The 72089-nt window shown below is 50.1% G+C and overlaps 3 protein-coding genes across 3 annotated transcripts in view; all 3 read left to right on the forward strand.

Annotated features, from left to right (window-relative positions):
* Nucleotides 1–1105: 1105 nt before the first annotated feature.
* LOC119102151 (protein Wnt-5b) lies at nt 1106–20844 on the forward strand. The gene is made up of 8 exons (XM_037225501.1): nt 1106–1295; nt 11916–12042; nt 13478–13607; nt 14123–14303; nt 15302–15413; nt 18650–18752; nt 19648–19815; nt 19997–20844. The coding sequence occupies exons 1-8, from the start codon at nt 1216–1218 to the stop codon at nt 20182–20184; spliced, it is 1089 nt and encodes a 362-aa protein (XP_037081396.1). The 5' UTR covers nt 1106–1215; the 3' UTR covers nt 20185–20844.
* Nucleotides 20845–21978: 1134 nt separating this feature from the next.
* Nucleotides 21979–31043, forward strand: LOC119102149 (uncharacterized). Its single transcript, XM_037225500.1, has 12 exons — nt 21979–22046; nt 22602–22690; nt 22875–22995; nt 24168–25723; nt 26506–26644; nt 26975–27760; nt 28201–28355; nt 28729–28819; nt 29407–29507; nt 29724–29806; nt 30137–30178; nt 31009–31043. Exons 2-12 carry the CDS (start codon nt 22602–22604, stop codon nt 31041–31043), a joined length of 3198 nt encoding a protein of 1065 aa, XP_037081395.1. The 5' UTR covers nt 21979–22046.
* A 36963-nt stretch (nt 31044–68006) lies between these two features.
* LOC119102140 (doublesex and mab-3 related transcription factor 3, truncated) overlaps nt 68007–72089 on the forward strand; it is an 8229-nt gene continuing 4146 nt past the window's right edge. The window contains exon 1 of the mRNA XM_037225492.1: nt 68007–68250. The gene's annotated coding sequence lies outside the window, so the exon portion shown is untranslated. The remainder of the gene's footprint in view (nt 68251–72089) is intronic.

Below are 72089 nucleotides of genomic sequence, written 5' to 3' on the forward strand. Positions count from 1 at the left end.
CCGACGGTGGAAACGGATCGCGCCCGGACTCCCGCCGCGTGAGGACCTCATCAGCGGCTATTATGCAGGTGGGGACCAGCCGGGCAGCTCGTGTGTGAAGCCGCCCGGCAGCGGTGCAGTAATGCGATGACGCTGGGGGGCGGCAGACGAACGGACGGTGGGACGGGCGCCATAGTGAGGTGTGCTATGCCTGCTTCTCAGGCTGCTGCAAGTGGTTGGCTGGTCGGAGCCGGCATGTTTGATGCTGCCTTGACTGACGCGATGCACAGGTTAAAACGCAGCAGAGGTTACCCAGGGCGAGGTAAAGTACAGGGATTGTGCCGCGTCATGTCGCATAACGAAATTATCGTGATTTACGGTCTGGATATATGTTGGGAAATAGGGATGGAGGAATGACGGCACAGAAGTCTGCTACACCTCCCACGTATTCAAAGGTGCCTTTGCATTTGCTAGCCGTGTCCTCTTTTTGCACCAATATTTCTGCAAATTGCTGCCTTTGACAGAACGTGTGGAAAACTGCGATCTTTTATCAGGATTGCAGCGCCGCCTCAATTCAAACCACGGCGCTCGGGCACAATGAGTCAAAACCCTACCGCAACGGTGTTGACAGTTCTGTTGCTCATGTGTGTTGTGACTCAAAAACCAGTTTTGCTGGTACAAACTGCCTACTCATAGAAATCATTCAGATGAGCAACTCGTTACAAATCCTATGTTTTGCACTGAGTTCCACCGCCTATTACTGTCGAGAGAATGACATCGCAGCCATTTCTGAGCGATTTGGCCCTTGGGACGTGTACGGTGGGCGCCGAAACGATTTTCAATCGCGGAAGGGACCGTGGCACGGCGTGAACAACAAAGCGATGCATCTGAACGATGACAGTAGGGGACGCGGAAGATAAATCGGACATTGTTCCAAACTCAATTAACCGCCTGCTACCACTGCCTGCCCCTTTCCCGTGCCACACTGATATATTGCCCCGCGGAGCTTAACGGTGCCCAGCACTATAATGTGATGAGCCATCACATGGCGCCGAGTGCGGCGGCCTCGGACCGGGCGCGGGCCCGGAGCGGCCGCCGGCGCCCGGCCGTTCAGTGGCGGGCCAGCGACGGCAGCGGGCGGCGGCGCACCGCCGGCTCCCAGTGACGCGCGAGAGTGTCCAGCGCTGGGCCATGTAGCGCCCGCTGACCTGGGACGGTGACGTCACAGCAGTACAGATGGCGTCCGGGGCCCGCCTGTTCTCCGCCTGTGTCGGTCTGCTGCTGTCCTGCGCCGGCGCCAACTACGGCTCATGGATGTGAGTACATGTAGCTGCGGACGGGAACCAGTAGCCAGCGGCAGAAGCCAGTAGAAGTCTTCACGGGCAAGGCTCATTTTCCAATCCACCCGTTACCCATGGTGCTGTGCCCACACGCATCCGCTGAATGTATTGTGGCGAAGCTAATTATGACTAAAAGAAGCGCAAGCAATAACATTAAACTTGAACCTGAACCTGAAGAACCTGTCCGACATTTTGTGGACGTTTTGCTGAACCCGCACCCATGCAGATAATATTCACAAAACCTGTACACAGCCCAACCCGTTGCCCATTGCAAATATGTATCCATGAGTGTCCCCAACCAATGAAGTCCTCTAGTAGTCAGTAAGGCCAGTAGCTGAGCCAACGCAAACAACTTCGCACTATTGCAGCTTCCTGGTGCCCAGGAACCCTCGCATGACGTGCATGTGTCACATTAGTGATTACAGATTGCAGATGCATGCGCCAAGCACTGCAGAGGGAGCAGGCTGTACCGGAGCGCTTTATGTGGAGATAAATATCGCCTTGGTGTTCCAGTGTCGGGCTGGAATGTTTGGATGGCCTCTGGCCGGTCTCGATATCGGAGCGGCGAGCGGCGCGAGTGGTGCACGATGGCCTGTAGTGGTCGGCCCATCGTTGATGACAAATGATCCATGACATGTCGCACGTGCCCGCTGCAGTGGACTGTTTACACTGGGACGCTCGGGGTGGCCAACAGAACAGCGGCCCGCCGGCGGGCATGCGGCCGATGGCCCTGCGCCTGATGGCACACAATCAGCGGCGTTCATCGCCATCGATGAAGCCCTGATGACGTGCGACTCACGGGAAACCAAACAGCGGCGGCATTGCTTTATTGAGTTTTCGATAGCGTCCACCTAGTTTTGAAGAGTAAAAGTGTATCGCGTTTGGGGGCAAAGGATACCAAACGTCTCCACCTTAATACGCGCCAGTGGCAGGCTGCTTACCAGGGCACGTGCCTGGCTGTTGTGCTTACCGAGCACAACTTGCTGGCCATTGGTCCTCTCTGCGCAGGCGCGTAGGCCCTGTCGCAGTACCACCACTGGCCCTCCGCCCTCTGAGCAATATGACAATGACTGTGCTGAGACACAGCCACGCCCGTGTTCCCACCGCTGGCACTGCCGTCTTTCTCTCGACCCCGCCGGCGGTGAATCGGACACAGGCGCCGTCACCGGCACCGCCACCAGCGTAGCTCCCTTTCCCCCGAGGCTCGCTGGCGGAGACTGGGCCGCAGCCTCCGCCACGGCACACCGACCTGGACAAAGCGGCGCGCGGGCCCCGCCGGCAGCAGCCTTTCACAGACGATCAGCCGCGGCGTGCCCGCGACACCCGCCAGACCGGCCATTCCTCTTCATCCCCTCCGCGTCCGCTGGACAAGCTCCCAGCGCCGCCGCCAAGCCGCACAATTAATAGCCTCGCTCTCCCCGCGGTATGCGTAGGCTAACGCAGCGGTTAATTCTGCGTGGGCACCGCGCGAAGTCGCGAGACCGCCTGTGCGGGATGGCCGGCTTTGGAGGCGGCACGCAGGTGGCAGACGCGCAGCCCGGGAGGCGTCGTTTCTCGGAGGGACAGCGCCGTCGCATTAGCGGCTGGGCAGGGAAGAGGCGGCTCCCATCGCATTGTCAGTTTGCATGCGCCCGCGGCCCACCCGGCAGCGTGACAAGTAGTCATGCAAATCAGCTGAGGCGAGGCGGCCGCATTAGGCGCGACGCGTCGATCAGGCTGTCCGCGTCGATGGCGGCTGACGACTGGACTGTCAGCACCGATAGCGACTGACGACCGGGCGGTCTGTGCTGATAGTGGTGACGACTGGGCTGTCAGCACCGATAGCGACTGACGACCGGGCGGTCTGTCCTGATAGTGGTGACGACTGGACTGTCAGCGCCGATAGCGACTGACGGCTGGACTGTCAGCACCGATAGCGACTGACGACCGGGCAGTCTGTGCTGATAGTGGTGACGACTGGACTGTCAGCGCCGATAGCGGCTGACGACTGGACTGTCATCACCGATAGCGGCTGACGACTGGACTGTTAGCACCGATAGCAACTGACGACCGGGCGGTCTGTGCTGATAGTGGTGACGACTGGACTGTCAGCGCCGATAGCGACTGACGACTGGACTGTCAGCACCGATAGCGGCTGACGACTGGACTGTCAGCGCTGAAAGCGGCTGACGACTGGACTGTCGGCGCCGAAAACGGCTAACGGCTGGACTGTCAGCGTTGATAGCGGCTGACGGCTGGGTGGTCTGCGCTGATAACGACTGACGACTGGATTGTCAGCACCTATAGCGGCTAACGACTGGACTGTCAGTGCTGATAGCGGCTGACGGTTGGACTGTCAGCGCCGATAGCGGCTGACGGTGGGACTGTCAGAGCTGATAGTGGCTGACGACCTGGCGGTCCACGCTGATAGCGACTGACGACCGAGCGGAACCGGAAGAAGCGGATCAAGTTTTGGACGAGACAGTTCGCACAAACCACGAGTGGGATCTCGAGCGTCTTGGGCTTACCCTTTGCGAGTGACGATGCCAGACGACCTCTTCCCGTATTACATGTGTTTTAATCTCACGGACTGAAGTGATCCAAGCGCGCTGAAGTCATGTGTGGCTCTCAAACTGCCACTAAAATGCGCAAGCTGTGCAGCCCGATATACGCACAGCCTGCACAATTTGAGAACTCCGCACGTGCATCCCGACATTCGGCATTTCGATCCCTGATTCCTTAAAATTCCCCAGCCTGGATAAGAACGCAACTTAAATGCAGCCGTCAGGCATCAATACCTGGGATATCGTACCAAGGGTCAGGCCCTTCATGTCGGGCCAGAAGTATCCGTCTAACACGGCGCACGTTTCCAGGAGGGGCGGGGGAGCCAAATGTATGGCGCAAAATCTAACAAGGAGTCGCCTGTAGGCGTTTTGCAGCCAACTGCATGGAGCATGCCGTGCAGCGACAGATAACGACGAAGCACCGGCACACCTTCACCCTTGTGTTCACGCGCACGGAACGGCACAATGTGATACGGATATGTAGCGGGTTCAAACGGCCCTGATTGTTGGTCAGGGCCCACGTCATGTTGCCTTCAAACTGGCTATATCGCATGCAGAAACAAAAGTGTCGGCAATATATACCTATGAATATCCGTGTTTGATGTCAGGTATGCGTGCTTGCAAATGCTGTAAGTTATCATCATTAAGACAGCTCACAAGCACGGAAACTAATGTACCGTGGGTAAACCGGTCGTGACGTATCCTAGCTTGATGCCCAGGCGCTGAAATCCAAACGGGTCCGACACGTGAAGGGCGCACGCTAAACCATCATCGTAAATAGCTAATAATATTGATGAATAATTGCTTGGGTGATGAATACATATAATACTCAAAGCCAAATAGGTAAAATGATTATAGGGTTGCTGAAAACCAGTAAAAGAGCATACGTTTGTATTGAATGCCGTCCTAATTTGTAGACAGCTTACAAACATGGACAGCATTGCACCGCGGACAAACCGGTCGCAAAATACTTAGGCTTGATTTCCTGGTGTTGAGACTGGATATGGTTCCAAAACGCAAAAGGCGTAGACGCATCTACTGCCGGCAAATGCCATGCAATGAGCACATGCTTAAATGCTCTCAAACCGTGTACGTGAAGCCCTGATGCGCTCAGTTTGGTGGCGAGTGTGTTCACATTTTGCTTGAAAGGTGACAGCAGTGTGAAAAGTGATGTGATAACGATGCCGATGGCACCTTCGTGTTACCCCGCTGCCTATTGCTGAACGATGATTGGAAAAGCGCGCTCCTTACACCGAGATTATCACAGGACTCTAATCGCTGCTTTTATGAGCGTCATCATTTTGCCGTCTGTTGTTTCAGTGCGCGAATTGTATCACCCACCGGCATTTTTATAACAATTTGTCATTGCTAGACCCCGCGTTTGTTGAGTTTGTTGCGTGTTGGCAGTTTCTTTCCCTCCATTCCATTCCATTTGACCATTCTTCCGTCAAATGTTACATGCTCAAATGTAAAACTTAGCTCACCAGATTTTAATTTGGCATTTTATCTGTGTGATATCTAGAAAGAGGCATCAAGCACGGAAAATAAGAGGTATCAAGCACCACCCGCTCGTTGGCTTTTTCCGGAACGTTTATCCTGTGTCCTAGCCCGCTGCGATGTAACGTGTGCCCGACTGGTGAACGATAACAGCCGCTGTGCGGTGCACATGCCCCCACCTGTGTGCTGGTCTGTCTTTCGGAGCAAATATTTGCCGCGCTGTGCCAGCGTACTGCAAAGACACCGCCGAGGAGAGCGCCGAGTCAAATCTTGAGCCTTACTGTGGCTGTGAGGCTGCAGACGTTACCATGGCGGGGCGAAAGTCGCTCATCGTCAGCCATCCACAGCTGTGACGTGACGTCGGCTCGTTAGGGTCTATCGTACAACTTTATTAGGGTGAGCCCGTAAGGTCTCGGCTGTAATGAGTCCATTAATTTTGTTTTAATTAAGCCAAATAAAAGTGGCGTGCTGGAGAAACACGGCCCCAGGAGGGGCGTTTTGCTGTCTGGAGAGCTGCCGCCAGGCGAAACTCGAGGCAAAGCTGCGGAAGGCCCGGGGTCGGAGCTGGCCTATCGCCTCACACTGGGCATGGGGCCCAAGCTTCGGACCCGGCAGTCGTGCCGCGGGCCGCGGGTGAATTCGGTGCCTGTACCCCCGCCCGCTACCCCGTGCGTATTCGGTGCGCTGCTCGGCACAGCACCGGCTGCCGGACACCCTTGCCGCACCTGGTCCCGGGGTAGGTCACATACCCCCGCCCGCTACCCCGTACGTATTCGGTACGCTACTCGCCGCAGCATCTTCGGCCGGACACGCTTGCCGTCCCCGGCCCCTGGCTAGGTGACGTACCTCCGCCTGCTACTCCGTACGTATTCGCTGCGCTGCTCGGCACAGCATCGGCTGGCGGACACGTGTGTCGCAGCCGGCCCCGGGCCAGCTGGCTACGGGGACGCCACCGTCGCTCGTCACCAATCATGCGCGGAGCGTCAGCAGCGCAGACATAAACACCTCGTGCGGCCCATTACGAGGCTGAACGGCATCCATCAGCGGGCCTGTGACGCGGCCGATCTGCAGACATGAAACGGCCAGGCGGCTGCGCCGGGCGGCGGGGAATCAATGGGTTCAGCTGAGAATCGCCTCATGTTTGGCATGGGATCAACGAGTCCTACGACGCTGCACTTGAACAGCGTTAAGACCCCGTTAGGTTTTTTCCTGGGAGCGGTTCCGAAATGAGAACAAGATTACTTTGAAGGCCTTAAAAGCCAGTACAGGGCTAGGTATGGACATGGTACATGTGATGTAAATGTCTTAAGGATATCTGGGCTCTAAACCAGAGTGGTGGAATAGGTCACTAAACTATGAACTGGATGACCATAATAGCAAAAATGTATTCATTGTCCGCTTTCGCGCCGTTTTCCATGACTTGCGCCTGCCGACAGCTTTAAGGTCGCGCCAAAGTGCCTGAAGCTGGATCTGTCAAGGGCTCGATGGGCGATCAAATGCGATTTCGGTCTAACAGGATCTTATGCATTTGCATTGTTCCCTCGGCCAGATTCGAAAATGTGCGTGGCTATTGATTTAAAGGGTCTCCGGTAAAAGTTCTCGAGTTCCCTTTGGAAACGAGAAACATTGTGTTGCCAAAATGCAGCTTTCCAACCACAACAAGAGCAGAAATAAAAACAGAAATGCTGCTACCTTTGCACTTGGACAGTGATAGTGCTAGTTGGTAACTTACCAATAGAAGATTCCGCCTCCTCCCCCTCTCCGTATAGTGGCTATGCTATCGCTAAGGCTTTGCAAAGATATAGCAGTGTAAAATGCAGAAGTAAAGCAGTGAAGGGCAGCATCCAGCATAGATTCGATAGTATGCGTGCCTTTAAAACACGGGACCGGGATGTTTAAATGCAGACATATGTAAACATTTTAGCAGCGTCACTCCAGCACGTGCCAGACCAATTTCATGCAGGCCAAGACAGCGTTGGCCACCTTAGTGGTTGCTTGAGCGTGCCACATTCATTAGCACACCACACAACCCACACGAGACGCGCGCAACAGCGCCCATTGCTGCTTGCGACCCGGGTTAATTGACCCGAAAGTCGCCTTTATTCCGGCCGGGACGTTTTTACTGAGGGCAAAATGGAGCTGGCAGGCTGCCATGCCGTCGTCTTGTTGTCCAAGCGAGGGTGGGGCTATTGAATGATGCGCTTCGTTGGTAGCGGCGGCTGGTGTCAGTCTGGCCGCTCCCTCAGCCCCCTGATCTGCCCGGCGAGGCGCGCCGGAATGTTCCGGCCACGGTTGGCTCACGTCGCTAGGTGGCCCTGGCTGGATCGGTTGCTCACTTAAGGCGGAGGTGTGTGTTTGGAACTTGCTTTCGGATAAAATGTCTCCAGGGATTCCCGATGTGTCTCATGACACAGGGGCTTGTTCTGCCATGGATGCTCTCTGTTTTATGGTCGGTGCTGAGTGTAAAAGGGCTTCAGGACAACGCTACAGACTTAGCCGTCGCAATCCTACCACAAACATTTGACTTAAGAATACAGAGAAAAGAGGCTCATGCGTCGGTCCGAACCCCAGCTCCAGCCCGCGGAGTGAATGATCTCCATGCCCTCCGAGTCCCAGCCCAGCCCGCGGAGTGAATGATCTCCACACGGTCCGAGGCCCAGCCCGGCCCGCGGAGTGAATGATCTCCACACGGTCCGAGGTCCAGCCCCAGCCCGCGGAGTGAATGATCTCCACACGGTCCGAGGCCCAGCCCCAGCCCGCGGAGTGAATGATCTCCACACGGTCCGAGGCCCAGCCCCGGCACGCGGAGTGAATGATCTCCGAACCGTCCGAGGCCCGGGCCAGCGCCCTGTCAGTATAGCTTCCGGCCCTACACCGCACAGTGTGCGTCCATCATCCACGTGGTGACGGGCGCACCCTGCCAGCGGCGGGGCAGTGGACAGGGGGCGGGGCAGCTGCTGCCGGGTGGACACCCGCCCCCATCCTCGGGCCTGGACAATTTGTCCGCCCCTGGCCGCCGCTGGCGGCCTGCGTCTGATGCACCACGCTCGGAGGACAAATGGTCCCGCACGCTGCGCCGCCGGCGACGGCCGAGCCGCGCAGATGGATGGCTCCCAGACGGACGCAACGAGCGGAATTGTCGCGGGGTCGGCGCTGTCGCGACCCGGCTCAGCGAGGGACCGGCGCGAGGACAACGAGTGCCGCGTGGACGGCCCTAGCGTTCGGTGGAAAGGGGCGGCTCGGCTAGGTCATTCCGGGCCTCTTCGACGGCTAGCACGTGGCAAGTTCACATGTTTCTGAGCTGCGACTCAGAAATACGATTCCGCCACCTGCCGGGGCTGCCAGGTTCAGCATTGGCAAAAACAACCCCTCGGCGCCTGGCGACTGGTGAGAACCGCTTACATTATCGGGCGGTCAGGGGGTCACGGAAGGCCGGCCACTCTGGATCGCGTCACTCGAGGCCAGGCCAGCACCGGCAGGGGCTCCGACGCCAGCACCGAGCGGTTTGGCCATCCACGTGACTCTCCAGCTCAGCGTTCCCATGTCCCAAGCGGCCTCCTCGCTTCCGTGTCCCCAAGCGGCCTCCTCGCTTCCGTGTCCCCAAGCGGCCTCCTCGCTTCCGTGTCCCCAAGCGGCCTCCTCGCTTCCGCGTCCCCAAGCGGTCTCCTCTCTTAAACACCACCCGAAAGGCCCATTTGCGGAGGGATGGCGGACTCCCGCCGACTGGGGCTGGGCTGACGGACAGATAATTGAGGGCCACCAAACCCACCCGCGCGCCACCGACGGGCGCCTCAGGCCCAAAAACGCTCTGCTAGAGACAAGTATATGCAGATGAGCTGCTCTGCGGCTCCGAGACGCTTCCGTAAAGACCCGTCGCATCGTCAGCACGTCATCAGGTCGCGGGCTGCCGCGGGCCGCCGCGGCGCTCCGTCCGGGCCGTCATCCGGCGTCGCAAGGTCGTGACCAGGGCGTCATCGGGGCGTCATCAGGCGCTGCGGAGGCGGACGACCGCGACGGCTCCGGGCCCCCATCAATCATCGTTGTTGGTGGTCGCGCGGGCCCACAGGCCAGCGGTTTGACGGTGGCCACCAATTTGGAAGCCGTTTGGAGCGGTTTGCCACGGGCCCTGGCGCCGTGATGACAGGGTGCGCGTCCGCCAGAGTCAATTGCTCGGCAAAAAACACGCAGGCTCTGGTTAGAGCGGTGCTTAACGGCCAGATGGCACGGAATGCGGCGGCCCTGGGTGTTGGACGTGTTTTTGTTTTGCACGGTTTACAGAGTCGGGAGGGAGATGTATGATGGCTCGGAGCATGCCGGCCACCGAAGCGGCCCGGAGTCGATCACTCAACACGCTGTCGTAAAGTAATGAAATCAAATATGTGAGCGATCCAGTACTGAGGAGGAAACTTATAATGGAGGGTCATCATGATATCAGAGTCCAGAATGTGCCGCAGTATGGGAATTGAGCAAGCTTCGGCAGGCCCGTCAGCTACACATTCGAGTCATTCCACAGATGAAATGCCACACGCCACGAGCATTGACTCGTAGGCGTGGGAAAGGGCTATTACATGTATAGACAGCTAGTTCATTTTTCATGTAAGCTTAACTGTGGTCGATAGTATGCGTAGAACATATTGAGCTTAAAAAGATTCGGATCACAACTTCTTTTGGGAATGCGTCTGATGCGTGTTTTTGACCACACTTTCTTAGCATAGCCGACAACATGTCGCCCAAATAGCAGATTGGTTCACTCTTTAGGTGGACTTGGATCGTCTCTGTGAATGCTGGATATTGAAACTGAACTTTGCTGACCGCGAAACTGCTCCATCCAGCCTCCGTTTACCCTACTTGTTCACTTCTCATATGCACAAAAGGACCGCCGCTTGGCAAGTTGCCATCAAATTCGCGATCTTGGTGTGCTCCTAGACAATGGAATCCCCTTCCTACATCACATGGGCGTGACAGCCTCAACAGCAAACAGGACACTGGGCCTTCTCGTGCGAAGCTTGCAGGTACCATCACGGTCTCATGGTCTTAATCATAAGGTCATGCTGTGTGCCTGCAATGCACGTGAGATTATGGATTGAGCACGATAGGTAGCATCACTTTAAGCGGCGCCGCCGTCTCACAACTCGCCCGCTCAAACGACTACAGCTGTCGATTTCTGATGCCGCTGTTTTCCACCGCTCAGTTCCGGTGTCCTATACTGGATAACAAGCATCTTCCGGCTTATTTTACAACATCACTAAGGCACGCTTTGCTCACTCCGATATGCGCCTGTACGGCGTGTACCACCCGAGGCTTGACTGTGGTCGTCAAACACCACGGTTCGGTCGCGCTGCACTCTCCCGCGCTCTCGGCGTACCGGACTCGCTCGCTGCACCCTCCCGGCGCTCTCGGCGTACCGGACTTGCTCGCTGCAACCTCCCGGCGCTCTCGGCGTGCCGGACTTGCTCGCTGCACCCTTCCGACACTCTCAGCGTACCGGACTTTCTCGCTGCACCTTCCCGGCGCTCTCGGCGTACCTGACTTGCTCGCTGCACTCTCCCGGCGCTCTCGGCGTGCCGGACTTTCTCGCTGCACCCTCCCGGCGCTCTCGGCGTACCGGACTTGCTCGCTGCACCCTTCCGACACCCTCAGCGTACCGGACTTTCTCGCTGCACCCCCCTGACGCTCTCGGCGTACCGGACTTGCTCGCTGCACCCTCCCGGCGCTCTCAGCGTACCGGACTTTCTCCGTGAACCATTTGCAAGAGAAGACGTTTGAAAATGGCTTGACGCACCCCTGCCCATTGTCTGCAATCATTAACATCCGCATTCTCTATCGACTGGAATTTTCTAGGCAGCACAATCTTTCGGATTCTATTTCGTCGCTACCCAGAGAGCGCTCCTTTGATGACCGCTGTGTCCGAGTGCGTGTTGTGTACGTGTGATCACATATTGAGCGTATCGCGTATTTATCATAGGCTTTGGGAGAGATGCAGACGAGGTATTAGTGTAAATTATGACAAAATTGTTCGGGTTGTCGTCCTCGTCTGGTGTGTTGGTATGCTCCGAACATATGGCACATGTTAACACATTTCATCCGTGCATTTCCCGTTTGTAAAACTAGAAGGTGACTAATTGGCTCATTACCTGTGAAATAATCATGCCATGAATGAACAAATCAACAAACACAGTTGCTTTGTTGCCTTGTTTGAATTATCCGAAAACACGAATTAATTGTGTATAAGCACTTATCCATTGCTTCTCTGACCAAATTGTCGCATTTCGATGCATGTTTTCACGCAAAGGCGAGTGAGACAACGGGGCGAGAAACTTTAACTTTACGGCTGTTTATGAAGTCAAGAGTTACCCATATGGTGGCGCATGAAAAGAGTCGACTGCAAAGGGCGCGGTACTCAGGCCTCTTCTGAAATTTTTACGCTCCTCCTTTTATGGAACTAAATCGGAAGCGATGACACGTCGTGTATCAAGGTAGCTCTGCACACAATTCTATCTGTCACTGCGTGTCACATCGGTTGGTCATGACCCTTTAAATCCCCTCCTTTTTCCAGGAACCTCGGGATGCAGGGCCTGGACGTCTGGAGAAACCCGCAGATCTACATGGTGGGGACGTCCCCTCTGTGTGGCCAGATACGGGGCCTCAGTCCGGGACAGAGGAAGCTGTGCCAGCTCCGTCAGGTCAGTAGATACAGGGCCTCAGTCCGGAGCAGAGGAAGCTGTGCCAGTTCCGTCAGGTCAGTCAGGTCGACTCGCCGACCGCCAGGGGTCGTCGAGCTCGGTCCCCACTTGCAGGGATCATTCATCAGTGGGCTGGTTGCCAGCCCCCACAAGGCAGAGGGCGCACGTACAAGACTTGGTGCAGATGACGTGCGTCAGCTGCTGTAGTTGAACGAGATGGTGCATCGCCGAATCACCGCGTATTGGCGCAGTATCGTGTGGTCCCCGCCTCTCCGGGAGTGATGACGGCCGCGATGCAGGCCGGTGCTTTTGTATTTCGCTGGACCAATCACGGCAGCTTGGGCGCGTTCTTCAAAGTCAAACGCTGTCCGCTGCGGCAATATACTGTGACGTCACAGGCGTCAGACGCCCGGATTGCGTCAGACGTGCTTACGCACGTCCATTCTGGTTGGCTACAAGTTTGGGCAAAACAGGAGAGCTAGCTAAATCAGCTCATGGGTGCATATGGAATGCAGTAATGGTGCATTAGTGATTTGATTATTTTTAGATTGCACTGTTATCGGTCGGTTACTTGGTCAAAACATCGCCATCGATCACCCCACCCACACGCGACCTAGAGTTGCTCTGTACAGTTCGTGACCAGTTCCCTGTTGTGCAAGACCATCAACACGTGTTGGCCGTTGCCAGGCGATGTTACGTAAACAACCAGGACTTACCGCACTTCTTTCGCCTCCCGGCTAAGTTAGGTATGGGGTTCACCAGTAATTTCACGGGTAGCTCAGGTATCCATATCACATGTAGAATGGACTTGCACAAAGTAGCAAATCTACCCGATGTCGTAAACTGCAAATGAAGAACGGACCGGAACTGAAAAATAGTCGCACAAGGTGACAGCCACTTGCGTTAGGAGTAGCTGCACTAGGTGCCAGCCCCTTGCGTTAGGAGTAGCTGCGCTAGGTGCCAGCCCCTTGCGTTAGGAGTAGCTGCGCTAGGTGCCAGCCCCTTGCGTTAGGAGTAGCTGCGCTAGGTGCCAGCCCCTTGCGTTAGGAGTAGCTGCGCTAGGTGCCAGCCCCTTGCGTTAGGAGTCGCTGCGCTAGGTGCCAGCTCCTTGCGGTAATAAGTAACCTAGCGATGTCACCAGTAGGTACAAGCTCGAGGGTCAAGCGCATCCCATATACGCTGCATTCACTCTGCAAGCGCTTCCTCGGATTCCCTATTTCTGATCTCAGCAAACGCAGCACATGCGATTTTTCAGTTGATATCATCCTAACCTTCAACATGACGCTATACTGGACTACCACCCCGCTTGCGAGCATGCCAGCAGGAGTGTGTCTCATTCAGGGGTGGTCAGCCGGCTGCCACTGCTCCCCTGCCGGAGCCGGGGTGGAGGGTGAGGGCGCTGACTGAGTGTGCCGGGGCGCGCCCCTGCCCGCAGGACCACATGCGGAGCGTGGGCCGCGGCGCCCGGGCAGGCATCGCCGAGTGTCAGCACCAGTTCAGCAGCAGCCGCTGGAACTGCTCCACCGTCGACGACTCGTCCGTCTTCGGGCCCGTCCTGCAGATCCGTGAGTGCTGCTCTGAGTACTACGGACAGAACAGCAGTGTCCGTGTGTGCCTCCTGCACCTTTCCGATTGTATTTGTTTTTGCTGTTCGTTGTTTGCGTCCAAGACTAATGTTGTTTATTATCCAACTGACACCGGTGGAGTGCATCGTGTCAGATCATGCTTAGCAGTGTGCCAGCCTGGCCTATATTTCATTTTTCTGGAACCGTCGTGCGCCCACGGATCGCAGCCACCGGTGGGGTGACCTGATTTGACCTGACCTGATCTCCGGCAGCGCACTGGAAGACAGCGTTGTCACACCCGATCGCGGCCGCCTGTGTGGTAACCTGACCTGACCTAACCTGATCTCCGGCAGCGTTCCGGGAGGCAGCGTTCGCGCACTCGATCGCGGCCGCCTGTGTGGTAACCTGACCTGACCTAACCTGACTTCCGGCAAGGTCCCAGGAGGCGGCGTTCGCGCACTCGATCGCGGCCGCCGGTGTGGTGACCTGACCTGACCTGACCTGATCTCCGGCAGCGTCCCGGGAGGCGGCGTTCGCGCACTCGATCGCAGCCGCCGGTGTGGTGATGTCGGTGTCACGCGCCTGTCGGGATGGCCAGCTGGCCTCCTGCGGCTGCTCCCGGTCAGCACGACCGGCTGACCTTGACCCCGACTGGACCTGGGGCGGCTGCGGCGACAACATCCGATACGGATACAGGTCAGTCCGCGCTGTGCACTCGTCCCATCTGAATGGTTGCACTCGCGCCGATGTCACAGGGACATGGCGGGAAGGGATGACACCGCTGCGGCAGACAGATTTGAGGGTTTGAGCTCAGGGGACAGCTTGATGCGCCACAAGCTGCGGAGACGCCTTTCTCGCCTTTAACCACGCTCGTCTGCTGGCCACGTTTGTTCAGTTGTGAAAAAGGCTGAATAGATCTGCGTCACAAGGCGTACTAAGCAAAACAAGCTGGCTGTCAAAAAAACCAGCGGGGATGATTTCTGTTTCGACCTCACTCGAACGTGATTAATGAAAACGATGGCTGTTTTCATGTCGGCATCATACTGACGTCGTAATGACATTTACAATGATGATGTCGGGACGACGATGACAATGCACATGTAAAGCACAGACGAAGCAGCAGATAAAGCACAGATTAGTCAGTATGAAGCTGGTGTGGTTGAAATGTGGGTATAGGTGACGTGTAAGTGCATTGTCCCTCTCCATCATTGTCCCTCTTCTGTGAAAACTGCGGATGTGCTAACACACAAAATGGACATCAGCTGTAAGGGTGCAATCTGCTTACGTCTGGCTGCGACGCAGTTTACTGTATGATGGCTTGACGTGGCGTTTTATTAGTGGATTATACCCCTAAGGACGTGGTCGCATGCACTGCGCATATTTTTCCCTTGTCTCTGTCGTTTCGTTGGTGCTGGTAATGATGGTAGTGGCGGTGATTTATGCCCTTGTGGTTCGCTGACGGTGCCATCATCAGTGCTTGTCACTATTATGTTACACAACAAAGGAGATAAAAAGAGCAGCCGACGGAAGACCGAATGACAAGCAAAACAACCCAGCAGCAAACAAAGGACTAACAGCGAGCGCACGAAACCAATCTTCTCTCCACTGCAAATGCTCAATAAGGCATCGGCTGCAGTGGGAAATGACCCTAATCTGTTATTTCTGACGTATGAATGAAATGCTGTTTGTTGTAGATTCGCCACCAACTTCGTGGATATTCGGGAGAGGGAGCGGAGATACAAGAGGGGCTCCGTGAAGCATGGCAGATCGCTGATGAACCTGCACAATAACGAAGCAGGACGCCGGGTGAGAAGCAGCCCTCTGTCGACTTCAGTCCAGCGTAGTCGTTTCCGGGTCCAACTCACAGCGCATGGGTTTAATTTTGATGCTACCTTTGCGCAACATAGCGCATTTCGAAGTCGTTTCCGACTCGAAGATATGTTTCACTTTCGGAATCGGTTTCGGTGTGATTCCACAGGTAACACTTTATGAAATAAATCGTTCTATCTGCTTTAAAGAAGTCGATATAGTACAGGTTCTCGGAAAACAAGATAGTCATGAATCTAATGACCCCTGTGTCGCACGACGCCAGAGTAAAAAAAACAAAGTATGTCGGAGAAAAGAGCGATTTTGTTTGCGCGATAGAGCACGTTATCACACAAATTCCTGCCTGAGTCGACTCACCCAATACTCGTACCTTTTTGGTAAGGTCAACTCTGACTCACACTCAAACATCTCCAAAGAAGCCTCACCCCGCCCAGACTCAGCACACATTTGGTTGGTTCCAAAGTCGGGTCCGAATCCATCCGGAGTCAAGCACAAATATAGAGCTGGAGTAGCTGTCAGTGGTTGAATATGGAGCTGGAGTAGCTGTCAGTGGTTAAATATGGAGCTGGAGTAGCTGTCAGTGGTTAAATATGGAGTTGGAGTAGCTGTCAGTGGTCAAATATGGAGCTGGAGTAGCTGTCAGTGGTTAAATATGTAGCTGGAGTAGCTGTCGGTGGTTAAATACTGAGTTCCGCACCTATTCATACAGTTTCATTTCTTTAAATGAACTCGCATCGAATTGAACCAAGATGTCATTCTTTTCCAGCGAAGCATTTTTTTGTGTAACATTTGTACAGCACAAAACTGAGGGGGTGTAGCTCGGCCGGGTGCACTCAGTGACTCTAATATAGCCGGCCAATGGATCACTAGTCCCACAACTCCAGCACATCTCTATTTGAGCGTCGTACAGCTGATGTAGCCCTGTTTGGCCTGCTTCGTCCAGATCACGGGGCCCCATCAGAATGTCTGCTAGGTAAAGATCTGGTCGTTATGGAGCAATTATGACGGTAAAGAGCACGGCAAAAGTGCATGCATCGAATGCCAGTTGTTAAGGACATTTTGATCCATCACCGTTCGCAAAACCTGACGGAAACACGACCGCTGCTCTGCACTAGACAGGCGAATCCTACCCGAGACGTTACGCCTGCACTGCACTGGACAGATAAATCCTACCCGACACGCGACCGCTGCACTGCACTAGACAGGCAAATCCTACCCGAGACGCGACCGCTGCACTGCACTAGACAGGCGAATACTACCCGAGACGTCACGCCTGCACTGCACTGGACAGGCAAAATCCTACCCGAGACGCGACCGCTGCACTGCACTAGACAGGCGAATCCTACCCGAGACGTCACGCCTGCACTGCACTGGACAGACAAATCCCACCCGAGACGCGACCACTGCACTGCACTAGACAGGAGAATCCTACCCGAGACGTCACGCCTGCACTGCACTGGACAGGCAAATCCTACCCGAGACACGACCGCTGGCACTGCACTGGACAGGCAAATCCTACCCGAGACGTCCCGCCTGCACTGCACTGGACAGACAAATCCTACCCGACACGCGACCGCTGCACTGCACTAGACAGGCGAATCCTACCCGAGACGTCCCGCCTGCACTGCACTGGACAGGCAAATCCTACCCGAGACACGACCGCTGCACTGCACTGGACAGGCAAATCCTACCCGAGATGTCACGCCTGCACTGCACTGGACAGGCAAATCCTACCCGAGACGCGACCGCTGCACTGCACTGGACAGGCAAATCCTACCCGAGCCTGCCACACCTGCACTGCGCTGGACAGGCTAGTACGCTCATGGCTCACCACCTGGCGACGAGGTTTTTATCGCTGGAGAACGCCTGGAGGTGTTTGTGGAGTTGTGGTGACAAGCCACGTCCAGTATCTGTCCAGGCATTATCAGCAATCCGATACAACCATTGAGAGAGCGCTCTAGGGGACACACCAGCCCCACCTCCGACACCTCTTTTGCCGACGGCGATCGTAGCGCCGCCTGTCGCACCGCCGTCCTGCACGCTCGCCGTCCTCCAGTCACCGCCTGTCCGCTTCACTCCAGTCAGCTGACACTGCCGAGACGATGCAACGGCTCAATTAGGGGAGCCGGCCGTCGAGAGGCGAGGACTTGGTATCACCTTTTTGCCCTTTCTCCAGTGATTTGCATTCTGTGCAGTGTTGTGCTGCGCACTTTTTGTCGGCAGTTGTACGACGCCTAACTGTGTGGAGCGGAGAGCAGGCGGTTCGCACGCTCACAGTCGGCCATGCCTCGCCAACGGCGGTCCGCCAGCGGGTGACCAACTGCAGGCAGGGGTGCGGGAACTAATAGCCTGGGGGATGAGTCCCTCAACTTGCTGAAAACGTAACGCTGGCCCTATGGGCTTTGACTGGAAAGAGGTTCCCAAAAATATTGTACCGTCCTCCTTCTCCCCCTTCCCTCCCCCAACTTGGGATAACTACCGGTTCTACCGCTACGGGTAATTTTAATCTATCCATTCTTACAAATTTGTGATGTTCACAACTCCGTATAATACTGTGTGCCTGGTATTTTACGTGTTTTTTCCTTAGTGCTTTTCTCCCTTGTTTGTCGTGCTGTCCCGGAAAACTGCGATCGCATGGAGGACACCAAATAAGTGAACATGAATATGTCAGTATTCCTGGCTGCACCGCCGCATTTTATTTTGAAAACGAAATAAACCGTGCCTCGTGCCAGGCGGTGCATTAGTCACACACTGCCTGATTATTCCTGCACTACTGGAAACACCACGTGCGTTGCTGCCTGGTGTTCCTCTGAATACGTGAGCAGCGCAATCCCACCAGGCGAATATCCTCGCACCATTAAGCCTGTGTCTTTTTCCTCCAGTCTCGAATGCTTCATATGGTTTGACTCAAGTGATGACTTGCGTACTGCCGAACGTATGAGGCTTTTAAGCACTGTTTCGCGCCATTGTGGTGCCAACTCGTGCCCACGAAACGGACGGCACTCAAGTTCTCGTGCGCAGCTGAAGGTTCTCCGCCTCGTAACTGCTGTTTACAGAGCAACGTGGGGCCAGCACTTCCATTTCGTATTAATCGTGGCTATGCATGTGAAGCCAGCTAGACGTTAAACTTTATGAAATGGGCTTTATTAGCGCTGGCTTAGCTGGCGAATTTCGCCGTGCCCTTTCGCAATTCGTGTACTGTGTCGTGCCCGCAGGCGGTCATCGACCTGACGAAGGTCAACTGCAAGTGCCACGGTGTGTCGGGCTCCTGCTCCACCGTGACCTGCTGGCAGCGGCTGCCGGCCTTCAGAGAAGTCGGTGAGTGGGAGACGTGAGAGAGTGCTGAGAGTACGAGAAGTATAAGTCGGTGAGAAGGTGAGAGGCCTGCCTCCCTCCTCTAGAGACGTCGGCGAGTGTAAGTCATCTGCCTGCCTTCGGGGAAGTCGTCGAGTATGAGATGCCCCGGAAAAGGACTACCAGCTTCAAAACAACTTCTTGTTGCCAAACCAAATCTCCCATCTGTATGATTTTAAGGAGCTGATTGGGTGTGATACATTCAATGCTGCTTTCCTTAGAGAACTACAAAAGAAACAATTTACAAATTAAACCAAGCAGGTTCGAGTCGGGATCGGAGTTGACACAAAGCTGCTGCGCTACTCGTAGTGAGAGTGAGTATCTAATTCACGCGCTGTAAGTCAGATTCGTTATCGATTCTGTCGAAACGGGATCAAACGCAGGCATGCCAGTCAGATGCAAGCCGCATTTGTTACAAAAATACGTGTGTGGTAAGTCAGCGGTCTTCTCTAATCGGTTCGATAGGCTTGTTGCCTTTCATGATGTTCTCCTGATATCTGACTTGATGGCAAGCATGGACATGGCTGAACCTTCAGCTGGGGGCAAGCTGACAGAAGGCGTTACGGTGGGTCGCTCCCACACCAGGGTGCGCAAAGCTCCTTTGATACTGTCGACAAATCGGCATGTTCGGCCGCCAGGTGGCCCCCGGTGCATCGATTTTATTGTCTGCGTTCATGTCAGCAGGTAATACGCGCGCGCAGAATTCAGTGCTGCATGGTCCTCGACCAGCGTGCACGGCTGTGCCGATGCAAAGGCCGTGTACCGCGCCGCCTGGAGACACGGCTGCACCCATTCAACAGATGTGTACCATGTCATCCGGTGGGTGCACCGATTTCACGGTTGCGTCGCGCGCCGCCAGGTGACACGCTGAAGGACAAGTACGACGGAGCGACGGAGGTCAAGGTCACTCGCCGCGGCCGGCTGCGCGTCAGAAACCGCCGGTACAGGAGGCCGACCGCCAACGACCTGGTCTACATCCAGGAGAGTCCGGACTACTGCAGGAGGAACGACACGCTCGGCTCGTCTGGTCAGTGGTGGCAATGCATTAGAAATGCAACTTTACATGCAGTTTGCATCTTGAACTGCTGCTGTTGCTTTTTATTGCGTGATTTTTGTATATTTGGCCGACGTAATGGCTTTTGGATCAAAGCTAACCAGTTATCGATGTTAGTGTTACCTAACCGGTCTTGCGATTCGCCGTTCCGCAGGAACAACCGGTCGCGCGTGCGAGCGAACTTCAAAGGGCACCGACGGCTGCGGACTGCTCTGTTGTGGCCGGGGCTACAACACCCAGCGCATTACCGTCAATGAACGCTGCCAGTGCAAATTCGTTTGGTGCTGTAAGGTTCAGTGCCAAAGCTGTCTCCGACAAAAGACGGTGCACACGTGCAAGTGACCGCTAACGACACCTTTCGGACGAAAGCGAACTGTGTAAAGGTGGCGCTAGGTGTCCGGGTACCCGACCGCGGCCGGCCCTCGACCGGCTCAGTCGTCCCGAGCGCGGGACACGTGACTGTTGTCACGTGACTGTTGTCGCTAGTCGGTCCTCTGCCAGCGTGCCGAGGAAGACGGGCACGGCCTAAAAGCTCCGAAGAGCTCGATGGTCCGGCGAGCTGCTGGATACAACGACTGGACGGAATGCGATGCCGTCGAAAGTGTGCCCTGGTGCCGGATACAGTGGCTGGACGGGGTACGATCCCGTCGCGAGTGCGCCCTGATGCCGGATACAGTGATCGAGCAGTGGCCAGTGGTTTTGAGAACATGCTTCGATGCTAGACTCTCATTGAGCGAAATCCGATCTTTTCGGAACTGTGTACCGCTGCGAGATACAAAAGCGGAGTGAGATCTTGTGGTTCTGATAGCGTGCTCCGTAGTGAATCTGTGTAATAACTGGGCAGGAGCCAATAGGTTTGAGAGTGTGTTAGATCCGTTGGCTGTCCCATGACCATTGGCACTCGCTCTCACCCTGTTCAGTGTAAGGATAATCGTTCTTTAAGCATATCGCCAATCGGTTGGTATCTGCACATGAGCAGATTCATGAACGCTTCATTTGAAGCGTGACGGTCGAACGCAGTTATGAATTATCGGCAAGCTGCTGAAAGTCAACGAGACGCATTCCTGCGGTCGGTCATTCACATAAAACACTACGACATTGCCGTGACTTTTATGTATTTGCATGCAGAATCAAATAAATATTCCATGGGTGCCGCGAGCATCACGTGGCTATGCCCAAACGTGCCAGGAATACTTGACGTGGTAGGTGTGACCTCCAAAATCGCGGATCTAGAAGCTTCTGGAAAGGACCGCGCACACCTATGCATGCTGATCGTTCGCGCTACATAGCTCGAAAGCACAGCCACTAGCCAGGTTGTGCGTACACAAGCCGAGGCTGCGGACAAAAGTCTTAGTAACACTGGAAATGTGCGCTGCCAGTGGGTCATACTCCGGCGGGTGATTCTGCGAACTACTGGACCGTTACGGGAACTTGTTTGCACAAACGCAGTAGACTGCCAGCTGGCCCGAGCGGGGCCAGCCGCAAGCTCTCAGATCACGCTCTCTTATCGCGCTTACGTCGAGAAAAACTAAATTAAGCGGTTGTTTTTCGAACAAATATATTCATCAGCCATCTTCTCTGGGAAATTTCGCTACGTCTAAGATGGCATCATCTGGAATAAAGCCACATCGACTTCGTCATCACTTCACCCACGCTCTCCAAGACATTCCACGTATCCAGTCAGCCAGGGATGACGTCATCCACATTTAGAAGGTAAGACGTCACCATGAGCCGGCTTAAACCGTCCGAGGCCAGTTCAGGGGACTTGCGCGGCGTCCCCAGCACAGATGCTTCCAACATGACCATCTGCGTTCATTGGACCATCTGACCAGTGGAAGCCATCACATCCTTAACACTTATCTTGCGGTTAAGTATTGCAGCACATTGTAGTTTTATCCCTGTACCCGGCGCAAAAGCACGATAGCTGAAAAAGTTATATTTCATTTCCAATTAAATTGTCGAGAACTTTTCCTGGGGCTTCAGAACAACGCCAACATGTTCGGCCGCCTCTTCATCTAGAGCGGAGGCGGCCAGTCGGGCCGGAGCCGGCGGCCGGGCCTGACGCCGCTGGCGGCCGGCCGCGCCGGCGCGTCGGCTCGCTCCCGCCGGCCAGAAATAGCCACCGCTGTCGGCACATGACCGCCGCCACAAAGCGCAGGTCAGAGCACGGCCGGCCGACGCGGCGGACGACACGCTCCGGCGGGGTGAGTACGGCGCGCCGGGCCCGGCGTACCGCGGCCGCGCTCCCGGGGCGGGACGGCGCGGGCGGGACAGGGAGGGGGCGTGCCGGGACTCGGGACGGGGTTAGATCAGGGCGGGGTCACGCGGTGTGGCGGGACTGCCAATAGACGTTACAGACGTTGCTGGTCGTCGGTCTCGTGCTGTTGTCGCTAACAGACGACTTCGGAGTTGCGTAAACGTCACCCGTGGGCCACAACAAGTAGTACAAGAGAATAAAGCCGGGCCTGATATCCGATCCTTGGCATGCACCCACGGGACAAAGAGAGACCGTAGTCGGGGCAACTGTGAGATGCTTGTGTGAACGTCATGCTATCACCACCGCTAAACTTCAAACTGTGTGTACGAAGTACTCGGTTAAGCAGCCCAAATCGCGTTAATGTGTTGTGTTCTTCGGTGGATAAGAACACGGCTAAGGTGGGCCAGTAGCTTGTCTTTAGATTACACAGTGCCCGAGTAGGGCTGTGTATAACATGAGTATACACAAACGTTGATTAATGGACCCTCTTGCTGAATGTCAGATGAACTCGTCTCGAGCTGGGGCCAACCTGGCGCCAGAACATGAAGAGAAACCTCCCGCTTCAGACATGAAGGACCAGGAACAGGACAGGTAGGTGAAAAATGACGCATAGTAAAACCAGCGTAAGTTGTGGCACGTGTGCTGGACCAGGTACTGAGATGGTGTGATGAGAACGCTTCAGCTTGCCCCTGCCGTACCTAGTAGCTGTGCAGCACACGCTGCAATAGTGTGTAATATGTGCTGCAAATTCTCAAACGTTTCTTGACGCTTGCAGGCAGAGGCTCTGGATCGCCACAACAGAACGGCGATACCTAGAAGCGCTGATCGACGAAGCCAGTCAGCAGCTGGCGCTCAGGGACAGCTTTATTCAGGAGCAGGAGGAAAGCTTGCATCAGGTAAATGATTTGGCTCTAAAACAAGGTCCAAACATTTTGATTAGATAGATTCTGGGATCCGAGCACACGTTAATAAATACCTGTGTGGGCCCTGATCGCGCCATCCGATCGTGAAATTCTAGCTCACAGACAGAATTGTGGCGAATGTTAAAGGCCGTACTCCTCTAGGCGCTCCGTTCTACGCGCGAACGCCACCCAACCCCTAGCGCGGCCGCTGCCATCGGCCGCGGGCCATCCCAATCACCGGCAAATAGCGAGCGCTCGGGGCGATTCGAACCCTCCCCGCCGTGGATGGGCTAATCAGGAGACGCGCGGTCTAAGCTCTTATCAGCTGGATCACCGGGACAGACGGTGTGCCGGGCGAGTTAGATCATGTAGTTGCGCGTGTTAGCGTTATGAAATAGCGAACGGTAGGCAAGCGACATCACATTTCTCACCGAGCATGTGCGAAATTCGAACAAAGACTTAAGAATCGCGGTCCTTTAACAGGATTCGTTGCTTGCCCACGTGTCCATGATGCATGGTTACGCAACGTTAACATATGAGGCGCGGATGGCAGACGTTTTTTCTGGTCTTCAATCCCTTCAGTTTAAAATGAGGCGTAAAACAGTGGCAAGGCGATTCCGTACGTACTGGAACAGCTACCAAAACAGACCGGCGCCATCTGCCAGCCGCTCTTGCGCCATAGCTCCTCTTTGTGACGGAGGTACGAGTCGCGGATTTGGCCGGCCACTGTTTTTCCCGAAGCGGCCATTTTTCTGTCCGCCCTACGCTCGCCCGATCGCGGCAAGCCCGCCTGAGTCGGCCGCCGCGTGTTTGAATTGGCCCCCGTTCCAAGTGGCGACGGCTGGGACCGGAGTGAGAGGAGTGGTGACGGCTGTGTTAGGCCGGAGTGTAAAGAGTGGCCACCGTCGGCGGCCACCGGGACCGGACCGGCAGCGACCGGCCTTGGCAGCGGCGAGCATCGGCGTCTGCCTGGCACCGGTCGCGATGGCCAGGTATTTGGCGGCGGCCGCCGTTAAATGCCCCGGTCCGCAGGGACGCGCGGCGGTCAGCCGTCGCTTCCTCGAGGCATCCTTTACACCGCTTCATCGCGTTCATCCCCGCTGGGTCTCGTCCACGGACTGACTGACTTAGTGGAGTTTGCCGCTGACGATGATCTCGCTTTTCAGAAACACTGTCGGCAGAGTACGGACAGTGACCTCCCGGAGCTCTGCGACCACGTGCTGTCAGCCTCTGAATTTCTCAGCGCCACGTTCGACGCAGTAGTGCGTCGGTGCCAGACGTTAACGTGCGAGAGCGTCACGCCGATGGCCGGGCGCCGCACGCGGCAGGCGCCGGACGGCGGGCTCTGCGCGGCCCCGGCTGCTGCGCCGCTCGGATCCTCTCCAACGGCGCAGCGCGGAAGAGACGGCGACCGCCAGCCGGCGGGCGTCGCCGTGCCAGCGGCGTCACGCGGCGCCGTATCACGAGACGGGGCGCCGCTGGGGCGCCGGTGCGACGTCGCGTCGACGCCGACGATGCAGACGACGCCGACGCAGACGGTAGATGACCCACTGCCGGCGGAGCTGGAGGCGTGTCTGCAGCAGAACGCGCTGCTGGCGGACCGGTGCGAGGAGCAGGCGGACCTGCTGCGCGAGCAGACCGAACTAATGCACAGGCTGCATAGCCAGCTGAGCCGTAGCGCCACCGAGAACGAGCGCGTGCAGCGTCAGCTGCGGCTGGTGAACGCGCTGTTCGAGCAGCTGCAGCGGCAGGAGGCCGAGGGAGAGGCGGCACTCGAGGCTAGCCGCCGCGCCGAGTCGAGCGCCGCGGAGCCGTCCGAGCCGGGCGTGCCGGACGCCGACCAGCCCAACGGCCTTGTGGAGCGCGTGGACACGCCGCACGGCCGGCGCCTCGTCATCCACGTCAGCAAGACGTACCTGCGCCTGCGCGACCTCATCCTGGAGAAGCGCGCCCTCCTCAGCGAGATCGACAAGCTGAAGGGCTTCAACGTGCAGCTGGAGCGTCGCCTGAATCGGCAGGAGCAGCGGCTGTCGAGCGTGGCGGCCGAGCTGCACAGCACCTGGGGCCTCGTGACCAAGCTCAAGATCCAGCACGCCCAGCTGCACACGACCGAGTCCGTGCTGCGCTACGAGCTGCGCGAGAAGCGCCGCCTGCTGAACCGGCTGCGCGACGAGCTGGAGGGCTCGCGCCAGCGCTCGGCGCTCGCCAGCCGGCTCAACGCCGAGTCGGAGCTCGAGTGGCGCGCGCTGCGCCGCGAGCTCGACCAGCGCAAGCGCGAGCTGGTGCGCCAGCCTCACGTGGAGGAGGAGGAGCCGCCAGTGCAGGCGAGCGACGTGGAGAGGGACGGTGTGGCGGGCGAGCACACCATTGGCAGCGTCTCGCCGGAGCCCGAGCACGAGGATACACCGGACTCATCGGAGCTGCCGGAGTCGCCGGGCTCTGTGGATTCGTCCGAGCTGCCGGATACGGCGGAGGCGCGTGACTCGAGTGGGCCGCGCCCGGCCGGCCGCCTGCGCACCCTCGAGCACCAATGTCAGGAGCTGTACACGCGGCTGGTATCGACCACGGCACGCCAGGTGGCGCTGAGCTCGCGGCTGGCCGAGCTGCACACGCTGCACGGCACCAGCGAGACGGCCTCGCTGGCCAGCACTAGCACCGACACGGCCTACGCCAGCAGCGAGCCGCAGCAGACGCCGTCCGAGGCTGAGGCCGACGAGCTGCCGTCGGACAGCAGCCGCGACGAGCCGCTGCCGCCACCGCACCACGAGCCCGGCTCCGCCGAAGCGCTGGAGGAGGCGGCGCCACGCGCCCGCGCGGCCGTCGCCGCCGTGGCCTCCGAGCCGGCCGGGCTGGCAGTGGCCGCGCTCTCGGTGGCCGTGGCGGCCGACGGCGGGCCGCGCGCGCTGCCGCCGCTGCCGACCGGCCAGCTGGCTACGGCGTCGGCGCACCTGGCCGGCGCCGACCACGCGCTCGTCGCCTCGGTGGTGACCGTGTCCGAGCCGCCCGCGGCTGCCAGCTCGGACGCGGACGAGCCGAACGAGTCGGCGTCCGACTCAGTGGACGAGGCGGCGGTCGGCTGGCGGCGCGGCTCCGTCGGCCAGCCGGACGGTGCCACCGCCGACCGGCTGACCGACGAGGACCCAGCCGACGTGTCCCCGCTCCACCGCCGACCTGCTCGACCAGGTGGCGCTGTTCCTCGGCCGCGCGCGCCGCGGCAGCGCCGGCGCCGGCGACGGTGGCGGCAGCGCCGGCGCCGGCGCGGGTGGCGGCGGCGCGGCCGAGCCGGCGCCCGCGGAGCGCTCCTCCGACTCGGACGAATCGACGGCGCCGGACGAGCCGGACGAGACGGACGAGGCGGACGGGTCGCGGTCCGACGACGTGTCGACTGTCGGGTGCAAGCTCATCAGCCTGCTGCCAAGCCGCATGGTGCACCTGCGTCGCGAGCGCGAACAGCTGGCGCAGCGCATCGCCGAGCTGCAGCGGCAGAATGAGCGCATCGAGCAGAAACTATGCGCGCATGCGCACGGAGCGTAGCGAGCACCGGCGCCGCGGCCGCGAGGATAGCACGGCCAAGCGGCACCTGGAGCAGCGCGTGCAGGAGCTGGAGCTGCGCGTGCAGCAGGAGCAGGCGCTCCGGATGCAGGTCAGGAGCGACGAGTGACGGGCTGCGACGGCGTCGGGATCGAGCCGTGATGATGTTAAGCGGCAGAGACTGGGTGCTGAGGCTACCGGGCCCGGACCCGGGACATGTTTTTTGATGGGGAACACGTGGACGTCACTGTCACTTAGAGCTGTAGGACACAAATAACCAATGCAGTTGCCGCACCCTTAAAACTCAATAACTAAGAGCTGTAGAAAATCTGGGGTAATTTGAAAATATCCACGATTGCTGCAGCACCTATAGATGAATGGCGTGGCGGGACATCTGTAAAAATAACGCTCGGAGGTAACCAATTTTCTGTGCGTGTTTCAGCCCGGTCCTTACTTCACGGAGACAGTCGGTATGTCAGACGCTGCCGAGAATTCTGAGACGCCACCAGACAACAGCGCCCCAGCCGCCTGTAGCGGTGTTGCGAACAATGCCCGCCTCAGCGGGAGCAGCGCCACCGTCGCGGCAAGCAGCACACACGGCTCTGACGCGTCGGAGGCTACGCTCGTGGAGTCGGGCGGTGACGCTGGCCCGTTGGAGCCAGCTGACACCACTCTCACGGACCGTCACCTCGCATCGACGGGAGGCAGCCCCACGGCTCGAAACGAGATAACGATCACGGAACACAGTGAAGCCTCCGGGCAGGAAGAAGTCGACGTCACAGAGCGAAGGGAAGAAGCTGTCACAGGGCGCAATTACGCCAAGGAACAGGACGTGGCCCCTGTCACAGCGAGGAGCGCGGCCATGGAGCGGAGAGAAGCCACTGACACAGAGCGGAGAGGAGTCACGGCCACAGAACGAAACGACGTCACGGAACAGGCCGTGCCCACTGCTGCAAGGCGGAGCGAAGCAGCGGAGGCGGACAACGACACAGGCAGAAGCCACGACCAGGAACGGAACGAGTCAGACCAGCCTGGGGAGGCCTGGCAGGGGAGCGCCGCGGAGCAGGCCGCGGTGCCGAGCGGCAGCGGCAGCGCCGCGGCCGGGGCGACGGGCAGCGAGCCGGGCGAGTCCGAGTTCGGGCGACTGCAGCGCCACCTGACCGACGCCAGGGCACAGCTGCGCTCCGTCCAGGCGGACTGCAGCACGGCCAGGCGGGAGCTAGAGCGGGTGAGCGACGGGAGGACCAGCGTATGCACGGACGAGTGGACGGGAGAGGAGGGAGAAGACATAGACGAGGGACGGGAGAGAAGGGAGTAGGCACGGATGCGGGACGTGAGAGAAGGGAGCAAACACGGACGATGGACAGGAGAGGAGAGAGTGGACACAGACGACGGACGAGAGAGGAGAGAGTAGACACAGACAGGGGATGGGGCGAAGGGAGCACATATGGATGAGGGACGTGAGAGAAGGAAGCGCACACGGACGAGGGACAGGAGAAAAGAGAGTAGATACAGACGAGGGACGGGAGAGAAGCGAGCTAGCACGGACGGAGTACGGGAGAGAATGGGCGCGCGAGACGTGTCGACAGTGTGCGGTAAACGTTTAATGGCACGGCACGCCGCACTGTGACGTGACGGTCACTGAGGGGCGTGATCTCGTCGCTGCAGATGCATGCCCAAATGAGCAGCGACGACCTCGCCCGGGCTCCACCCGCCAAGGATTTGAAGGAGTCGGCGCACGCTTCTGACGAACTACAGGATTGTCGCCCCGCGGTGTGCTGCGCATGGCACGGTGGACGCATGAACTACGAGGAATTCAAAAGGTGAGACGGTCCAGCCAACATTGTGCTATGAAAACAGGCATTTACATAGGCTTGGGTGATGGTTTTGTTTTGATCAGAACCCTTTTGGCCGTTAATGCCCATTTCATGGCTATGGGATGAAAGGGAATGGATTATAGCTGGGCAAACCTATATGCAATGTGGTCCATTCGCCCAGACAGTCCGCACAGGGATCACTTTACGGGGTACATACTCAGTACTCAGACAGGCCTCCCGCCAGAGGGGAGGGCGTCTTACGCAGATCACTCCCCGCCCTGTCACCTGTATAACACCGCCGTGTCTGCCACGCACGGCCGCTGAGCGCGGGCGTTCTCAGCCGCCACGCGGCGCTGAGAGGGACGGCGCCCTGTTACAGACGTCTGGCCGGCCCGCTCGACCGCCGGCCCGCGTCCGGTACGGCCGGCAAACACCGGACCCGGCGCCTCGCCAGCTGCCAGAGCTGTCAGGTGCGTGTCTCAGCTGGCTGCGGTGCCAGCTCCGTCACGCGCGGTCGGCGCCGCCTGCGGCACGCCCCGTCGTGCTGGCCCGGTCCGCCGCTGCGGGCGTCTTTCTGTCAGAGCTGTCTGTCCGTCAGAGCATTGGCCTCAAATGGGATATGACGCCAGCATTGTGTTTCGTCGTTCGCTTTTTCACATCTGCCGTGGAATTTCATATCTGCGTCACAAGTTCTGTAGCTTCATGTTTTTCAACATATTCTTTAAAACTTTGTTGAAGAAGTTTGAATATTTTTACACTAAAGCTTAATCAAAACGTGTCACACTGGGACACGGGTGCCGCGTCCAGCTGGATCAGTGTCACCTGACCGCGCCCAGCCGGGTCAGTGTCACCCGATCGCGCCCAGCCGGGTCAGTGTCACCCGATCGCGCCCGGCCGGGTCAGTGTCACCTGACCGCGCCCGGCCGGGTCAGTGTCACCTGACCGCCCCCGATCGGGTCGGTGTCACTGTAGCGGTCTGGAGGCTGTGATGCCGTGTTCGCCGGTGAGGCTTCGCCACACCTTGTGCCGCCTGACGCCCTGCTGCCGGCGCCGCCAGGCCCCGTTCCGTTTGCTGACCGCCCGCCGACACGGCTGCCGCTCCTGCGCCGGTGTGTTCTGCAGGGGGTGCGCCTGCGTCGTGATCCACCAGGCGAGGCGGTACGTACGCCGACTGGATCGCTCTGTGCGGCAGTCTGTTCATGTTTCTATAGCACTCTGATTCAGCTAACAACTCACATATCTGTAGAACAGGAAACAGGACAAAGCTCGACAGCGCTGGAAAGAACAGCTGGACGGCTTTGCAGCGCGCACGTATGCTTAGATTGTGAAGTTTGCCTTCACTCACGAAATGTTCCTCGGACTGGTTGTCTCCAGGAAAGTGAGAATCTGCGTGGAATGCTTCTACAAGCTCACTCAGCCGTCACAGTCTTCGGAAAAGGACCCACGAGGCGAAGAAGGTTTGTGTGACTAATGGTTACTAGCATCGGACCGCCTTCCAGACAGCGTGGCCTGCGGGCAGTCGTGCACAAAGCCGTAATGTTATGACTAGCTCAACACCTGCAGTGTTCTCACTTCTCGCGCATGCTTTATTAAAACGGCGTCGACGTTCACCTTGTGAACGCATCAACTGGCTAAAACGGTCAGTTACCATTCGTTTCACCACTTGCGGTAAGCGCCGCGCGTCCTGCGTCTTTGGCCATTTGTCACAGACCACCATTGCTGCGTACAGCAAGTCCGATTGCTATGCTCCCACCCCTCTGACCAGGTCCTCCTTTGCCTGTCGTCAGGTGTTTCCCGCTGCGCCGACAGAGCGCGGCTGTCCGGAGGCTGTCGGTCGCCGGCCGGGGGGACGGGTCGGTCCGGCGCACCCTCCAGCTCCAGGTCCGGCCGCCTGCGAGACGGACGCCTCGGGCGGGCCGCCTCCGAACCGGCCGGCAGCAGCGGCGCATCTGCCGTCAGTGACAGGTGACCGCTCTGAGGCGGCGACAGCCTCAGTGACGGATGACGACCGACGAGCCACAGCGACGGATGGCCGCTCTGAAACGGCTACAGCCGTCAGTGACGGGTGACGATCGACGAGCCGCAGTGGCGGATGACCCCCCTGAGGCGGCTACAGCCGTCAGTGACGGGTGACGATCGACGAGCCGCAGTGACGGATGGCCCCTCCGAGGCGGCTACAGCCGTCAGTGACGGATGATGACTAACGAGCCGCAGTGATGGATGGCTGCTCTGAGGCAGCGATAGCCGTCAGTGACGGATGACGATCAACGAGCCTGTGACGGATGGCCGCTCTGAGCTGATAGTGACAACCTTTAATCAATGGTGCCGGCCCTGAACAGGCAACTGTGACGAAGGGCGGCCCTAAGTGACGGAGTACGGCTCAGGGCTGTCAACGAACGATGTCGCCTTTGGACTCAGGGTATATGACAAGCCAGCATCGCCTAAAGCCAATATTATTTCGTTGGAGCGGGGCATCACAATGCACGGGTCGTTCAGCGCATCTTCATTGGACTGTGGCGACACGTGGTGAAAATGACGGGACTATTTCGGTGGCCGTTGCACAACTTTGATCAAAGCCTAGATAAATCACTAAATGACTTCAATCCAGACGAGACTCGGCCAAGCCAACTGCTGACTTCCATCCGGGTTGTGCCGACAGGTGCTGACGTCACAGTTGAAGAGCTACCTGCCTAGAAGGCAGAGGTATTGTGCAAAGCCTGGCTCGAACCCTAGTCGTGTTGGCAGCCGTGTAACTCCGTATGGTGACAGGGACGCCCTGTGGTCGATATACAGGCGCCAGCCTCAGGCACAGAATCCCTACTCGGTACTGAAAATGCCATCTAGTCGAAACGTCAGGGCAGACTGGCGTCCTGTTCGTCAGAACAGACCAGCGTCCTGTTCGTGTGCATTTGCTCACAACCCGAGGCCGCCCCCGAAGGTGGCAACCGACAGCGCGACACGCGAGCACTCGGGGCGTCTTGCCATCGATCGTTAGAAAAGCGTTCATGCCGGCTCCACGGCTCGGGGTGCTGGACACGCCGGAGTCGGGGGAGCGTCGCCAGGAGACCGAGGCGTCGGGCGCGCCGGAGTCAGCCACGGTCCGAGACCGGCGCCGGACGCGCCGGAGTCAGCCACGGTCCTGACCGGCGCAGGACGCGCCGGAGTCAGCCACGGTCCGAGACCGGCGCCGGACGCAGAACGTTCACGGCACCGCCGTGCCTTCGAGATGTGATATATTGCGCTTGTGTGATGAAAGCTTTGCACGTGCGTTTTCGTCGTCCGCCACTCATTCACATCTATGATTGGAGGTAAGCGACAGACATCATCGCTCGACAGCCCCGATCATCTTCCACTGGGGCCGGAAAAGGTCTGTGTTAACCCGGCAGACTTTCTTCGTACTTACCGAGCGCAACCTGGCATCTTGTCAGCCCACCGTGAATTACAGCACAGCGAATTGCGCATCCTCCTGAACTACACTACACATTAACGATGCAGTCTTTACGCCAGGTTACATATACCCGTAGCTTTCAGGTTGGCTACGCTTAGCGGACGAGCTCATGCCGGTCACATGATGCGCGACCCAGCGCTTAGTTTGTTCGTTAGCGCTCAGTGTGCGGTGAAGGCCTGTAATGGTGGCACTGACGCGCTGCCGGCCTATTGTCGGCCGGTAGCCTATTGTCAATCCACTTCACGTGCCGCGCACAGGAGTCCGAGCGGTGCTCACGCATGGTTGGAAAGCCTTTCTTGCCACATATCTATTACAGCTCTGACTTTAGGAACACATCTAGGTGTGTTGACTGTGTTCGATTTGTTGTGCTTGTCCATCTGTACCCTATAATTTCCATCATGGAGAGTTGTGCTTGCTGGTTTCTTGCCATCGTTGAGTCGGGCATTCGTTTTCATGCTCAATGTTTTCAATAAACGAAAAAAAAACAACTTCGCGCGGTATCTATAATGCAGGTGCCAACCTTCAGCAATCATAGCCACCAAGAAAAAAGAGCCAACGCGCCTCGCACACTCGTGACGAACTCGGGGCTCAGCTCACGACACGCATGCAGAAGCGTCCTGGAGAAATATTCGGTCATGGCCAAACCAACACACTCGTTTTGCATGACTATGGTATTGAACAGTATGGACACAGCACTAAAAACCAACGCAGGCACACATCTGACTAAAACACTGCACCGATCTCCCGGGGACGTCATATCCAGACCGATCACAGCTATCGGCCACCAGATCGCCCCGCGCCCCTTCCCCTTCAGCAGGTCAGTGACGGCGCCAGCGGGCACCCAGCGGAGAGGAGCACAGTACCCACACTTAACGCTCGGGCAGGCGACCGACCTGTCAGCCGTCCCCCTGCGGCGGCGCTAGTGGACTGGCGCCGTCCTCCAGCGGCGGCGGCGGTGAGCTGATACCGTCCTCCAGCGGCGGTGCTGGTGGGCTGGCGCCGTCCTCCAGCGGCGGCGGCGGTGAGCTGATACCATCTTTTCGCGACAACGATAAAGTACTGTCATCTAACGATGATGGGACGGTATTGCACTTTAGCACTGGTGGGACGGTGCTTTCCTCTGGTACCGGCCGGACAGTGCTGTCCTCTGGCGACAGCAGCGGCGAGACGGTGCCGCCCTCTGTCGGCGGCGGGCTGGGGCCGTCCGCCAGCGGCGGCGGCGGCGCGATGGGGCTGTCCGCCAGCGGTGGCGGCGGTGGGCTGGGGCCGTCCGCCAGCGGTGGCGGCGGCGGCGGCGCGATGGGGCTGTCCGCCAGCGGTGGCGGCGGCGGCGCGATGGGGCTGTCCGCCAGCGGCTGCAGCCGGAGCACCTCAGCCACGCCGCGGCCGGGGGTCGAACCAGCACGTCACGTGACACTCATCCACGGCGAAGTGGTAGAGCAGCAGGTCGGCGCGTGCGCGGCGGTACACGGAGCGCGGCTCGGCGCGCAGCACCTGGCCGATGGCGGCGCGCAGCTCGCCGCTGTCGCGGAGCCAGCGCAGCCGGTGCCGGCCGGCGTCCGGCGCCGCCGAAAAGCGCTCCAGCTGCGCCGTCGCCGACGGCGTGAAGCCCACCGTCCACGACTCGGGTCGCAGCCGCTGCAGCCAGGTGCCGTCACCGGCGCCGCCGCTGGCTGGGCCGGCTGGTGAGCGGAGGCTGGCCGGGTCGACCCCGGCCGGCGGCGGGTCCACGCCAGGTGCGACGGTCACGGAAGAGCCGCCCAGAACACGGCCACAGACCGGCGCTGGGCTCTCCTCCGACACGGCTCGGCTCCCCGAGCGAGGCCGAGCGGCCCGCCCGCCCGCTCCGTCTCTCCCGGCCGGCCCCAGCCGATCGGATGTGCCGATACCGTCCTCCGAGGGTGTGAGCACGTCCTCGGGGGCTGGCTCCCTACCTCCCGTCGAGCGGCCGCGCTCGGCCCAGTCGACGGCTGCCAGCGGCTCGGGGCTGGACTGCGGCGGGGAGTCGTATTCACTGATGTACGGCTTGATGTCCAGCACCGGCGTGCCGTCCACGAGATCGTGGCCCGAGAAGTGCAGCGTGTCACCTGTAAGCCCACCAACAGCAAAACATCTCACCGGTGATCACGCTCATGTTGTGTACATGGCTTCATAAAACAATGAACGTCAGTGGACATACAGTCACCCAATACCAATTATTTAATAGCTAAGAGTTGCGTATTCTGCTAGCATATACTGAAGTGGCAGCTGACGCATTGGGCCTATTCAGATCTCATATTTTATCTACCAGTTACGTAATAAATGCTGCGGGTATCCGACTTTTCAAAAGGTAAAGGGTCATTTTATCGTCAGCGAAAATCCTGTACTCTACGAGCATGCTGCAAGTCTCTCCGCGACGCACCTTTTACAGTTCATATAGTGGTGGTCGATACTTATACACTAAAGCAGCCTGAACAGGCCCACAAATTACATCATAAGAATAAATAACATAACATTAAAAACCTGCCGCATGCATATCAGGTCTGTGTCCAGGTGCATAAAACAATGTGGCGCCTCATAACCACGATCGTTTCTAAAACACCCCACAGGTCATGCTAGTGCGGCGGTTTTGGCCCTGTTCCGCCTATCCATCAGCCCACGTGGCCGCCTGTGGGTGGTGACGGGACTGGGACGGATACCTCACGCCATTACTCCCTCTACATCTCATCCCACCCATCAGGCGAGCCCCTGAATGGCAGGCCAGTGTACGCGACCGGTCAGCCACGACTCTGCGACATGTTGCTGTCTGCGTGGCTCGCCGACATTTTCACCACGTTCTGGAAGGTTATTTCAAATATACCAAAGCGAGGATACTAGGTTCACGGGGATGTGAACGATCTTTTAAAGCTCAACCTTGGACACTTCGAAATGTTTATGATTTCGTTGCTGGCATATTTGTGGTCGCCAAGAAGTTTCCAAACATCACTTAGTATTAGGTATTAGTATTAGTATTAGTATAAGGACTAGGATAAGTGTTAGTGTTAGTCTTAATATTCGGATTAGGATTAGGATTAGGATTACAATAATGATTATTATTAGTATTAGTATTATCATTAGAATAGTAGCAGTATAGTATTACTACTAGTATAAGTATTAGTATTAGTATTGCTACTGCTATTGCTATAGCTACTGCTACTGCTGTGCTACTGCTATTGCTATTGTTATTGCTACTGCTATTCCTACTGTTATTGCTACTAAGCAGTAGAAGCAGCACCAGTATTAGTACTAGTAGAATGAGTATTAGTATAAGTGTTGGTGTTAGTATTAGTATTAGTATTAGTAGTAGCAAGAGCACGAGCAAGAGCAGTAGTAATAGTAGCAGTAATAGTAGCAACAGCAGTAGCATAGCAGTAGCATTATCAGTAGCAGTAGCAATAGCAGTAGCAATGGCAATAGCAATACTAATACTGTTACTAATACTAACATTAATAGTAATACTGTTACTAATACTAATACTATACTTATACTAATCTTAACCCTAATCCTAACCCTTATTTTTATCAGAATCCTAATCCTTATTCTAACCCTAATCCTAATCCGAATATTAACACCAACGCCGAAACTAATCATAATCCTAATCCTAACCCTAATACCAACACTAATCCGAATCCTGATTCTTATCATCATTATAATCATAATCGCAATCATTATCCTAATCCTAATCTTAATCTGAATACTAACACTTATCCTTATCCTAACACCAATACCAATACCAATGCCAATGTCAATACCAATAGTAATATTAATACTAATACTACGCAGTAGTAGTATTATTAGTAGTATTAGTACAAGTATACCAAGCAGCAGCAGCAGCAGTAGTAGTATACTACTGCTACTACTACTGCTGCCGCTGGTTCGTATTAGTGTTAGTATAAGTATTAACATTAGTATTAGTATTAGCATTAGTATTAGTATTAGAATTAGGATTAGTATTAGGATTAGCATAAGCATAAGTATTAGCGTTAGCATTAGTATTAGTATTGGTACTTGCATTGGTATTGGTATTGGTATTGGTATTAGCATTGGTATCAGGATTAGGATTATGCTTAGGATTAGGATTAAGACTAAGATTGGTGTTAGTGTTAGCATTCGGATTAGGATTAGAATAAGGATTAGTATTAGTATTGGAATCGGTACTTGTAGGTATAGATAATAGTAGCGGTAATAGTAGCAGTAGCAGTAGCAGTAGCAATAGTAAAAGCAGTAGCAATAGCAATAGCAATAGCAATAGCACCCGTAATGGCAATAGCACTCGTAATGGCAATATACAAATACTAGTAATAGTAGTAATGCTAATACTAAGCAGCAGCAGCAGCTTACTACAGGTGTACTATAGTAGTTTAGTAGGAACTATAGCATAGTAGTAGAGTAGTATAGCTATAGTATCGTAGTAGTTACAGCAGCTTACTATACTATAGTAGTAGTATACTAGTATTAGTATTAGCATTAGCATTAGCATTCGTATTGGTATTAGTATTGGTATTAGGATTAGGATTAGGACTAGGATTAATGTTAGTGTTATTATACGGATTAGGACTAGGATTAGAATAAGGGTTAGTTTAAGTACTAGTATTAAAATAGTAATAGGATGGTACTAGTATTAGTATTAGTATTGTTACTGCTATTGCTACTACCAATACTCCTATTATTGCTACTAAGCAGCAGCAGTATTAGTAGTAGTATTAGTATAAGTATTAGCATTCGTATTAGTATTAGTATTAGTGTTAGCATTAGTATTAGTATTAGAATTAATAGTAGCAAGAGCACGAGCAAGAGCAGTAGTAATAGTAGGAGTATTGTATTTTGAACTTAATCCTAACCTGAATAGCAACACCAATCTTAATCATAATCCTAATCCTAGTCCTAATCCTTATCCTAATCCTAGTCCTAATCCTTATCCTAATCCTAGTCCTAATCCTTATCCTAATACCAATAGCAATATGACTACCAATACCAATACTAATACTAATGCTAATACCACTACTACCAATACTACTACTACTACTACTACTAATACTAATCCTTATTCGAATCCAAATCCTAATCCTAACACTAATACCAACACTAACACCACCACAATTCCGATTCTACTCCTAATCCTAATACTTATCCTAATCCTAATCCTTATTATAATCCTAATGCCAGACCAGTGTAATGGCAGGCCAGTGTACGCGACCGGTCAGCCACGACTCTGCGACACGTTGCTGTCCGCGTGGCTCGCCGACATTTTCACCACGTTCTGGAAGGTTATTTCAAATATACCAGAGCGAGGATACTAGGTTCACGAGGATGTGAACGATCTTTTAAAGCTCAATCTTGGACACTTAGAAATGTTTAGGATTTCGCTGCTGGCATATTTGTGGTTGCCAAGAAGTTTCCAAACATGACTTTTGCACCACGGGAAGATCTTTTAATGCCAAAAATCACCTGCCACTATAAGACGCAAAAAGGGGGCGGGGCTAGTGCCAGTTTCAACAACGCTTTTGCTTAGGCTCACGGCCCCACAACGCTACCATTTCAAGGCACTTCTAGGAAACCGGCATTAGGGTTGAGTATTGGCATGTCATGACGCTCATGTTGAAATGAAAACTTTGCAGCAATGTTGCAATAGAATGAGTGCAATGTTCGTATGGGGAAATACGTCAAATGGATCGAGAGGAGATGCCGCAGCTTCGAAAGCGATTACCTGGTCAATGTTTTGTTTATGTGCCCAGTCCCTTTCGCGGCCATCTCAAACACGCAGAGAGCTGCACTGCAAGCAATCGCAGAACGCACCTACCTTCGATGGACTCCAGCTTCACAAGACTTAGTCCTATGGGATTTAGTCTGTATGGGGATCTTGTAGCAAAAACTCCGATCTTTCCTCCATTCAGCCGCGGTGGTGATACTTTAGCCTTTATGAACTTGCCACCTTTGTTCTTATGAAATATGAATATCAGCCTGCAAAATTGTCAAATACATATATGTTTATATCAATGCAAGAAAATAATCAAAACCAGTCTGATCCAAGCATCATTCCAACAGACTTCCATTAAGACATGCTTGCATTTTGGTACAATCATTGAATAAGGCAAAATGTGCCCCAATAGTTGACTATCATATGTAATGAGAATGATGCATTCTGATCAACATTCAGATTGCAAATGGATAAAATAGCACCACAGCCACATCATTGTTGGCCAGCAAAATATAATACACAACATGGCAAAGTTGCCACCTGCATCACCATGATGCTTTTTTAAATGGCACCCATAGTTTTTAGAGATTCAGCAGCAAACTCAGACAAACCAATTTTGTTTATTCTTAGGTGCACATGAGAAAGATGCAGAACATGACTGCTGAGACTGTGTGCATGAACATGATAGTGTTCACTGCTGTCTGTCAAGATGTAATGCAGAGAACACTCACCAGACATGACTGAAGGCTTCCAGACCCTGCAGGGCATGCTCCGGATTGTTGTAGATTTCTTTGCTAATTTTTAACCGCCCTCTGGTTACTGAAGAAATTGTAGGTTGCCTTGGGGTTCCATTCTTGCATGGAAAGCAGCTCCTAACAATGCCAATGGGCTGTGGATCCAAGGTCCAGTCCATGCTGTAGCATCTGGTAAATGAGCAGACATTCATCAGACATCATTTTGACAAAAAACTACCTGGGCAAATAGGATGTGTCTGTAGTAAAAAAAAAGTATGTGCATAAGCTGCAGCATAGGCCCATGCTTGAAACCTTGGCAATGACCTGGTTTGGAAAACCTAGTGAGGTCTGATAAACTGACATCAATTACTGCAGCACCATCACCATCACCACCTCCCACACAGGCCATGACCCTAGTACCTCAACATCGGCCATATGACTGTCTGCACAATGCACAACATGACATCTAATCTTGACCAGTGGGAGTAGACCATCTCACCTTTAAAACCAATCTAAAGAAACAAGCATATTATAACTCATTTTCAGTTTTACCTCACGCAGAAAATAGGATCACCTACAATATTTTGCCCAATAAAATGCTAGCAGTCCATGCAAGACAGATTCAGGTCACATGGCTTTGCTACATGTGCATTTCCCTGGAGGGTCAGGTCGTTATTCCCATTAACAGCAATGGTGGTGGATGGTGATGGCAAAATGCAGAAGTGAAATCAGAAATACAAATATAATACTTCCCTTCAATCATTAAGCAGACCTCCACAAAGCTAATTCTATGATGGTTAAGACATTGCAAGTATCAAAAGCATTTAAAGTCAATATGTTGCACAGTTCCCAGTCATAACCTTATTTCATTTATAGCTACTGATGCTTGAATTGGGGCCTAGTAGAATATCAAGAGACATCTCTTCACCCCGCAAATATAAGTCCAACACGTCAAAAAAATACCAGGCAGTAGGCCTTGCTTACTCCTGCCGACAGGGGAGAGGGTTTACAAAATGAGTGGGGATGGGCTTAACATTGAAAAATAATGCAGCATACCCTCGAAGTTGCACTGAGCATATGATTACTATGTCTTGCCCGCGTCAAGATCGAAAGGTATAAACGCTACCAGACCCAGAAAAGCTACTGCCAGATTTGGAGCGAGCAGTATGACGCAACTTGCATGTCTGCACGGTCGGCATGTAGATGAAGTTAGCGATGTATTTAAGCGATTTATTCAACGAGTTCCGAATTTCACTGAAAAACGCGTCAGACGGTTAATGATAGCAAACATTTCACAGAACCTAACGTCTTTTTGTAATACCTCATGACACTTCGGGCTTCAGCTCGGGGCTGCATTCACGTCAACAGCAAGCTTCTGTTGTGAGGGAAATCTGATGATTGGTACGCCCACCTCACCACGCCCCTCTTACGCTTGGCCATTCAAATGATCACCGAATGGAGGGGCCCTGCCCTCCTTACAAAATGGCGAACATTTGAATACCATGCTCATCCTGCTCGCCCAAGTGCATGACAGGCCCTGGTCAGATAGGTACTACTCCCTTTCTATCCATACTATCGTATAAATGTTTTACTTATACTCCCAATATAACATTTCTGTCCAGCGTCGGTGTTCATGTCAAAAACTATTGCTCGTTCTTTTAACGAATTATGCACAGAACGCTCGCACACGTGAATGTTGTTACGCTGCGGAAAAAGTCATAACATATATGGCGTCGAAGATGTTAAGATTCTCAACTTCACCAGGCATGACTTGATTCCTGACTACAGTTTGGAATTGGGCCGCGGTATACATAAAATGATTTATGATTATTCTGTGATGAGTAATATTGGCATTTAGAGGTCGAGGAAGTTCACTGAACAAGTATGGTGGATGGTCCTAAAAATGTCAATGATGGGTCTCCTAACGCCTGTGTAGTCCTCGTCCCCATGCTGACCAATTGGCGACCCTCCTTCCCGTGCGTCACCCCCGCTCCCTCCCCTCCCGACCAGCGGGCGACTCAGCAGCACTTGCTATTCGGCAACTCGGCCGGCTATCGCCACGATCCGACTCCATCTGGAATCCAAATAGAGTAACCGGCTTAGGGCGGCGGCGGCTCACCCGGCCTCGGGCGACACGACAGCCGCCGGCGGCCGCCGCGCCGAACACCGCATCCCAAGTGGCACTAATCGACATTAAGCGCTCGCTGTCGGCTCCGGTGGCCCCGGCCGTCCGAAGCCCCGGCTGGAGGGGCCGCTAGAATCACGGAGTGGATGAGATTCGGCTTCAGGATGAACTTCATGTCGCATTTCTATGATTGCATCGTTTCGCACCTATAATTTTGACGTCGCACACTTCTGCAAAGTTGTGCCACCCTTTGTACTTTGCATCGTTCGGATCGTCCCGTAATGTAAATTGGTCGCAAAGCTTTAGTAAGTCACAACTTCTTACAAAAGCAATGTCAACGAAATTGATGCCTAAAAACATTAGATCCGCAAGCATCTCTCTTCACTTCACAGTGTATTGCACACTTAAAGCTTAAAATATACCTGTGCCTAAACACACGCACCACACACACACACACACCACACACACACAACACCACACACACACATCACACACACACACACACACACACACACACACACACACCACACACACACCACACACACTACTACTGCTATCTCTACTACTACTACTAATACTACTCTTCATTTTAATCCGAATCTGACTCCGAATACTAATCCTAATACTACACTAACACTTATCATAATCCTTATTCTAATCCAAATCCTAATCCAAATCCTAATCCCTATTACAATCGTTAATAGGTCGTTATTCTAATCGTAATACTGATCCTAATCCGAATATTAACGCTAGTCCTAATCCTAATCTTAATCTTTATCCTCAGACGAATCTGAATACAAATACGAATAAGAACACCAATACCAATGCTAATACTAACACTAATACTAGTCCTACGCAGCAGCAGCAGAAGCAGCAGTATTAGTAGTGTGTTAGCATTAGTATTAGTATTAGTATTAGCATTCGTATTAGTATTAGTATAAATGTTAATATTAGAATAAGTGTTAGTATTAGTAGCAGAAAGAGCACGAGCGAGAGCAGTAGTAATAGTAGGAGTAAAAGTAGCAGTAATAGTAGCAATAGCAGTATTAGTAGCATAGCAGTAGCAATAGCAGTAGCAGTAGAAATAGCAATAACAATAGCATTAACACTAATACTAATGCTTATAATAATACAATTACTATTTATTCTAATGCTATACTAATACCAAAACTAATCCTAACCCTAATACTAAGAGGAATACCAATACCAATACCTATACTAATAGTACTAGTTCTAATAGTAGTACTAGTACTAATACCAATACCAACAACAATACCAATACCAATAGCAATACTTCTACTACTACTACTACTACTACTACTAGTAGAAGTATATAGTACCAATAGTAACGCTTCTATTCAATACCAATAGTAATACTTCTGCTACTACTACTAGAACTAATACTTATACTACTACTACCTCTACCACCAATACTACTACTACTATTACTCATACTAATCCTTATCCTCATACAAATCCGGATACTAACACTAACCCTAATCCTTATCCTAATCCTAATACAAAACCCAAATACTAACACCAATCCTAATCCTATCCTAATGCTAATACTAGTAGCAATACCAATGCCAATACCAACACTACTTCTAATACTAATCCTAAACCTAGTACTAGTACTACTAGCAATACCAATACTAATACTACTAGTACACTTATACTTATACAACTTCTACTACTACCAACTACTACTACACTACTAACACTTCCACTAATCCTAATCCCCATTCTAATTATAATCCTAAACCTAATCTTTTTTAGCATTAGTATAAGGATATATTAGTATTGGCATTGGTATCTATTACTACTACTGATACTACTACTAATACGGCTGTTACTGCTATTGCTATTGCTACTGCTATTGTCATTACTACTGCTATTGCCATTGCTATTTACTACTGCTATTGCTACTGCTATTGCTGCTGATACTGCTACAATTACTACTAATATTACTGTTGTTTTGCTCTTGCTCTTGCTACTACTACCACTACTGCTAATACTACTAATAATGCTTCTAATAGTACTACTACTAATACTACTGCTGCGTAGTATTAGTGTTAGTACTAGTATTGGCATTGGTATTGATATTGGTATTTGTATTCGTATTCGTATTACGATAGGATAGGATTAGGATTAGGATCAGGATTATGTTAGTGTTGGTACTCGGAATAGGATCAGGACTAAGATTTCAAGAACGATTAGGATTAGGATTAGAGCAAGGATTAGGATTAGTTCTAGTGTTAGCATTAGTATTAGTATAAGGATAAGGATTAAGGTAAGTGCTGGTATTCGGATTCGTATTACGATTACAATAAGGATTAGTATTAGTGGTAGTAGTAGTATTGCTGGTAGAGTTAGTAGTAGTACATGTATTAGTTTTAGTAGCAGTAGTAGTATTGGTATTGGTACAATATTTACTTTTCTCAAAAATTAGATTAGTATTGTTATTATTAATAACACTAATCTCGTTGCCTAATCCGAATCCTAATACCAATACTAACACTAATGCTCATCCTGGTCTGTATTCTAATTATAATCCTAATCGTTGTTCAAATCTTAGTCCTGATCCTTATCCGAATGCCAACACCACCACTAATACTAATACTAATCACAAGTAGCAATAGCAATAGCAGTGGTAATGTCAATAGCAGTAGAAATAGGAATAGCAGTAGCAGCAGTATTAAAACTAATCCTAATGTTAAAACTAATACTAATCCTCATTATTATTATGTTTATTTTATATTAATATTAATCCTCATTATTAATCCTCATTATTATGATCCTAATCCTAATCCGAACATTAACACAAACACTAACACTAATATTACACCAATCCTAATCCCCCTAATCTTAGTTGTAGTAATATTAGAAGAAATAGTACTAGTTTAAATAGTGGTATTTGTAGTAGTTTTAGTAGTGTAAGTAGTATTAGTAGTATTAGTATTGGCATTGGTATAAGCATTAGTATTAGTGTTGGTATTGATATTGGCATTTTGGTTAGTGCTAGTATTCGGATTGGGATTAAGATTATAGCTACTGCTATTGCCACTGCTGTGCTACTACTACTGCTATTGCTACTATTACTGCTACTATTACTCCTACTACTTACTACTGCTCTTCCTCGTGCTCTTGCTACTACTAATAGTAATGCTAATTATAATTCTATAATTAATACTAATACTAATACAAATGCTAATACTAATACTACTACTAGTAATACTGCTGCTTCTGCTGCTGCTGCGTAGCATTAGTATTAGTATTAGTAGTGGTAGTATTGGTATTGGTATTAGGTTAATGATCAGGATTGGGATTAGGATTAGGATTCGTGTTAGTGTTTGTATTCGGATTAGGAGCAGGATTGTGGTAAAAATAACGGTTAGAATTAGGATCACAATGAGGATTAGAATTAGAATTAGGATTAGGATTAGGATTAGAATAAGGGTTAAGCGTAGTGTTAGTGTTAGTATGAGTATTATAATTCGGATTAAGAATAGGATTAGAATAAGGAGTAGTATTAGTGTTGGTATTCGTATTGGTGTTATATACTAGTACTGGTACTACTATATATGCTAGTATTAGGATTAATAGTATTAGTAGCATTGGTTTGGTATTGGTATTGATATAAGCATTATCATTAGTATTGGTATTGGTATTTTGGTTAGTGTTAGTGTTAGTATTCGGATTGGGATAAGGATTATGGCTACCGCTACTGTTATTGCTACTTTTACTGCTATTACTGCTACTATTACTACTGCTCTTGCTTGTGCTCTTGCTACTACTAATACTAATACTAATTCTATTCGTGTTCGTATTCGTATTCGTATTAGCATTAGGATCAGAATTAGGATTAGAATATCGAGAAGTGGGATAAGGATTAGGATTAGTTGTATTGCTACTTTTTGGTTCCGGATTAGGATTAGGATAATGATTAAGATTATTGTTAATATCTGGATTCGTATTGGGATTACAGTAAGGGGCAGTATTAGTATTAGTAGTATTAATAGTAGCATTAGTAGTAATATTGGCAATGGCATTGGTATTGGTATTGGGTGTTCTTATCCGTATTTGCATTCGTATTCGTATTAGAATAAGGATTGGGATAAGGATTAGGACTAGCGTTAATATTCGGATTAGGATCAGAATTACGATCGGAATAACGACCTATATAACGATTATAATAGGGATTAGGATTTGGGATTAGGATTTGGAGTAGAATAAGGATTAGGATGAGTGTTAGTGTTAGTATTAGGATTAGTATTCGGAGTCAGATTCGGATTAAATGAAGGGTTGTATACGTAGTAGTATTAGTAGTAGTAGTAGTAGAGATAGTAGTAGTAGTATGAGCGTTAGTAGTAGTAGCAGTAGTGGTAGTAGTAGCAGTAGTAGTAATACTAATACTTATACTAATGCTAATACTATACTAATTCTATTCCAATACCAATACTAATACTAATCCATATTCTAATCCTAATTCTAATCTGAAGTACTAACACTTACACCAACACTATTCTTAGTCCTAATCCTAATCCTACGTATAATCCTAATCCTAATACAGATACTGATACCAATACCAATTTAGGATCGGGATTAGGATTAGAATACGGATTAGGATTAGGATTAGAATTACAATAAGGATTAGTGTTGGTGCTAATGCCAATGCTTATGGTTATGCTTATGCCTATGCTTATCCTTATGATTATGCTTATGCTTATACTTATCCTTATGCTAGTGGCTATGCTTATGCTTATGATTATGCTTGTGATTATGCTTATGCTAATGCTAATGCTAATGCTAACGCTAGTGCTAGTGCCAATGCTAAAAGCAATACTAATACTAATACTAATACTAACACTTATACTACGCACCAGCAGTAGTAGTAGTGCTGCTGTTGCTGCTCAGTATTAGTATTAGTATTAGTATTGGTATCTATTACTACTACTGATACTACTGCTACTAATATTCCTGCTGCTGCTATTGCTATTGCTCTCGCTACTACTAATACTACTACTGCTACTGCTACTACCACTACTATAAATGCTACTAATAATACTTTGCTGCGTAGGATTAGTATTAGTATTAGTATCAGTATTAGTGTTGGCATTGGTATTGGTATTATGCTGATTGTTATTAGGTTAAGGTTTATTAGTATTAGGTTATGGATTGGTATTAGGATTAGTGTTAGTGTTAGTGTTAATATTCGGATTAGGACCAGGATTGGGATTTGAATAACGACTAGGTTTAGGATTAGAATAAGGATTAGGATTATGATAGGGATTAGAATAATGATCGGCGCAGTGTTAGTATTAGGATTAGGATTAGGATATAAGTATTCGGTGTTAGTATTTGTATTGGTATTAGTACTATTACTAGTATCAGGACTAGGACTAGGATTAGACTCAGGATTAGTATAAGCATTAGCGTTAGTAGTAGTGCTGGTAGTAGTAGGAGAAGATTAGAATAACGATTAAGATTGTTGTTAGTATTCGGATTCGTATAAGGATTACAATAAGGAGTAGCATCAGTATTATTATTAGTAGTAGTATTGTTGGTAGAGGTAGTAGGACCAGTATTAGTTTTAGAAGTAGTAGCATTGGTATTGGTATAATATTTACTAAGCTAAACACTATATAATAACGATATATTTATTATAATTATAATCCGAGTCCAAATATTAGCACTAACACGAATCCTTATCCTGATCCTAATAAACATCCCAATCCTATTGCTACTGCTACCTCATCTTAATCCCATTCCTTATTCTAATCTTAATCGGAATCTCGAATCCTATTCCGAATACTAACACTAACACTATTTCTAACCCTAATCCTAATTCTTATCGTAACAGTAATACTAATACCAATAGCAATGCTGCTGTTATTGCTATTGCTATTGCTATTGCTATTGCTATTGCTACTGCTACTGCTATTGCTACTATTATGGCTACTAAGCAGCAGCAGCAGCAGCAGCTAGTACTAGTACTACTACTACTACTAGTACTGCTACTAGTACTACTGCTACTACCACTGCTACTACTGCCAATGGCAATGCCAATCCCAATGTCAATGCCAATGCCGATGTGTTAGTGTTAGCTGATGCTGACGCTAATACTAATGTTGATGCTAATGCTAGTGCTAATACTGATACTTATACTTATACCAATACTGATACTAATACTGATACTGATACAAGTTCTATTGCTAGTGTTAGTTAGCGTTAGTTGTGTTAGTGTTAGTATTCGAATTAGGATTAGGATTAGGATTAGTGGTAATATTAGTATTAATGGAGTATTAGTAGAAGCAGTAATAGTTGCATTGGTATTGGTATTGGTATTGGTACTAGTACTGGTACTAGTTAATTATGCTGCTGCTGTATGCTGCTAGTAGTATTAGTATTACTATTAGTATTGGCATTAATATTGGCATTGGTATTGGTGTCAGTATTAGTAATCCTTACCCCAATCTTCATTCTAATTCCAATCCTGATCTTAATTCTAACACTGACACTAATCCTAATCCTTATTCTAATCCTGATCCTAGCCCTAATCCGAATCTTAATTTCCTTTTTTTAATCCTAATCTTAATCAGAATACTGATTCTGTACTCTACCAATACTTCTGTACGACAGTAGTAGTACTAGTACCAATACCTTAGTCTAATCTACTGTAGTAGTACCAAAACACTAATCCTAGTCCTAATTCGAATCCTAATTTTTATCCCAATACTAATACTGATACCAATACCAATGCCAATATTAATCCCAATACTAATAGTAATACTAATACTACTAGCAGCATACAGCAGCAGCATAATTAACTAGTACCAGTACTAGTACCAATACCAATACCAATACCAATGCAACTATTACTGCTTCTACTAATACTCCATTAATACTAATATTACCACTAATCCTAATCCTAATCCTAATTCGAATACTAACACTAACACAACTAACACTAACTAACACTAGTAATAGAACTTGTATTAGTATCAGTATTAGCATCAGTATTGGTATAAGTATAAGTATCAGTATTAGCAGTAGCATTAGCAGCATTAGTATTAGCGTCAGCATCAGCTAACACTAACACATCAGCATTGGCATTGACATTGGGATTGGCATTGCCATTGGTAGTAGTAGCAGTGGTAGTAGCAGTAGTACTAGTAGCAGTACTAGTAGTAGTAGTAGTAGTAGTACTAGTACTAGCTGCTGCTGCTGCTGCTGCTTAGTAGCAATAATAGTAGCAATAGCAGTAGCAGTAGCAATAGCAATAGCAATAACAGCAGCATTGCTATTGGTATTAGTATTACTGTTACGATAAGAATTAGGATTAGGATTAGAAATAGTGTTGGTGTTAGTATTCGGAATAGGATTCGAGATTCCGATTAAGATTACAATAAGAAATGGGATTAAGATGAGGTAGCAGTAGCAATAGGATTGGGATGTTTATTAGGATCAGGATAAGGATTAGTGTTAGTGCTAGTATTTGGACTCGGATTATAATTATAATAAATATATCGTTATTATATAGTTTTTAGCTTAGTAAATATTATACCAATACCAATACCACTACTTTTAGAACTAATACTCATCCTACTACCTCTACCAACAATACTACTACTAATAATAATACTAATGCTACTCCTTATTGCAATCCTTATACGAATCCGAATACTAACAACAATCTTAATCGTTATTCTAATCTTCTACTACTACAACCAATACTAACTACTAATGCTAATACTTATACTAACCCTGAGTCAAATCCTAATACCAATCCTGATACTAGTAATAGTACTAACACCAATACTAATACTAACACCGAATACTTATATCCTAATTCTAATCCTAATACTAGCACTACGCCGAATCATTATTCTAATCCCTGTCATAATATCCTAATACTTATTCTAATCCTAAACCTAGTCGTTATTCAAATCCCAATCCTGGTCCTTATCCGAATATTAACACTAACACTTACACTAATCCTAATCCCAATCCTTAACCTAATACTAATAAACCTTAACCTAATAACAATTAGCATAATACCCATACCAATGCCAACACTAATACCGATACTAATACTAATACTAATCCTACGCAGCAAAGTTTTATTAGAAGTATTTATAGTAGTGGTAGTAGCAGTAGCAGTACTAGTACTAGTAGTAGCAAGAGCAATAGCAATAGCATCAGCAGGAATATTAGTAACAGTAGCATCAGTAGTAGTAATAGACAACCAATACTAATACTAATACTAAAACTGAGCAGCAACGCAGCACTACTACTACTGCTACTGCTACTTACCACTACTATAAATGCTGCTAATAATACTTTGCTGCGTAGGATTAGTATTAGTATTAGCATCAGTATTAGTGTTGGCATTGGTATGGGTATTATGCTAATTATTATTAGGTTAAGGTTTATTAGTATTAGGTTAAGGATTGGTATTAGGATTAGTGTTAGTGTTAGTGTTCATATTCGGATTGGGACCAGGATTGGGATTTGAATAACGCTTAGGTTTAGGATCAGAATAAGGATTAGGATTATGATAGGGATTAGAATAATGATTCGGCGTAGTCTTAGTATTAGGATTGGGATAAGTATTGGGTTAAGGATTGGGATTAGGATTAGGATTAGTGAGCAGCAACAGCAGCACTACTACTACTGCTGCTGCTTGGTATACGTGTTAGTATTAGTATTAGTATTAGTATTACTTTTAGCATTAGCACTAGCACTAGCGTTAGCATAAGCATTAGCATTAGCATAAGCATAATCACAAGCATAATCATGAGCATAAGCATAATCATAAGGATAAGCATAAGCATAACCATAACCATAAGCATTGGCATTGGCACCAACACAAATCCTTATTGTAATTCTAATGCTGATCTTAATCCGTATTCTATTCCTAATCCTCATCCTAAATTGGTATTGATATTAGTATCCGTATTAGGATTAGGATTATACATAGAATTAGGATTAGGACTAGGATTAGTGTTGGTGTTAGTGTTAGTACTCGGATTAGAATTAGGATTAGAATATGGATTAGTATTAGTATTGGTATTGGAATAGTATTAGTATAGTATTAGCATTAGTAATAGTATTACTACTACTGCTACTACTACTACTACTAACGCTTACACTACTACTACTATCTCTACTACTACTACTACTAATGCTACTACTAATACAACCCTTCATTTTAATCCGAATCTGACTCCGAATACTAATCCTAATACTAACACTAACACTTATCCTAATCCTTATTCTAATCCAAATCCTAATCCCAAATCCTAATCCCTGCTATAATCGTTATATAGGTCGTTATTCTGATAGTAATACTGATCCTAATCCGAATATTAACGCTAGTCCTAATCCTAATCCCAACCCTTGTTCAAATACGAATACGAATACAAATACGGATAAGAACACCAATACCAATACCAATGTCATTACCAATAATACTACTACTAATACTAATACTAATCCTTACTGTAATCCCAATACGAATCCAAATACTAACAATAATCTTAATCCTTATCCTAATCCTAATCCGGACCCGAATAGTAACAATAATCTTAATCCTTATCCTAATCCTAATCCGGACCCGAATAGTAACAATACAACTAATCCTAATCCTTGTCCCACTGCTCGATATTCTAATCCTAATCCTGATCCTAATACGAATACGAATACGAATACGAACACGAATAGAATTAGTATTAGTATTAGTAGTAGCAAGAGCACAAGCAAGAGCAGTAGTAGTAATGGTAGCAGTAATAGCAGCAGTAACAGTAGCAATAGCAGTAGCGGTAGCCATAATCCTTATCACAATCCGAATACTAACACTAACACTAACCAAAATACCAATACCAATACTAATGATAATACTTATATCAATACCAATACCAAACCAATGCTACTAATACTATTAATCCTAATACTAGCATATATAGTAGTACTAGTACTAGTATATAACACCAATACGAATACCAACACTAATGCTACTCTTTATTCTAATCCTATTCTTAATCCGAATCATAATACTAATACTAACACTACGCTTAAACCCTTTTTCTAATCCTAATCCTAATCCTAATCCTAATCCTCATTGTGATCCTAATCTTAACCGTTATTTTTATCACAGTCCTGCTCCTAATCCGAATACAAACACTAACACGAATCCTAATCCTAATCCCAATCCTAATCAGTAATATTCGGATAAGATTTGGATTCGGTTTAGGTTAAGAATTGGGATTAGGATTTAAGAAAAGGATTAGGATTCGGATTAATATTAGTATTAGTATAGTATTAGCATTAGTAGGCGTAGATTATATGCTCTTATTAATATTAGTATTAGTGACAGTACTAGCACTAGTATGAGTATTAGTATTGCTTGCTATTGCTATTGCCATTGCTACTGCTACTGCTACTGATATTGCTACTGCTATGCTACTGCTACTGTTATTGCTACCATTACTACTACTATTACTACTGCTCTTGCTCGTGCTGTTAGTGCTGCTCTAGCAGTAAGAGTAGTAGTAGGAGCAGGATCAGTAGTAAGAGGAGAAGTAGGGGGAGTAGTAGTAAGAGTACTAGCAGTAGTGAGAGTAGTAGTGGTAGAAATAGTAGTAGTAGTGGCAAAAGCAAGAGCAAGCGCAGTAGTAATAGTAGAAGTATAGTAGCAGAAATAGCAGCAATAGCATAGCAGTGGCAGTAGCAATAGCAATAGCAATAGCAATATAATTACCAATACTAATGCCAATACTAATACTATTAATATACTAATACTAAAACTAATTCTAGTCCTATTCTTTATTATAATCCTGACCCTAATCCTAATTCAAATGTTAACATTAACACTAATACTAGTACTTACACCAATACCAATATTGATACTACTACTACTAATACTAATACTTATACTACTACCATTACTACCAATGCTACTACTACTACTAATACTAATACTAATACTTATCCTAATACACTAACACTAAATACCAATACAAGTACTACTACCACTACTAGTATTAGTATTAGTTGTGTTAGTGTTAGTGTTAGTATTCGGATTAGGATTAGGATTGGATTAAAAATTAGGATTACTATTATACTACTAATAGAAGTAGTAGTACTAATACTAATACTAATACTAATACCTATACTAATATTAATGCTACGTCTACTGCTGTTGCTGCTTAGTACTAGTATTAGTATTAGTGTTAGCATTTGTATTGGCATTGATACTGGTATTGGTATTAGTATAACAATTAGGATAAGGATTAGGATTAGGATTAGTGTTAGTATTCAGATGATGATTACAATTATTTAGGATTAGAATAAAGATTAGGATTACGATAAGTATTCGGATCTGGATTAGAGTCATAATTAAGAAAAGTGTTAGTGTTGGGGTTAGTATTAATACTAGTTTATGATTAGGTTTAGGATTAGTACTTGGATTACAATAAGGAATGGTATTAGTATTAGTAATGGTAATAGTATTAGTAGTGGTAGTAGTAGTAGTATTGGTTGAAGTATAAGTATTAGTATTAGCAGTAGTATTAGAAGGACCATTAGTATTAGTATTAGTATTAGTCTTGGTATTGGAATAGGCATTGACCTTGGTATTAGTATTAGTATGAGGACAAGGATTAGGATTAGAATTAAGATTAGAGTTGTTATTCCGATTAGGATTAGAATCTGAATACCAATTAGGATTAGGATAAGGATTAGGATAAAACTCAAGTTTGTGATTAGTGTTAGTGTTTTATTAGGATTAGGATTAGGATTAGAATATGGATTAGTATTAGTATTAGTAGTAATAGTATTGGTAGTATTGGTAGTGGTAGTTGTAGTAGTGGTAGTAGTAGTAGTATAAGTATTAGTAGTAGTATAAAGAGTAGTTGTATTAATAGTAGTGGTAGTAGTGGTAGTAGTATAAGCATTAGCATTAGCATTTGTATTATTATTTGTAGTAGTATTGTATAAGTAGTAGCATTAGTAGTAGCAAGAGCACGTGCAAGAACAGTAGTAATAGTAGCAGTAATAGTAGCAGTAATAGTAGCAATAGCAGTAGCAATAGCAATAACATATAAGTAGCAATAACATTAGAAATAGCAATAGCAGTAGCAGTAGCAATATCAATAGAAGTAGCAAATAGTGTTATTAGTATTAGTAGTAATAGTATTAGGGTCTGAATACCGATTAGGATTAAGATAAGGATTAGGATTAGAGTCAAGTTTGGGATTAGAGTTAGTGTTAGTTGTAATGGTGGTAGTGGTAGTAGTAGTATAAGTATAAGTAGTGCCAAGAGTAGTAGCAAGTAGTAGCAAGTAGTAGCAAATAGCAAATAGCAAGTAGTAGCAAGTGATAGGTTTGGTTAGGTTAGCTTAGGTATTAGTATTATAATTAGGATTAGGATTACGATTAGGATAAGTGTTAGTGTTAGTAATAATATTCTGATTCGGATTAGGATTAGGGTTATAATAAGGATTTGTATCAGTATCAGTATTATAATAGCATTAGTATAGTATCAGATTAGATTTTATACTGGATTGGGTAATTGGGATATTTAATTAGATTGGATAATAATTATTCTAATACTAAGCAGCAGCAGCACTAGTAGTAGTATTAGTATCAGTATTAGTATAAGTGTTACTATTATTACTAGAACCAGTACTATTTATTATTATATATTAGTATAATCTGAATACTAACACTAATCCTAATCCTAATACTTCTCCTTCTACTACTGCTCCTGCTCCTACTACTTACTATTACTACTGCTCTTACTACTAGAGCAGTACTAAGAGCAGTACTACTTCTCCTTCTCCTACTACTGCTCCTGCTTCTACTACTTACTACTACTACTACTCTTACTACTACTCCCCCTACTGCTCCTACTCCTACTACTGCTCCTACTCCTGCTCCTACTACTAGGCGGCCTCCCGCCGGCGTAAGTCAATTCTGACCACACTAACGTTTGGCCAAACCCATGGGAGCAAATTTGCCTTGCGAGTAAGCAAAAATCTGGGTCTAAAAAGGTTGAACTGAGCCTGATTCACATTTGTCGCGTTATGCGAGCCTTGTCGCTGGAAACATGAGGACCGGGAGGCCGAGATCGGGCCCGATCCCATCCGTTTTTGCTGCACATGAGCCGGGGTCTAGGCGCAAATGGTAAAATATTGCGTCCGAGCGGGAGTAGGAGTCCTGAAGCTTTGGGTCTCAATTCATCAGTTTCACAGATCATGCTAACAACATCTAAACATCTCCATCAGGGGCGCAACCAGGATTTCCTTAAGGGTTAAGGGCCAGAGTTTTGTGAGCGTGCATGTACTGCACAGATTTTTAACTTTCCGTCGGGAAACATCTATGGTGAAAAACGAAAAATCCGTGCCGAGGAGGGATGCCCTCCCCCCCCCCCCCCTCCCTCCGCCTTGGCTGTACCCCTCTACTTCATGTAAATAAAACCGACCAAATGACAAGCCAAGCTTGACCAACCCAATCTAGTCCATCACAGCACAGCAAAGCTCACCGATGTTCCATTAACGTTTCCTTCGCGTCATGTGTCTTGGGTTGAGCATTTATTCATCTGGCGCGGAATGAATATGTGAGTTTGTTTTGTCGCATCTGCGTGAGACATGCCACCCAACGTCTTTGAAGACATTTGAGTAGTCTGGGTACAAACAGATCTGATATTACTCCTGCACATAGAAACCTGATATTGCTTACAGTCAACCAACCGCAATGTCATCAAAATGTACGTCTTTACATACATGTTCTTAATATTCTGCGGAACATTTACACCCAAACAATCGATAAGATAACCTATGTCGGTAGCAAACAAGCGCTAAAAGCTAGTTTTAAAAAGTGAAAGTGTCTCATCGCCACCCATCGTGAATACGGCTACTGACTCAAGTCTGCTACTGACTCAAGTCTGCTCAGTTCGGTTCAGTTCGAGTCCATGCTCAGTTCAGCTCAGTTCAGTTCGAGTCCATGCCTCAGGTTTCAATATCTGTTAGGTCCGAATCTGATCCGCAATTTCTCTGCACAATGCCTTTATGGCGTTTTGATCCATGTTTCCATGCGATTTACGAAACGCAAAAACGATTCGCATGCACAAGACCGGAAGTGGCGTTGAAATGCAGCTTTCCACACTGGGATTTACCGGAACTGTCCTCACACACCAGATGCGTTTAGCGTCTGTCGGCAATTAAGCACGACCTGTTACCACACAGCGATATGGCACAGCGAAAGGTGGCGCTCGTAACGGCAGGGGTGAGTGGAATCACTGGCAATGATCGGCACGTGAGGCTCCGTGGGGTGTCACAGGGCTGGACGAACCAGGTTATGCCGCTGCCGATAGCTGGCTCGGCATGGGGTCTGTCGTGCATTGTCTGAGTCCGATCTTCACTGTCACTGCACAGTGTATTGCCACTTCCCGTGTGTAGCACATAAAGTGATGCATTTATAGGGGTTAAACAACGTTAACTGAGGAAGTGACTTCCCCTGATGCGTGCATTTGGGCCGCGAACGTATGTTTCAGTCTCGTGCTGTTAACTATAGTTTGCCGACGTAAGCCACGACAAGCCGTCTCGCGGCTTCGAGATGAATGGATACATCACATTTTATAAACGAGTTCCGGCCGGACCGGCGGAGGTGTGTCCGAGCTGGCGTCTGTCTCCAGGCGCTGGCGTCGGACGGAGTGCCGAGTGCTGCGTCACCTGCCCCCCGACCGCTCGCCGTGCGACCATCCTGCATGGCGGCGCAGCTGACCCGGTGTGACGTCACCACGCGGCTGGCCGGACCGCGCCGCTGACAGCCACCGAAAGAGATTCCATTAACCTGCCACTCGTGCTGGAAACCGACTCGCCGCTTCATCCGGCGTGTGTTGACTTTGGCGGCGGCCGGCGGCGAGGGGACGGCGGGGGGCGCGCCGGGCCGACCCCTGCGGCCGCGGCCGGGGACGCCAGCTGCGCCGGCGTCGCCGCCGCGCCGCCACCGCCGCGCCGCAGGCCAGGCCGCTCGCCGGAAGCTCGGTCTGATCTCAGCGGTCGGACGGCCAGGTAGTGCGGTGGCTTTAAAGCGAATGGTTTGCCTTTGTATGGGACTGATGAAAGTGAGATGCTTGCTGCCAGAGTTTCGCCGTTTCATCGTGCCTGGACTTTAACTGCTGGTAGAGTGAAATGTGTTGAAGGCATATACATCCTGGAGAAATATAGTGGCATATGGCCAGGCGCATACTTAGGCTTAAAATGACTTCAAGAATGTTACAGGGAACTGCCATGGAAAAAATACGTAATTGAGAGCTGCCGGCTGTACCAAATCTCTACAATTAAGTATTTTTCTCTCTAGGCGCAATGTTCCTGACTTACTCCCAGAGTAAACACGCAGTATCCCTGAAACTCGTGTTATGCCACACAACCTATAAGCACAGACTAACTAAGATCATGCAGGCCAAGAGCAGCTCATCTGGCATGGGAGGAACGTATCTTGGTCGTTGCAGCTCTGCTATAGACATTCTGCAATCATCCGCACATGATTATAACGTTTTAAGCCAAAATGATGTTACGCACTGCTTTTACAACTGGTGAAATTTTCCAGCCACGAACACACCTCAGACCACCATGGAATAACAAAGAAACGGAAAGGCAGCTTCCTTCTAAACAAACCTTAAATGCATCAACAGCGACGGGTCGCACCCAACCGCGCCGTCAACACTAAAAAGCGGCGACAAATGTGAAGTGTTCGCTGGCGGACTGACTTGCGTCTTTTCCCGCCGCCGCCATTGCAACACGATCGCCTCGTGTTTCGAAGCCGAGCGTTTTTGTCGGGCGCGAATGTCGGCCGCCGGTGTGTCCCCCCCCCCCCCCTCTCCGTCGCCGCCGTCAGGGGCGACCGCGCCGTCCGTCGTATAAATATCGTGTTTCTAGCATGTCAACATTGGTCGTTCCGCAGCAGGTCGGCTGTCGCGGTCCATTTCTGCTGCGTCGTCCGTGTCACTCACCGCCGCCGCCGGCGCCAGCGCTGTGCACCGCAGCAGCAAGTGTAGGGAGGATGGCTGGTCGACATGGATAGCATGTGGTGATGCTAGAAACACTCTAATAGCAAAGATGCTTAACCAGAGTGGTGCGTCAATGATAATTAAAAAATGAAATTGAAAATATGGCATGGTGAACACGATCTCGGTACGTGGTGTGCGGGCGCGTGCGCATTCCACAGAGACGTAACCGGGGGGGGGGGGGGGGGGCGGCATGAAGGTCATGCCCTCTCCCCTGAGTCAAGACGTTATTCTAGGTGCAGAGCAATTTCGCAAGAACTATGCTTAAATTAAGAGAGGCTCGGAGAAAATGCATCATCCCCTAGAGGGCGCTTCGGCTATGTGTCTGGCATTACATCGTGTCATAAACCTCAACGCCAGCCCACTGCGAGTTCAAAAGGATTTAAGCACGTTGTACAACTTTGAAAATAATGTGTTCATTTCTATGCTGCTCATTTGTGTTCGGGGTGCCGTGCCAGCCTTCGTTCTTGTGTAGAGCCTTTTAGATCGTGGGAGGACAAACGAGTGTCCTGAATTATTTAAAGAGCAGAGCTCAGAGCTCTTTTGAAGTTTAAGAGATTGGGCTTACCGAACAGAACTAGTTATTCCCTCCAAAAGTTATGGCATGGGTGCTCTAATGATTCAGTTGATGTCTTTCTTTCGGCCGGAAGCTTTCTTCGCTCGCTACAATTCTTTTGCAAAGTTTTGGCATCAGCATTACCCCTGTGGAAGATAAGCACGTGGTTGTAGAAGGTAAGTGAAATAGTGTGCTGGTATAATGTAGTACGGCCGAATGCGAGGCGCAAAGGGGCCAATGTTTCATTTGTTTAAGATTTGTTGCAGAAGAATAGCTACCCTCGTAGAATCGAGAAAGCATGCTGTGTTAGAAAAATAAATTCAAACATTTTTGTTAAGCCCGCTGTCTTTCCCCCCCCCCCCCCCCAGATTCGCCAGTTTGCACAAGGCGGACTGATAAGGGATCGACGCGACCCCCCTAGCGTTTCTGAGGTAATAGAGCTTGGCGGAAAACGGCGCTGGATTGGTCTTAACAAGATCTCATGATTGATACTACTTGTTATGTTGGTAAATCAATAGCTGACCCATCAGGGCGGGCCAAAAGTCGAATTTTTCAGAAAATCCCCGTTTCAGCTTTACGGCATAACTACTAGACCATGCCTTGTGGTGTCAGGCAGCTTGAACAAGCGTGTTCCTTAGTTAGTTCAGAGTGCAACTGTGCATATTTTTAGGTGTTTTGAGAACGTTTATGATACATGGCTCAGTTAATGTAATACTGTGGTCCGCCACGCGGTTCCGCAATACCGTCGGTTCCCGCTCGCCGCCCGTGCCGGCCGTAGATCGCCGTGCATTGTTTTCCAAAACCGCCCGCTGCTCCGAAACCAGGGAAGCAAAGAACACATTTTTGGTTTCAAATTACGTGCCATGGATTCCCCATAGGCTAATGCAAATTTGGACGCGTTTGCAGGGCATACGGAAGAGGTATCCTCAAAAACCTAAGCGGGGTGGTGGGGGGAGGGGGGGGGGGGCGGGGCGCATCAACTAAGGCTGCATCCTGTCAGGGCGGGGGTTGAGGCGTTGATTTATTTCTCTGTTCCATTATTGAATAGATATGCTAGGTGACAGCACACGTGCAAAATGTCACGGCATGGAGAAGGGTCTTTCAAAAGGCGGGGTACCTGGTGCCGCACGTCAGCCAGACCACAGGCCAGGCAGTCCGCCGATGCACTGAAGGGGGAGGAGCTTGTGAGATTCTTGTCGACTACCAAGCTCCAGGGGTTTTCCACCTGGGATTATCACGCACACTGCCAACCCAGAACTTCATGACGATCAGGGCCATGCTGCGATGATTTGGACAAAGGAAAAAGAAATCAGGTCAGTTTTCTTCCTTCTTAGCTGGCAGATCGGGTTATGTTTTGAAAATTGTAGGCATTTACCAACTTGGCAAGTCCTGGGATTTCACATATGTTTTCAAGCTGGAATGTCTCACCTGAGTTACAGTTGAATACTGGAATGTCTCACCTGAGTTACAGTTGGATGCTTACGTGCGCCATTTCTGTTTTTTCGACCTCCCAGAATCTATGGCAGTGTCTTCACTCAACTGTGATGCCAACCTCCGGCAATTCGATGATTCCTCGCAACCCATCGTTAACGTGTGTGCATGCTCACGTTTTGTGTGAATCATTTTGAACGAAATAACCGCGCATCTTTTGAATGCCAAGAGACGGACCACCATTTCATTTCACTTTTGTGCTGTGACCTCACCTGCTCTGGGGTCGCCGGTCAACCCAACGTGATGGACCTGGTGTACCGGCGCCTCTGGTGCCATGTGATGGACATTGACATGACGCTCACCCCTCCCCTTGTGCATGCCCTTCAATCCGTAATCGGTGTTTTTGCCCATGATGCCTGGTCGGTTTACTATACCAAATTTGGAATGGACCAATTGTAATGACTCAGCCTTCTGGTGATAAACTGACCGTTTCGGCCTGTTACTTCAGCTGGTGATCAGGGTGTGCATTTTGGTGATAGAATTGGTCATCCTGGTCGTCCAATCAGTTTTGTCCCCCTTTAGAATGCACATTCATGCGTCTTTTTAAGGAATTGTCCAGCGGATCAGAGGTGCTGGTTCACCACAGTACCTGCCATACAGCGCCGCCCCGCCGACCCCAGAGCAGGTGAGGTGGGAACGCTGACCCGTCGAACCAGTCAGCCTCAGCTCGGGCAGCACAGGGCAGGCTCCTCTTGAGTGGCCAGAGCATCGCATCAAGGTGACGATGCACTGGAGATGGTGAGAAATAGTGATGCTAGGCGGAGGCCAAAACGCTGGCAGGCAAAAATCTCATGTGGAGCGCTCGGTTTTCGGGTCGTCACGGAAAAAAGTCTTTCATATTTACGTGAAGGACAGTTACATCTATCAATACTGTATGGTAGCCAATCAGTTTTATAATTTATCAAGTGCATTTTTACAGAGCAAATAGCTTGCAGCTCGCAGACAGACCTGGACACAGCAAGTAGCAATATAGCACTGGTGCACTGCATGAATATAGCGCTGAATGAGCAGTGCGTATGGATGGAGCATCATGCTTTTTCATTTGTTTGCTATGTTGAGGGTTAACTGAGAAATGCCATGCGTTTTTAATACAAACCGGCGCAATCTGGCAGCATCACAGAAGATAAATCGAAATGTAATTTTAGATGTACACACTGAGACGAACAGTTATGAAAGATAGGGCATTAAAGGTGCTTTTAAATGCTTGTTTCAGCAAACAGTTTCCTATCGAACTACCTCGAACATAAAGATGGACATGCCTAATTGAACAGCTGACCGACGGGCTAGCAGATTCATGCAGGTACCAACCCGGCCTAACTGGTTTCGCCATCGGACTATACCATCTTGAATTATCTGTTTCTGCGACCAACTCGATTGTTTTTTTTTAAGAACGTGTATTCCCTTTATCCGCTGCGCCGCGGTGCACGGTGTCGGCGCATGTGGCGGTGGTGGCAGACCCGCCGACGATACCTCGCCGGGCCGGCCGGGCCACCCATGTTTACCACCGGCGAATCCAGTGCCCGCGGCGGGACGGTTCGGGCCGAGCCGACCAATCAGCGCGCGGAGGCGGAGCCTGCACCGATCGACGGCGAGGCAGCTTGTTTGGAGAGGTAAAAGGAAAAATATACTTTGTGACACAGCCGTGATTAATGTATTGAATGCAGTCATTATTATTTAGCCAGCGGAGCGATAGTGTTTACCTTGCCGGCGCGGCGATAGTGTTTACCCGGCATGATGCGAGCTGTCAAGGGGCGGGCATGACAACGCGGCGAAAATCACCACATCGAGCATCGGGTGGCAGGCTGGTGTTGGCGCCGGACCGGCCCTTCCTCCGCCCGGGCACCGCCGGCGGTCGCCGCCGTTTGCTCAGGCCCGGGATGGCCGACGACTGACCTCGTTTCACAGACGAGTGGCAAAAGTCGAGAGGCGTGGCTTTGGCTGGCGGAATAACAAGTGCGCTTAGGGCGCCGTGCGAAGTCGGTTAGTTTTTAGTTGCCTCCGTAGCTGATGTTTCAGTGGACAGTTTGGAGTGGCCTTCGCCCTCTCCCAATACTGAGCTCTGATCACAATGGTGCTTCCTCCTCTCCCCCCCCCCCCCCCAATACTTTTTACCCCAGACTTCCTTACACATACTGATTTTGCCCACGGTAACCCTAGCAGACGACGCCAAAAAACAACACAGGGCATCTCATCATAAAGTATCTGATGCAATGGGCTCGTGCCGCTGTCCATACAGCTTAGCATTTTCGCGTGTGAAGCGTGGACAGTTCTGCGAACACAGGTCATCCCTCTTGCCGGAAGTGTTCTGTCCGGTTTCATTGACGTCTTGCGGTACCTTTGAAATCACACCCCGGATTTACTTTGTTGTTTTTATCTGGCAGCATTGGCTTTGGCAGCGGATCGAGGGCGGCACGAGGACCGATGAAGCAGGCTCTACGAATTGCTACGAGCCCTATCCCATTCCCGTTGTTTTGTTCTTAGCGTTGCCTTGCCTGGGCTCGGTGGTGGCTCATTTTTAATAGCAACCAAAAAAGTGAGTTAACTCATCGAGCGCCAGTGAGATACACTTACTCCCACAAAATTACTCAATTTGCAAAAAAAAAACATTTCATATGTTCCTGCTATCAAGACGCTCAGAAAATAAAAACATGTTAAAAACTTACCAAATGTAGCGCAAATATGCCATTGAAATGTGCTTGGTTGGTTTGCAATAACAGTGAGGCCTCGGTCCCGCAATCGTTACGGACAATCGACATCCGAGGCTGCCGCGCAAGAGCGGGACAACGAAGGCTGGAGTTACCAATTATATTGTTGACGCGCGAGCTGTGCGTTAAAAACCGCTCATTACGTCTAGCGAAGGCAGGGAAAGGATACTTTGTTCGGCTTGTTTTGATCTTCGAAAAAACAACAACAGATACGCCAGAAAAGATTAGAACGTGTGGTCGTGTTGCACAGGGCACGTTAGAAACCTGGCTATATATATATATATATATATATATATATATATATTTATATATATATATATATATAGGCTAACACGCTTGCACCTGCCAATGGAGGTATACGGCAAGCAAGGCAGAGTCATGGCTGCAGTTATCTTCCTCTTGTCTTCAGCAGTGGACCGCTTCAGGCTTGTCAACTTGAGCCAGCATCAAAGTGACTGGTCATTTTTTGTTTAGACGCTCTCGTAAAGCTTGTTGAAAACAAAATGCTGAAAATTTGACTGCATCTGCACATTTCAAAGAATGTCAAATATGGCATCGTGCAATGCTTTGAGAAATGTGAGGCATGGTAAGTATTAAGAGGGAGCTGAGATAGCTTCCTTATAATAATTTTGTACGTGACATTCGTTAAGTAAGTTGTATGTTTTGTGAATTTTTGGTCACGGACCTTGTTCACAGAGTCAAAAATTATAATGTGAGGCGGACACCAGCTCTCGACGCCGGTTAGCATCTGGTGTCCGCGTTGTACTTCAATTTTTGGCTCTGTGAGCAGGGTCCGTGACCGGAAATTCATTCAAAAATGCAGCGTACTTAACAAATGTCACGTATATGATCATTGTGAGGTTATCACAATTCCTTTTTAAATATGGTGTGCATACGCATGTACGATGTATGCTATTTGTTGTTTATGGATCACGCTGCTCATCTGATTGCATTAACTTACACATCAAAAATTGATGTGAAGAGTCTTATTTGTTATGCTCATTGTGGATGTGTACATACAGCGGCAATATGCCTCAGTGCAGTTAAGATGCCGAAACCATATCGCAGTCATTTTGTTTCCTGCGGTCACTTTTTGACGCCTTAAACTACGTAAGTTGAAAAACTGACAGGCGTAAACGAAACTGTTCACAGGCGTATGGATAAGGTACCCGTGGAGCTCACCTTACGGTGATGCATGGCAAGGCTTTGCTTTAAAGTGGTGTCTCCCTACTCCTCTCCCTGCCCCTTAAAACGTCGTTGTTACCCTGAAGCCGGCGGTGCGATTTAAAGCTTCCTAAATGAACAAGTGGAGATGTGCGCCTACCATTTCACATAACGGTAGGTACACTGCTCTACTTGTTCATTTAGCCTGCTTGGTATTAGTCTTCTTGTGTGAACACTGACTGGTGTTTGCTGATTATCTTCCAAAGTGATGGAACACGTCCCACGAAGTGGGGGGGGTCTACATATGCCTGAAACTCGGAGACACAATGCAATTTGCAGTCGGTAACAGAAAGGTAAATAGCTTTTTGGTTGTGTGAAGGCTAAAAGCTTTAAACCGTCTTACAACACGCCGGAAGTTTCGCCGTATTAAAGTGTCGCACAAGGGTGAAGGCTCGGTAAGTCAGCTGAAGAAAGCGACCGGTACGCGTGGTCAGACGTACCCAAAACAGAGCTTCACTGTGGCTTTGACCTTTTTCACATGCAGGTCCAATGACTTGATGATGCTGTCTGCGAGGTTCAGGACTGAAGTGACGGATAGAAAGCTGGCTTCCGGCGATGCTACCTGCCGCCGCTGCTCCCCAACCGTTGCTACACCCAGCCGCTGATGCCCCCTAGACCCTGCTGCTCCCCAGGCCCTCCTGCTCTCCAGCCGCTGCTCCCCAGTTGAACTACTTCCCAGCCGCGCTGCCCCCCAGACCCTACTGCTTCCAAGCCTCATTGACGGCAGGATTGATGCGCTGAAAACCGTTTCTAGGTTGCCACCGTTCCCAACATCTATGACGCGTCAAGGGTTATATTTGCTGGGCATCCACAAGGTGCACACTTCGTAACCAAATGGCTTGCATGAGCTTTGGCATAGCAAACGCATGAATAGAGACAACAAAAACGAATGCTCAGCAACATCTGACGCGCAGGACACATCTGTTCTGCTTACTACGGCTCACACGGGCACTTTCTTATGCGTGTCGCACGTGCATGATTGCGGTAAAAACGGCTGATTTATGTATCGGTTCAGCAAAACACTGATTAATGCCGTGTATTCATCCCCGACCCGTCTCCAAGGCGTATGCCATCTCACGGGAAAACGTGTCATGGGAATGACGTGACTCCACACCCCCTCCGGCCTCGTCACACTGTGACGAGACGGCATCCACACCCCACCCGCAGCTATCCATCACGCGAGTGATGAATCATCGTGGCTGAAGTGGCAGCAGCGCTCCTAGCAGTGCAGCGCCCTGCTGTTGTAATGGTGCTGGAGCACGGATGGGAATGACATAATGTTCGATGATGGTTGTTTGGGAACGTTGGACGACATACCTGTAACGTGTTTTGCTGTCTGCCGGCTCCCCATTATTGACGTATTTCCGCTGGGGTACGGCAAACATCAGAAGACTTAGCAAATCTCCCGAGTTTGAAACAATCAGGTGTTTTGGTTAAAGGAGCGATGTCGGGTGACAACGCTATGTCAAATTATGTTGAATCATGTTGCTCGATATGTGTTAGGTGTTAAAATATGCTGAATGGGGCAAAAGAGTTGTATCGTCAGTATCAACAATGCTGTGAAATTATAAACACAATTAGTTTCTACCCATTGTTTTCTTTCGTCAGATAAAGTTTCCGCACGGTTCTATCACCAGTGCAGTGTTTTCATGGCATAGTGTCTGTACTGATGTAGTGCAATTCAGTGCCTTATCTTCGCCGTGCTGTTTTCATCGCGCGGATAGGCCTCAATTCAAAGGGCCCCTTATGGAATATTTTCTGGAAATATTTGACCTCGAAGCACCATCTATCAAACGACAATGACAAATAATTCTGGAGTGAGAGCAACTTTGATCGCGTTTGAAAGTGTATTTAGAGCAAAGTAGAGCTCTCACAATGCATGCGTGGCCAGAGGGTTAAAGTTTATGCTAACATTTTTGACTTTTATTAGATGTCTTGAATTTAGTGGTTGGCATGTTTATGATAATTTGCATTCTAACCACAATAATTTTCGTTCGTCATCTGTTTCTGATCGCTTCAGCCAGCTATGGGTATGAACGTAGAGTTTCGCCTGGTTCCAAAAATAGGTACGCTAATACGCCACGAAGAATCCGTTCTCCCGCCCCAAACAACGAACAGAGCCAGAATGAATGTTAACACGCGCTCGGGTGGGGCTGGGGTCAAATTGACTCCCCCCCAAGGTTTTTTCGGAATGGTTTCGGAGCGGCTTGGCGTAGCCGCGCCAAAATTTGCATAGATGTAGACAACTGAATGGCAGATCGTTTGGTATCAAAAATTTAGCTGTACCTTGTAAGGTTGCTGACCTGTGGCAGGTGAAAGTCACACCATGGTTTCAGCGAAGGCAATTTCTAAGGAATCGTTTAACCTGATCCAAAAACGGAGTGTTAGACAAAGTCATACATCTCTGAGATAATTTCTTAGGCAACACCACAGTTAAAGGAATAAATTACATTGACCTAGGGTCAGGTATGAAGCACAGACCAAGGTCAAAATAAACCTGGTTTATTACTCTAGGACTTCCTGCATGACTCAGTTTCAGGCGCCCATTTTGAGTTTATTAATAACAAGAACCGTATTATACACCTTTCATGGACTTCTCAAAGGTCAGAATAGGCCACTGACCTAAAATGACCCAGGTTAACATTCTGCTTTTAAGAACATGCTGTCTAGTATAATCTGCATTGCTTATTTAAATGCAATTCTCGAAGCGGTCTTCCACGATTTTGGTCATCATGACCTTCAAAAGGTCCAGCAAGGTAATTGGCCTTAAATGAATGTGCGACCTCTTGCTTAGAACAGCTATTTAGAATCCAGAGGCACTTTGGAGACCATCTGGAATTTGACACTGTTTGACCTTATTTGACACGAAGGTTATGACCTAGAAACCTCAGGTTCTGATCTGAGTGAATTCACGTACAGAACGATATAGCAACCTGTACGTGTGTTTGATTCAGCGATTTTGTCAGCCACTCTGTGAATTTGATGTGCCTAGCTCTCTTAGTTTCTGAGACCTCGGGGGGGGGGGGTCAAATTGACCCCCTCCCGAACGAAGGGAATCCAACCGGCCACCCGGGTGGATGTTAAAGGAAGTGTTCCTCATTTGTATAGGGTTTTGAGCTGAAGTAGCCATTTTGAAGATGATCCGATGCATTTCAGAGCTCCATCTTCTTAAGACCTAATATCATCTGGTTTCTGAGTTACATACTCGCCAAGATGTGCAGACCATTTCGTGCAGACTTTATCAATGTCATCCAGGCATGCATGACACTATAGCAACGCCATCCGAATTCTACCACGCCAATGGCCATGCGGCGTTCAAGGTCAGAAAGAATATTATCGTCGAGTGGTTCCAACATAGCATCCGTGAGCACGATTCCCAACCAGCTGGACATAATTGTTAGTTATTACAGAAATAAGACTTGGAATCGAATAACTGAAGGATAGCGACATAGCCAGGCATATAAATGCAAGTAAGCTTCATATGCCACGGACAAACACGCAAGAACACCACGAGAAAGGACCGAAATACCAACACATACCAATATTTGGCTCAGCAAATGCTTTCAGCACCGTGCCGCAAATCTCTCAGCGAGTTTGAAGCACAAGTTAGTGTAAGCGTGGTAAGTTTGCACGGCTAGTTTGGTAGCACCTCACCGTCACACAAACGTTTCATGACGCGTCAAACAATGGCGTATTGAGGAGTATAGCTCCTAATTCAAAATTGTGTTGCCTAGAGCCGTTTTTCCACTTAAAGGGAATGCTTCACTTTTGAAGATATTGAAGCAAATATCAGAGATGATTCAAAAGGCTAACTTTTGAATTTACGTATACTTTTAAGTGAAGAAGACTCCTCTCGACAACACAACTTCTCTGCCCAGTGAACATGCTCCTAAATCCTTCATTGTTTGATTGAGCCATCGTACCTTGCACAACATTGATTCAGAGCCAATTGGCGGCCGTTATATCTGGAAATCGTGCTCATGAACGCCAGATATTAACGACTCAACAATTATATTTTGTCTGGCCTTGATCACCGCATGGCTGATGGGATAGCAGAGTTGGAATGACATAACTGTGACGCCATGGATGTCTGCGTGACCTTGAAACAGTCCCTGAAATAGCATGCACATTTTCGAGGGCGTATATCTCAGACACTAGAGGGGCTTAGGTCTTGGAACTGGCTGGGCTGTGAACTGCAGTTAATGATTTTCAAGATCGCTATTTTAGTTAAAAGCCCAACACAGATGTGGAACACTCCCTTAAAAAATATATACCAAAAGTTAAAAGTGACCTTCTTCACCACATCGGATGCCTGCCTCAATATCTTAAAATGTGGAAGGCTTCCTTCGAATTATCTAGTGCCTGCACGTCCAGAATGAACCCCGCGCTGCTGCCGCACCAATGCGTTCCGTGTTGAATCGCGTCTCCGGGGGCCGGTCTCCGGACGCCTCCGGACCAGCCGACCTCCCTGCGGGGAGTGCAGCTGACTCCGCGACCCAGGGGTTTACCCGATTACGCCATCTGCGAGGCATCACAATCATCGGGACGCAAGTGCCCCAGATGAGTGCAGCTGGTTGTGTGCGAGTGACAAAAAATACACAGACCTTTCGCTCACAGAAATTAATGTCTTTGTTTCATAAAATATAAGCCGGATAATCGAGGCTTACAGAACGAGCCGCTGCAAGGAAAAACTTGTCAAAATGTCACCCCGAACAGGTAAATAATGTAGTTGGATGGTGTTAAACTACGAGATGACTTTCATATCTACCTTGCGTTGCATACCTACAGCACATCTGAAGAGGGCTGTCAGTGCCTAATTGCCGACAAAGACACGCAAAACATACTGGTGTCGTTTCTCATTACATCAGTCTCTTATGTCGTCTTCTATCACTTTCAACCAGGCTTGCTGTAGTTGAATTATGATTGCAGTGACCACATTTACTCGGCCTCAAGCCCATGTCAATGTGAGAAGCGAAAGCTGGCAGCGATTGCAGAGTCACCCCGCAGCGGACAGGGTCTGCTGGGACGGTTCCTCCGGATCCGGTTTGTGGCTGGGACGACTCCGTCGGATCCAGTCTGCGGCTGGGACGACTCCGCCGGATCCGGTCTGCGGCTGGGACAACTCCGCCGGATCCGGTCTGTGGCTGGGACGACTCCGCCGGATCCGGTCTGTGGCTGGGACGACTCCGCCGGATCCAGTCTGTGCCTGGGACGACTCCGCCGGATCCAGTCTGCGGCTGGGACGACTCCGCCGGATCCGGTCTGCGGCTGGGACGACTCCGCCGGATCCGGTCTGTGGCTGGGACGACTCCGTCGGATCCAGTCTGCGGCTGGGACGACTCCGCCGGATCCGGTCTGCGGCTGGGACGACTCCGCCGGATCCGGTCTGCGGCTGGGACGATCCCGCCGGATCCGGTCTATGCCTGGGACGACTCCGCCGGATCCGTTACCCAGCCGCGTTTGCGCTGCGCCAGCCTCGCCGCCGCCGGCGCTCGGTCGACCCCGTCGCCGTCGACGGGAGGGTCGTCGACAACGACGGGCGGCGTCGGCGGCGACGAGTCGTCACTCGTCAGCTGTCGGGCGTCGGTGGCGGTGCGGAGCCGCTCTCTCGTCCGACGCTTCCCCGCCGACCGGGCCGAGTCGCGTCCGGGCCGAGAGAGCTGCAGCGCACACTGACAGCACACGAGCTGTGCTGCCCCGCGAGGAGGCGCTGGGGCAGACATTGCTGCGCTGTCCGACCAGGCAGGGCACTCCCGTCACCTCCAGCCGGTCGGTCCAGACAGGGCACGTCTCCTGATTCTGCTCAGCCACCCGACCAGACGTCTGACTGCAGGTACGCGCTGTTTGTGCACGGGCGAGGGGGGCAGCTCTGATCGTGGATTTCGCTAGACCTGAGGAAATCTGTCTCTATCAAGGTGCCCAATGCTGGGATAATTAGTGGCAATGCACCTCATGTTTGCAAGGTGCATCCTAGGCCTCTGCGACGTAACGGGATCCAGGGACGATTCAGCAGATAACCATTCAGACTTCTATCCCTATAGAAAAATAGTCGGCTCGCGGTTTTTTGCTCTGAGATCAGGGCTCAAGTAAGGGCTAACGGTTTCGCTGCAGTATTATCGCAGCAATGGACGCCAGACCGAAGTATTGTGGAGCTGGCGATCCGACGCTGCGTCCATTGGCTGAACATCCGCAACGAGTTCGCCTTAAAGCTTCCATGCAATAGCGCTATGCCTGCTGGGATGCGACCAGCTTCCCCATCAAAGCAATGAATGCTCTGACAAAGATTCCATCCAAACAACTATTACAAAGCTTAGTAATTTTGGCATGTCGCATTTCCATGCTGTTCCTTTTTGAGGGCACAACGGCACGAACAGGAGGAGTATCCATAACGGCATACCATGTTCAGTGTTAAACAAGAACATAAACACCTCTCGTGTGATCCGATGTCACGAACACACAAAGAAGGTCCAACCTGCCCAAATCTTACTTGGGTCCGGACTCCGCCAATCCCGGTGGCGGACAAGTCTCTGGGCCAGCCGCGTAGCTTCGCAAAATGAGTTGGGGGAGGCGACTGAACAGTGAAAAATTACCCACCCAACCCCGAAAATAAGTCAACAAACAGATCTTTCGCAGACTTGGCCCATTTCCTGCTCAAAGTTGGGGGGGGGGGGGCTGAAGCACCCTAACTGAATAGGAAAATGCACTCCTGTCCATGGTGGTAATCATACTGATGAACATGAAATCATGGTCGTGTCAGAGCAGAGGCAAAAGTAAACTGTCTCCCAGAGCGATTCGTTTCCAACTGCGGCCGGAGACATCCGTCGACGGCGTCCTGGGCGACGCGACTGTCCGGCGCGCCGGCCGAGGACGGCGTCGCTGGGCCCGTGCGTGCCGGCATACTGTGCCGCAGTGCTCCGCTGTGCGGCGGGTCGGGCGGCTTACCTGGGGCCAAATGTCGGCTGGTCCGTCCTTCGATAATGAGAGAAGGAGAACGGTGCTCTTCAGATTAAGCAAATCATGAGTCGTTTAGCCGGCACTGGTACCTGTGCCTGTGCGTCTGTGTGCCTGTGTAAACCTGTGCTAGCGACCATTTTACACCAATTCCTGCCTAGCGCAGAAAATCACATAATGTGCCATGCGGGGCACCGAGCGCTGACCCCTCCACCGGTATGCCATCAGTAGACGGTAGAAACGACTGAGAGCCGCTCTGTCAAACCACACATTAACCGTTCGTTGCTGAAGTTTGTGTGTCTCTGGTGTGAATGTGTTTAGATCTCATGAATGGTCCCATGCAGCGGACAAAGCACGGCTTTTGCGTCGGGGTGGAACGGGGAGGATGACTGGGCGATCAGTGCTACGATAGATACCGAATGACAGACGCTGTCCGACTGACCGTTTCTTCACTTGATTAGCAAGCCATTCCCGGCTATTTATTCATGGTGGCTGGGTGTGGTTTTCCATTTTGGATGCCGGGGGACCCACAAGTGGAAATATTTTGTTGCAATTCTTTAGATTTAAGCTCTTTTCACCTCTAAGTATGCTACAACAGCCTCCGCTGAGTAAAAGCCGCTTTTATGTTTTCCAAAGTCTAGAAATGTGTGCTTTTTGGACGACTTCAGCTTTCTTACGGGTTATGGTCCGGTCGCCCCTGGAAACGCCGTTGAATATTTTTCTGAGCGGCCGGGGGTGAGCAAACAGGAGCGGATCTAGCCTGGAGTTTGGGGGGGGGGGCAACCGTTCGTCGCCAGCTGGCTGGTGTGGGATCCGAGGTCCAGTGCATGGTGCCTCTCGCGAGTGCGTAGTAGGGACACCATTCAAGCACCGAAATGCTTTTGAATCTTCTATATAGAGTATGCATGTTTACGAAGCTCGTAACATAAGATATTGCTTTCAAGAGTCAACAGAAATGTTTGATACCGCACCATCAAAGTTAAAGCAGACGGTATGTAGGCGAAAGCTTTATGAAGTTCTGGGAATGTTTGGGGGGGGGGCAAAACATACTCCCAGAGTTTTTTTGGGGGGGCCATGACCCCGTGCCCCCAGGATCCACCTATGTGGGCAAAGGTACCTAAATACTTTAAGTACCAAAGGATGTGTATCAAGCCGGCTTCTTCCGCCCGTCACCATCCATCGTCACATTCATGCAGAACTCACAGGTCTTCGCGGATGAAAAGCACTTCAAACGAAAAACAAATGGCATTATTGGATTGGCTAGGTAACTTTCTGTCCAACAGGCCTTACGACAGATTTCAGGGTCAGAAAACTGTGCATTTGCGCGCCCATAATCGCTTCTAGAAAACTGTACATGTGCGTGATGGGTGGGTAATCATAAAAATGATTAAAATAATGATGATTTATAAGGTCATGTTTTGTGCGATATTTAGTTGCTGAATGATTTCTGGCTCATGTAGTATGGCCCAAATAATTCGATATTTGAACATCCGAGAGGCATTTCTGGCTCATCTTTGGATTTTAAATTGCTCAACACGTAATGTCCTTTCCGATGAAGTTCGGTCTGTCTACAAGACCTGATAAGTCTGCATCGTGTCGTTATATCTCTGTAAGCAGTCTCTGTAGACTGTGTCACTTGAGGCCCGTTTTCAAACACATGTAACGGTGTCAGCACGTCGCTCGCAGTCCGCGGGATCGTCCGTTGCCGCCCGTCACCCGCGCTGGCCGTGGGTCGTCGTGCAGTGTTCCTAAGAGTAGGTGGCTACTCAGAGTAGCCACCTACTCGTGCAGTGTTCCTAAAAGCAGGCGGCTACTCAGAAGCCGGCATTGCTAGGGACGCGTTTTACGTAAAAACACGCGCAATGGATGTCCCGGAGCATACGAAAAGATTGGTCGCCATTGCACAACGTACCGGAGAGGTAACCGCCGAAAAACCCCGAGGCAGCTCGTGCAAAGCCGATCGTTATTTGAAAACGCAGAGGGCTGTGTACAGCCTGTTGGCATCGGATCTGAAACGTACCCACGACAGCCGCCTCATCATGGACCTAGAATCAGGTCAGCAGGTGCTGCGGATGCGCCTTGTGGCCAGATCCTTATCCGTTCCGCTAAAATACAGAGGCTGGTGTACTCATTGCATGACAAATTCATAACCGGGCTCCGCACTGGGGGCTCGGCCACGGCAGTTTTACTATGGGAACGAAACTTCTGACTGCCTGGCCAGCGAAATGGCCGATTTGGACCAGGCCACCGATCCTGTCGACCCGACCACCGCGTAAGTGGTATTAGGTGTAACACTGTTGATTTGGAGCATGTCAGAGTCGCGGCAGCCCGCGCCCAAATGCAACATCCGATAAAATCCTAACCCACTGGGCCTCACCACCGTCTCCCAGCAGCGGATGAATGAAATTTACGTGTGGACACATGGAGTTCAGGCCTTCGTTTTAAGATACGGTTGAATTATCTTATGAAATAGGCAGATTGCTGTTCCCAGAAACCTAGAATTGGATTTAAAATTACTTGCACTAACTACAGATGGGTAATGTCATCGCACTAAACAAAATATATTTAGGACAGATGTTCCCAGCCTTTGATATATGTGCCCCTCATCCGCAATGTTATCTTAGAATCAATTCAGCAAGGCGTCAAGTCCATAAAGTTTACTTAAGCTTTATTGATGCACATTTAGCATATTATTTAGTGGAGTGGCAATCACCATTTAAA

The sequence above is a fragment of the Pollicipes pollicipes genome, unplaced genomic scaffold (genome assembly GCF_011947565.3).
Source record: "Pollicipes pollicipes isolate AB1234 unplaced genomic scaffold, Ppol_2.1 Scaffold_5677;HRSCAF=6716_pilon_pilon_pilon, whole genome shotgun sequence".
In the NCBI taxonomy this organism is placed as follows: domain Eukaryota; kingdom Metazoa; phylum Arthropoda; class Thecostraca; order Pollicipedomorpha; family Pollicipedidae; genus Pollicipes; species Pollicipes pollicipes.

Bases quoted from the DNA above. Each gene is read 5' to 3' on its own strand.
- LOC119102151 (XM_037225501.1), top strand. From the start codon at position 1,216: ATGGCGTCCGGGGCCCGCCTGTTCTCCGCCTGTGTCGGTCTGCTGCTG. The intron at 1,296-11,915 runs GTGAGTACATGT...TCCTTTTTCCAG, and splicing joins GCCAACTACGGCTCATGGAT to GAACCTCGGGATGCAGGGCC. The intron at 15,414-18,649 runs GTGAGAAGCAGC...TCGTGCCCGCAG, and splicing joins ATAACGAAGCAGGACGCCGG to GCGGTCATCGACCTGACGAA.
- LOC119102149 (XM_037225500.1), top strand. From the start codon at position 22,602: ATGAACTCGTCTCGAGCTGGGGCCAACCTGGCGCCAGAACATGAAGAG. The intron at 27,761-28,200 runs GTGAGCGACGGG...TCGTCGCTGCAG, and splicing joins CCAGGCGGGAGCTAGAGCGG to ATGCATGCCCAAATGAGCAG. The intron at 30,179-31,008 runs GTCGGTCGCCGG...TTGTGCCGACAG, and splicing joins AGCGCGGCTGTCCGGAGGCT to GTGCTGACGTCACAGTTGAA.